We start from the raw sequence: 72,089 nt of genomic DNA on the forward strand, positions 1-72,089 counted from the left end.
CGAATGTCACTTTCCGTGACACATCACTGGCCAGCTGCAGGATAAGGTCAGCACTTCCTGGGAGCATCTCCATGGGGCTCAGACCGTCCTCCAAGAAAGGGACAAGTTACAAGCCTCCATTTGATTTTGTCCGGAGATTTTTTGTTTCCATAAGTGTCCTCCATTGTCCATTTGTTTTTTGATCGTAAATACATATTTGTCTTCTGAGAACTTATATTTTGTAATTGTTTTTTGATACTATGTTCAAAATGTTGGGGGTCTCAGTCATCTCGGGGGCCTGTTATCCAATAGAATCTCTTTTAGCTCTTTCTAAAATCTTGCATTGGGCAGCTTCCTTTGTCTCGGGTATTATCTGACTTTTCCTTCTCCCCCTGTTCCCTGTCTGTTCCTACCACAAAGCAAGCTAATTTAGCACTGTTCATTAGAAACTATTGTCCTGAATTACAAATTCTACCTTTCATCAAAGAGTGAGATGAGACGCATTTCAGTTCCACGAGTAACTTCCATAAGACCCTGTATTTACTGACAGTAGGAAGGAAAAACTGAGTGACACCAAGTGTAATTCAGAATTTACCCGTAATCAGTGAAATTGCTGTTTTAAGTGACTATTTATTTCACTTTCATAGCTGAAAGTGGAGGAGGGAGAGAAGCGTTTCTGTGCACCTGTAATCTCCCCAGTGAAGTCTTGGAGGTTGGGGTTCTGTGTCATAATCTCTGCATAAGCAGCAGCCACAAACTCCCTAACCTGGACAGGGGTGCCTGCATGCTGTGTCCCCCCCGCCCCCAGCTCTGACTTTTCCCCCTCAGCATGTGATCCATGACACTGGAGACCATGCATCCCTCGTCCTACTTCTGTTACCCTGAAATTATGGACACCACCAACTAAGATTTAAAGACAGAGAGGTGGCCAGACAGAATTCTTAATCCTGGCCTCTCTCACTCTTCTTTACCCTTAGCAGTTGGTGACTATTTCCCTCCCAATTTTAGGTGGTCCTAAAGCCATGTGGACATCCATTTTCTAAGATTTTTTTGTTTTGTCATTTTCTTTTTGAAAGAAGGGCTAGACTGGCACCTTAAAAACATTCTTAGAAGGAAAATCAGCAAAGTCACAAGCCACAGAGACAGGTTGGACCCCTTTAGGAAACGATCAGTTGTGGGGCCTCGCCCTGGGTCACACCTCTCCTCATGGAGAGAACTGTGTGTTTCTGGAGCCTGCCTTTGTCTGATGGTCTAAGTGCACTGTGTGTCTGGACTAATACTCGAAACTGACCTGTTTCACCCAGAAGACCAAAAATCACATTATAACAAAGATATTTGTTGTTTATTGCAACCCAATTCATAATTGCTAAGTCATGGAAAAAGCCCAAGTGCCCATCAATCCACGAATGGATTAATAAACTGTGGTATATGTACACCATGGAATATTATGCAGCCTTAAGGAAAGATGGAGACTTTACCTCTTTCATGTTTACATGGATGGAGCTGGAACATATTCTTCTTAGTAAAGTATCTCAAGAATGGAAGAAAAAGTATCTAATGTACTCAGCCCTACTATGAAACTAATTTATGGCTTTCATATGAAAGCTATAACCCATTTATAACCTAAGAATTTGGGGAAGAGGGAGAGGGAGGGGCATGGATAGGCAGAGGGAGGGTGATTGGTGGGATTACACCTACGGTGCATCTTATAAGGGTACATATGAAACTTAGTAAATGTAGAATATAAATGTCTTAACACACTATAACTAAGAAAACGCCAGGAAGGCTATGTTAACCAGTGTGATGAAAATATGTCAAATGATCTATAAAACCAGTGTATGGTGCCCATGATTGCATTAATGTACACAGCTATGATTTAATAATTTTTAAAAAGTGTAAAAAAAAAAAAACTGACCTGTTTCCCCCACACTAGCTAGTGGCCCATCTTATTAAGGAGACCCCTGTGGCTCTCATCAAACTGCTGTCACAACATGTCCCTGGGTACTGATATCACTGCTGGTAATATCTTGAATTGACAAGAATTCTAGCAGAAAGCACAGTCTTGTTACAGCTCTGGGAACTCATAGGAAGGCAGCCCAATGTTGCAGTGTCTCCACTGTGAAGTAGGCTGTCCAGGCCATTCCCCCCCACACACACACATCCCCACTGTCTTTCCCAGCTACATGCCGGGCTCTGAAAAATCCTGAGTTGACTTGAACTTAGCACAGTTTGTTTAACCACATAATTTTAAAGGACAGTGTTATTGATCAGATGCTCATGGAGTAAATTAATGGGATCACAATCACTTTGCACAAATTTCTGGCTAAAAACAAAGTCTCATGCAAACGTGAAGCAACTTAGCTCATGTACCACTCCAGGACTTCCTAGCTGTGTATACTTAAGTACATCATTGTACATATTGGTTCACCAGGTTTCCCATCTACAAGATGAGGATAATAGTAGGACTTTCCTCATAGATTTTTGTGTGAATTAATGAGCAGGAATTAAAAATGCTTTCAACAATTCTGACATATAGTAACCACTCAAGAAATACTAGTTGTTGTTACCACTGTCGTTTATCAGCTAAATCAAAGTACAAAATCTGCAGGTAACATGGAGTTACAAAGGGCCGACCAGGTCAGGTCTGCACCTCACTGGCCCTGGGCATACTTTGTATGATGGGCTTGCCCCAAACAACTCCTGAACCTGCTTCACCAGGGTACTCTGCACTGTCTCCCAATAACTCTAAATGTTCTTCTTAATGTCTTTTCTGAATCCTAACCAGAGTTCATACAAATAGAGACTAAGTGTATTCCAGAAGTCATCACCACGTTCCCCCATCGCTAACCTATTTGGTGTCATACTGAGCCAGTGGCACTTTTTACTGCTTTCATTTATAAAATTCCACAGGCTGAGAGATGGATATAAAAATAGGATTTAGGAAGAAAATAAAGGGAGGAAGAAGGGATGGACAGAGGGGAAGAAATGGGGGCTGTGCCCGAGATTTCCTGGCTGTCCTCGGGCACCCCCTCCTGCCATGCCTGCCCCCCCTCGTGCTACAGCTATAACTTTAAAGCACCAGGGCTTTTTCCCAACTGGAAGCTCTACGGTGGTCAAAACACAACCCATTCTTCTTTATTATTTTCCTCTTTTATGTTTATGATGTAAACAATTTTTCAAATATCATAATTTGAAATTACTCCATGAATGACAGATTGAGATCATTTTGAGCTAACCACATGGTTTCTGGTATACAAATTAACCTGGATGTTTGGCTGTGTGTACAAGTGCATTTAGACACGTCACTGTGGTGGCGCCCAGAGAACGACCCTCTCTGAAAGTCAGGCTCACGTAGGGTTCTGAAGCTCTGGTCTTAGCCGGAGATTGCAGGCTAAAGATGGGAGGAACCGTTTCCATTGATCTTTCTGTTCTACGACTCATAAAAGAAAGTGCTGGACTGTCCCATTATGTCCTTCCCCTCTCCCATCCCTTCTCCCCATCTGCCCCCAGCCTCTCCTGCATGGTCATTAGAAGGAAACAGGGACCACAGTCTACCTTCTAATTGGGTGTTTAACCGGACAGTGTTTGGAAGCAATTAACAGGGAAAAACATTTTTGTCCTGTTTCATCAATGGGTCTTCAGGAAAAATGCCTGCCCAAGGTGCCAATTCCGTGTGAGCCAGGACACTGTTGTCCTTTTAGTTTTTCCCACGTCACGATTTATTCATTGAATTCAGTGCTGCACCAATTATCTCTGTGTGTGGAAAATGAGCGCGGCCACTTCAGGCCTTTCCTTCATCTGGTGCTTGCTTTGGGCTTTTCTTCTGTGTCCGAGCAATGTGCAACGCGGAAGAAAGGGAAGGTTTTCAGAGCATGTGAAGTGGCTGGAGTGGCTTCTTGGTACCTGTGAAGAGTCCCCTTGAAGCAGCTTAGGGGACAATGGCAGATTGCGCCTGGCCAGGGTTTATTTTGTCCACATGGTCCATTTCACACGCACCCAGGCAACTGATGAATAGAGGATTAACGCAAGTTTTCACGTTATTGAAATGAGTAATTCAAAGCAAACAAATAGGGCTAACTAGTTAGAATATGAAATTAAAGATTCTCTAAGTCCCTTTGTTGCCCTGCAAGTTACATTGGCATTCCACTAACAAGTACGCAGATAGACACACAAACACCAGGTCACAGGACGCTGCCCCAGGTTCACTGCAGCTCCACTGGAAACCAAGCAAGCTCGTGCAGCACCTGGTCCACCCACGCTCACTGGGAAAGAGTTTGCATCTCCATTATCAGAGCTTCAGTTAAAGATGCAGCTAATCTGTGTGGAAACCATGAAGATGATAGTCTGCTTTTAGGTTATTCTGTCTTAACACCAAATTTAAGTTTTTAACTAGCACCATTATTATCAACTCTCCCATAGATACCATGTAGAACAAATTCAGACTGATGCTGAATCCATGTCTTAACTCCATGCCCTGTAGCTTCACTGGCCTCAAGAATTTCTTCATGACTAGTACAGATGAATCCACCCCACTGGGGTCACTGTGGCAATTAACAATGATGCACAAGACTATCACACACACGTACATGCACGCTCACACATGATCATACACGGTCACATGTGCACATGCACGATCACATATGCACACTCTCACAATGTGTGCCCACACATTCACATCTGCACATGCGTGATCACATATGCACATGCTCACAGATGTGCACACACGTTCATATGTGCACACACATGATCACATTTGCACACACTCACAAATGTGTGCCCACATGTTCACATGTGCACATGCATGCTCACGTGTGCACACACATGCTAATGCATGCTCACAGTTCACAGATGTGTGAATACCCATGCTAATGCATGCTTACATGCTCACAGACGTACACACATGTTCACATGTGCACACACATGATCACATATGCACACACAATGTGTGCCCACATGTTCGCATGTGCACATGCATGCTCACGTGTGCACACACATGCTAATGCATGCTCACAGTTCACAGATGTGTGAATACCCATGCTAATGCATGCTCACACGCTCGCAGACATACACACATGTTCACATGTGCACACACATGATCACATATGCACACACAATGTGTGCCCACATGTTTGCATGTGCACATGCATGCTAATGCATGCTCACAGGCTCACAGGCATGTGCACACACATGCACACACACAGGCTCCTACAGACTCCCTGAAGCCACTTTGGTAAAGGGTTGTCTTCAGTAATATTTGAAGCCAGGACGGAAGTAAACATGACAAGCACCTCACTTTTCAATAGTCTCAGCTTCTCACATTCATGACCGAAATAGCCTGTTTATTTCTAAGCAAGCTTCTCACGCATAACCCAAATGTGGCTCAGTCTCCTTCCCCAGCTCCACATTATCAAGCATGGCTCAACAAAAGAAAACAAATTCTGAAAAGGAAAATAGACAGGGGGGTTTAATATGATTCCATATAGTTTTAAAATGAAAATTTTTTTCAGATGCATACAATTTTACTTGTTATCTATTTATTCATTTAGGGGCACCTAGAAGATGTACTGCTATTGAGGATAGAAGGTGCATGGCTGTTGAGGATATGAAATATTAAAAAAATAATGTTCAGCTTTTACAGATTCATGACCCAAGGGGAGAGAACAAATTCAGAAGCACCGTCATGTAGTTCATCGCCAGTATCAAGCTACTGGGTTGACGTCTAGGGGGAAAGTAGGTCAAGTCGGCAGAAACCCGTGATTCTCATGGTGGGGAGGTGAAGACGAGTGTGCAGGAGCAGGATTTGGAGAGGGGCATGAGGATGGAAGGGGCCTTGGGGGCCATCAGCACCTCCTGGGGAGGGAACCTTTGCTGCCCACAGCTGTGGAGTGTCCCAGAGGCACAGCCATCAGGACGGCAGTCAGCTGCTCCAGGGAAACAGCTGCTTGGACCACAGAGTACGAGGACGGTGACATCATCCACAGTCACACGGATCTCAGCATGTGGCCCTGAGCTTGGGAGGATAACTTCAGTCTGAAAACGTGGACGCTGTTGATGGGACATGGACACTGGAATATCAGGATGGAGCCAGTGGAGGAGGCCAGAACTCCAGACACAGACCAAGAGGGAACCCTGCAAGAAGGTCCCTGATGGTGACTGAGAAGACCAGGGCAGGGGCTGTGGAGCTGCCCAGAGCTGTGCTCACTGTCAAGTCTCAGGGATGGAGCTGCGGGTCGCAGTCAGAGCAGGCAGGTTGCACTGTCCCGGGATGTGCATGGTAGGGGGGGTGCATGGTGTGGGGTGAGGGTGCACAGTGTGGGATAGGGATGCATGGTGTGGGGATGTGGCATGGAGGTGGGGGTGCATGGTGTGGGGGTAGGTGTGCACAGTGTGGGGATGGGGGTGCATGGGGGGTAGAGTGTGCATGGTGTGAGGAATGGGGTGCATGGTGTGGGGGTGAGGGTGGGGGTGCACGGTGTGGTCAGCAGTCCCTGTGTGCACAGTGGGGTCATCATGGCCTCCCCAGGGAGCAGCTGCTTTCCAGAAAGCCCCTGCAGCCCACCGCTCTGCCCCCAGCACTGCCAGCTCAGCCTTCTCCAGTGAAGTGTCTCCACAAATCCTGCACACTGGCAAGTCCCTGGAGGAAATGAGCCAAATGAATGGTCTTTAGTATAAAAAAAATTTCTCGGGCTTATGACACACACAGGACACTGTAGTTGTATTCACAGTAGAGGCAAGTTGGGGAGTTTAAAACCCAGGAGAATTTTAATTTGTCATTTCAGAGTACGAATTTGCTATCACCAGTGAAATCTTTTTATTACTCATTGTAGTAATTTTATCATTTTTAGATTTACATTTCAAATAGAAAAAGTAAAGAAACTTATAAGAAGCGCACACCAATGCTGGCCATCTTTGTGCGTCTTTGCAGCCGTATTCCCCTTCCTCCCCAAAGAAGGTGCTGTCCACACACTTGGCCTGTCTTGCCCACACTGGGGTGGACACACCACAAATCCAGCACTCACCCTGTGCAGCTTTACTCCTTGTGAACATTTTTGTGTGTCTATTCATGTTATAGAATATGGGTTTAAAGGGGTTTTTTTTTTTTTAAAGAGTTTTTACAGTTGATCAATCCTGGCGAGAGGTCTGTACAACACTGCAGTGCAGTCTCGACAGCACCCACATAGCCGGCCCTGCCGGCCTCCCTCACCTGACCTTGCATTTCTTTTTCTGATCCCTGCAGGTCTTTCCCTCCTCAAGCTGGCTGTGTATTGAAAGTCTGGGTTTGGGTTCACTTTTCTTTTCATAATCTAAGGAACCCAAAATTATGTCAACACCAGTTGTGTAGCCACCACCGAGAGAGGCTCAGAGTCTGATCTGTCCACTTTGGTTAGTTTCTCCCAAATTTCTGTCATGGGCATCATGGTGCTCCCAGGGTAAGGGATGCTGTGACAAAGTAGTGACTCCCGGGCTGAGCACAGACCGCTTTGTTCATGATGGAGTGTGAGCCCCAGACAGCAGGGAGAACAGAGTAGATTTACAGGATTTCATCTAAATCTCATCATGCTGTAAGTAAGTGATTTCAACAGAGAAAAATTGTTCTTAACATTTATTCATGTTCACAGATGTGACTGTAGTTCTGCCGTTGTAAAGAGCCTACAGTATTCTGTTATGTCCGAGTGTCTCAACATTTTTTATACTATAAACTCCTTCAGCATAAACTATGTTGATTGTAAAAAAAAAAAGAGTAAAAAAAGAATATACCTACTGTGCTTTGAACTTCTTTCAAAAATAATTTAATTAGTGATCTTTAAAATTTTTCCCAGCACACTTAAGAGCCTCTCATGGTGCTGTGGTTGAAAATCACAGCTTTATGTGAATAAGCCGTGATTGGTTTGTTTTGCCCCATTAAAGGACTCGTAGGTGGTTTTCCGTTCTTGCAGGCTGCAGTGACGCTGAGGCACGGCTCTGGCTCCTGAGCACCGGCGTTTCTCTGGGATGCCCACCTTTGCTTTTCCTAAGATGATTTTTCAGAAAAAATAATGACTGTGTATGTTGTAGGTAAAAGTACATTCTAATTCCAAATTCATAATAAGAAAAAGCAATTATCAACATTTTATATTTATCCAGCATTCTGTTTATTTGAAAATCAGGAAATCTACTTTTCTTCACTGTGACACGTCTGGTTTGACTGGTGGAGATTAATGTCTCCGACACGTTAACTGTTGCAGTCCTGAGAATAGCTCCTTTTTATGACAGAGAAGCTCTATAGTCAGATGGCTCCAGAGGAAGACAACACTTCACCTCCACAACCTGAAATGATGTAAAGACTGAAAATGAGCGCATGTGCTTGCCTGGCTTCAAAACCAGTGCCACTTGCAGTAAAAAGTCACTCCTAATCTAAGATATTCGATCCTCCAGATTAGGAAGCTTCACGTGCACGAGCATGAGCCTGGGAACACGAACCAGGAGCCCTGAGCTTGGCCCCGGGCTCAACCACCATCCGCTGGCAACTGTGGCGAGTGTGCACTCCGGCCCAGCCTCCCACGAGCAATGCCTCATCCACACCATGACAGACCACACTGGTCCACCCAGGTGGCACGTGCCTGACCCTGCATCCTCAGCAATCGCAGAATGACATGTGACAGGACCCTCTTGCCACACCAGGCCCACATGTGCTCAGCCGTCTCTTTCCTAGCCATCATTTCCCCACTGCCCAACACCCACAGTTCATCCACTTCATCAGCCCAGAAGCCATGTTATCCTGAATTTTGTATCATTTCACTCACATTTTTAAAAGTGTTACGACTCCTTTTGTCTAAGGCTTCTCTTACAATGTAGATTTATGAAAACTTTGTATGAATTGAAATCAGAATTCTTGGGGAATAAAGAATGGAACAGCCCTTTCAAAACTCCTCAGTGATGTCACTGGCTTTGCTTCCGCAGTACCCCTGGGTCTATGAAGACAGGTAAGCTGTGTACACGTTTCCCAAGAAGGATGAATTCACAAGGTGCCCCCAAAGCAACAAAAATCACAGAAAATACAAAAACTCTTCTGCGGCCTATTAAAAAAGACATATCTATTGAAGGGAGATAAAATGGGTAATTGTGTCTTTTAAAAGAAATTTATACGATAGGGTTTTTAAAATGTCTACACCACATTAAAGGGAAATTTAAAAAGTAGTATACATTATCACTATGCACTAGCTATCAGAAATTACCTTAAAATTGATTAAGGTATTATCTTAAGTACTGTTGACCTGTTTTTATTCAACCCTGTCACCCATACCTCTAGGATATACAGTTTGTAAGGAAACAGAATATCAATTTGGACACGAGGAGCTTTTTCTAGAGAAAAAGTAATGACCACACTCAATAACTTACCAGTCTACTACATCATAAGGGCCAAGGCTGCAGACATACAGCAGGGGAGATACACTATTCTACCTAACGTAGGGGAAACGGGGGGCTCTCAAGCCCCCAGCTTAGAGCCCCCTTGTGAATTAATTTCAAGTCCTACGTACACAATTGAGGGTGAAATCTTTATGATTTAACAGGTTCTAATGTTTAGGCCGACAAATCCAATTCAGTGCTTCCCCGTAAATTTGTCTTATGTCCCATTCCGTGTCAGGAGAAGGCTCTCTATTAGTGGCCAGGAGAGCCAGCGGCTCTTTTCTAAATTCACCAGTGACCATGGTTGTGGCTAATGTTGGGTGTCAACTTGAGTGGTGAAGGACACCTGGAAACCTGGTGGAGCTTTGCTCTAGGCGTGTCTGCGAGGGTGTTCCAGAGGCGATCAGATGTAGGCCCGTGTGGACCAAGAGACCAAGGCCTGCCCTTGGTGTGGGCAGGCACCACATGATCTGCTGGGGGCCGGGAGAACGTCCCTCTGTGGCTGGACCCAGGACATGCTCTTCTCCTTTCCTGGCTTCTGGGCCTATAGGCTCCAGGCCCTACACATATGGCCCCAGGCCCTCAAATCCTTGGCCTTGGACTGGGAGTTACTCTATCTTCTCTGGTCCCGTGGCCTTTGGACGTGGACTGAGCCATGCTGCTGGCCTGCCTGGTCCTCCTGGGTGCAGACAGACTCATGTGGGACTTTCCAGCCTCCTTAATCACACGAGCCAGTTCTCCTAATAAATCCCCTTTCCTGTATCTATCTACCTACCTACCTCTCTACCTACCTACTTACCATCTACCTATCTTTCTACCTACTTACCTTATTTATCTACCTATCTACCTACATATCTACCTACCTGCCTACCTACCTATCCACTTATCTATTTACCTATCTAGCTTTTTACCTACCTCCCTATCTAGCTACCTCCCTTCCCACCTACCTTCCTACCTACCTATCCACCTACCTATTTTACTGGTTCTCTCTCTCTGGAGAATGCTAACCAATACACCAACAGAGGATTTTAAGGCAAATAACTCACTGCACAAGTTACTGAAACAGGAATCGAGTTAGACGGTGGATTCCAAACTGAGCTGCGGAGAGTTCTAGGCTTGTTCCCTCATGCCAGGTGGGAAACAGGCAGAGATGGAGGGATCCAGGCAGAGCTGCTCTTGCAACAGCAGCACAGCAGCTCACCTTGGTGCTAATAGGAAGTAGTTTTCCTTACTGTGTGAGTTAAGAATCTCAGGTTTTGTTTGAACAGAAGTGAGAACTAAGAAGAGATGCTCAGGGACCTCGCCAGGAGGGAGCTAAGAGGCAGCGTGCTGAGCTAACTGGGCTACTGGGCTGAAAGAGGTGTGTCAGCTCTGAAAAATGGCCTCCTGCCTCAAGTTGACAGTGACAGTCAGGATGCCTCCCTGGCCAGGATTTTATCATAAATTTAAGGGGAAAATTAAAGACAGAGGGGTAGGGAGAGTTGAGGGGCAACAGCAGTGGGAAACCCCCAAGCAGAGAGAGCTGTCAGCATCAGAGCCACAGTGGGGAAACTGTCCAACATAAGTCACGGTCAACAGGGGACACAGCTCTTGGTCAACAGTGCTACCAAAGCATCTGGAAGCAGGCGAGAGACACTGAGCCTCTTGCCCTCTGACTTCCTGCCCAGGACTTCCATCAGCCAATCTAACCAGAACCCCCCAGCGGGCCAGGACAGAGAGGATGCTGGGCCCAGGGCTTCCATCAGCCAATCTAACCAGAACCCCCCAGCGGGCCAGGACAGAGAGGGTGCTGGAGGGAAGAGCAGACAGCTGGGTGGTCGGCTCGGCTAGAGCCTAACCCAGGGCACTACATTCAGGGAGTGTACAGATGGAGACAGACACCTGCTTCAGAAGGGAACAGCAAGACTTTTCTGATGTGGCTTTGGATAGCAGAAATTTTCTCTCCCAAAAATGTTGAATCAGAAACTTCTCTTCCTGTGTTTGGGGCAGGTTTAAATTTATACTGAGTGGAGTGGGTTTAGGGAACCCTAACCTGAGACATAAGAATGCTCTCAATTTGCCTTGACGCACTTACCTCAGGTATTCTCACCTCAGACAGGTACATTAAGAACTAGGATCCTATGTGTAAAATGTTCTGCCCCCGGGACATAGAGCAGAATAAATATTACTAGTGACTGGATCTTGTTGCTATCATGACAATTTAGTTTGTTTACCATCATTTAGACAGGCTCTCCTGTGCCAGGAACTGTCTGAGGTATTGGGTCATTTACTCTTTTTTTTTTTTTTTTTGGTTTTTGGCCAGGGCTAGGTTTGAACCCACCACCTCTGGCATATGGGACCGGCGCCCTACTCCTTGAGCCACAGGCGCGGCCTGGGTCATTTACTCTTTCATAACAACCCAACAGGGCAATTGTTATTATGCTATTTTACAAATGAAGGACTGGAGACACACGAAGATAAGCAATTTGCTCAAAGTCACATTTCTAGAGCATGGGAAGTGTTCCCAGTTTGTCCCTTCCCTGGAGGAGTCTGTGTAAGATCGACATTACTTCTTCCTCAAATGTTTGGTAGAATTTATCAGCATAACTAACTGTCCCCGAGTTTTCTCTCAGTAGATTTTTTTTCTTTAATTCAATTTCTTTAATACTTGTAGCACTATCCTTGTATTTATTTAGGGGTCAATTTTTGGTGAGTTTTTATTTTCTAAGAATTTGTTCATTTTTTCTACTTTTACAGATTTATTGATATAAAATAGTTCTTCAAAACACGTTTATTATTGCATTAATGTCTAAAAGATCTGGAGAGATGAAACCTTCATTTTAGATACTGGTTAATCAACCCCTTTCTCTTTCCTCTGGTTAACCTTGCCTACAGTTTATTCATTTTCTTGGTCTTTACAAAAATTCAACTTTTGCCTTTTTTGATCTTCTCTCGTGCACAATGTCAAGCTTATTATTTAACGTTTTTTTTTTTATCACTCTACTTTCCTTTAATTTGCTATAATCTTCTAATTACATAATACATATGGGTAACTTAAGACTTTTCTTTTAAGAAATGCACATAAGCCCATATATTTCCCTTCCTGCAAGGCTTTAGTTGACCCTGCACGTATCCATTTTTGTTATCCTACAGTTGAAAATATTTGTAATTTCTGTTATCACTTTTCCTTTGACTCAGATTTAGTTCATTTCTCAATTTTCATATGTATTTTTTACTTTGTTTTTTCGTTATCCTATTATTGGTTTTCAATTTAAGTAACTTACTGTCAAAGTATACACTCTGTATGATAAATGATTTTAATTCATTGAAATCTGTTGACATATGCTTGCTTTGTGGCATATAATGTTCAACTTCTATAAATGTTTTGTGTTTGTCTGAAAATAACGTGCACGCTACAGTTACCGGGTGCAGTGTCTAAAATACACCCAGTAAGATCCAGCGTGCAAAGTGCAGAAATGTTTTGATCCTTACAGCTGTCTTGGTCTGTTTGTGCTGCTGTGGCAAAATACTTGCTTGAGACTATACAATTTGTAAAGATGAGAAATTATTTCTCATAGTTCTAGACTAGAGTCTACAGTCAAGGATCAAGGTGCCCACAAGCTCCAAGGTCAAGTGGCAGCCACTCTCCGATTCCAAGATGGCGGCGGCTGCCGGGCCTAGGGGCGGGGAGAGCATTGCAGCCTCTCGTGGGGTGGGCGGGGCAAAAGCTGCACGGCCCTGCCACGCCCTTCATAAGGGGGTGGAGCCTCCTCAGTAGAACACGCCCCAGTACTGCTGTACTCGGGATTAAGTTTAATCATGAATTTCAGAAGGGACAGACTCAAACCATAACACTGATTTTACAACTTAAGTATTCTTATTAATCTAATAAACTGTCTTGTGAGACAATACAAAGATGGTTGTAAAGTTTCCATAATGGTCATGATTCTTTGCCCCAGGTATTCTCCATGTCAGTTTGGGCTTCTTATGATTTCTGGCTATGTTAGAAATCTCTTTTACCATGAAGCATTCCTGTTTATCCTAATAAAAAAAATAATCTCCATACAAAGACTCATAAATGAATGTCTATCAAAGCTGTATTAATAATAACCAAAAATAGAAAAAATCCACACGTGTATCAACAGCCCAAGAGATACACAAATTGTGGATACTATCCAATGGAATGAACGCCACTCGGCAACAAAAAACAAAAAACTGTATCTCTGATGCACAAAGCAGCACGAATAAAACTTATAGCAGCTATGCTGAGTGGAGAAAGCCAGGCTAAACACTGTTACTGTTATTGCTTATGGAAGTCAAGTCTCTATGTCTGCTGTCCTTAAGTACAAGTACAATCAAGGTATAAAAACTGCACATATTTAAACTGTGCAGTTTTGATAGGCTTGAATCGCGTAGTAGTCCATGAAAACTCACCATCATGAAGAAAGCAAAGATACCACACCCCTGAAGCTCCTGGTGACTCCACCCCAATCCTTCCCCCAGCAATCACTGCTCACTTTTCTGTCACCACTGTCTAGTTTGCATTTTCATAATTTACTTAAGTATAATAGGCACAGTGAGGTTTATGGGGCTTTATCCTCCTCTACTCAGCTTACTTATCTTGTGTGCCCACCATGTTGTTACATGGATTAATTGTTTGTTCCTTTATGTTGCTGTCTAGTATTCCATTGTGGATATACACAGGTTGTTTACACAGGTTGTTTACCCATTTATCTGTTGATTGAATTTGAGTTGTTTCCAGTTTTGGTATTTGCAAATAAAGCTGCTGTGGACATGTGTGCACAACACAGACATTGCTCTGGGTGAACACATGCATTCGTTGGTCTTGAGTAAAACTAGGAGTGGGATGGTTGGGTTATATAGAAGGCATATATTTCAAGTTTTTGGAAAACCAAGAAAATTAGACAACATATAGGAAACAACAGCTTTTATTGCTCTAGACACCAAGCAACAAAGAACAGTGATCCCTTTCAGCTGGGAAACAAGCCAGCCCCCTGAGAGTTCCCAGGCCCCTCTCAGAGATGCAGATCTGAAGACTCCAGAAGACCCCCTGAGCTGAGGAGACAGAGCTGAAATCGTGGAAGGTTGTTAGAGCTCATAGTTCAGAATTCCAAAGAGGAGATGGCTGCACGGAGGGAGGACTATGTGGTCTCAGGAGGCCCTAAAGCATTTATTTGGGTTTTGATCAACATGAACATATGTGAAACTACCACGGACTCACACAAAAATGACAGAAAATGACCGGAGGGGCACTGGTGTTCACACCAGGCTGGGACTAGCACCCGCCCTGCCCAGCCAGGTGGAAAGTTTGTGGCTCTTGGGTTAATGGGTAGGGCACTTAAGAAGAGCTCGCTTCAGCAAGGAGGGACAATGATCCCCAGACTAAGCCCTACTTTGGTCCCACCAAACAAATCTTAAAAGCAACATGCAAAGAATCAGAATGTCTCCAAGTAACTTGATTGTGTTCCAGAATAAAGTTTAAGAATGTATATAGAAATACATAGATATCTCCTACCAAATAAAGTGAAATCCACAATATTTGGCATCCAACGAAAAATTATCAAGCATACAAAGAAGCAAGAAAGCATAATATGTAAAGACAAAAATCGATAGGAATTGATCAATTGCTGACACCAATATTAAAATCAATACAAAGACAGTAGAACAGTTAACATAACTGCATTCCATATCCTTAAAAAGCAGAGACAGAAAAAATATAAAAGAGAGACCCAGATTAAATATATAGATTAAAAATATAACGTCTGACACAAAAAATATTCTAGAAGGGCTTAATGTCAAATTAGACATCACAGAAGAAAAGGTCAGGGAACTTGAAGACATATAGCAATAGGAACTATGAAAGATGAAATTAACGAGTTGTTGAAAAATTTGAACTGCTTCAAACACACGTGTACCCACACGCTGCCACCAAGGGGGAGAAAAGATGGAAGAGAAGATATATTTTAAAAAAACAGTGACTAAAACTTTCCAAATTTGATTAAAACTATAAACCTACATACAGATAAAACTACAAACCAACAATGTTTAGGGAAACCCAAGCACAAGAAGTATTGAGAAAATTGTACCGAGGCACGTCATTATCTAATTTCTCAAATTCAATTAGCAGTCATAAATTTTGCAAAAACAGATCCAAAATCTTAGCACAGAGATAAAACAGGTTATGTACCAAGGGAAAAATGCAGGAATGGCAGATTTCTCGCAGAAAACAATGCCATGGAGAAGACAGTAGAATGTCATCTTTAAAATACTAAATAAAAACTGCAGGCACTTAGAATTTTATATCTTGTGAAATCTGTTTCCTTTTGTCTTGGACAAATACTTAAAAATGAAATGGATGCATCATATAGTAGAGAAACGTTTAACTTTTTAAAAAAGCTATGAAACTATTTTCCATTGCACCATTTAATCTTCCAACTAGCAGTGTAAAGATGTTCCAATTCCTTCATACTCTCTCCAACACTTAGTACGGTACATGTTTTGAATTTTAGCCGGCCTGGCAAATATGGCATCAGATACAGTATCTCATTATGGTTTTAATTTGCATTTCCCTAATACTTAACACTGTTAAACATCTTTTTCTGTGCTTATTTTCCATCTGTATATATCATTTGGTGAAGTGTTCAAATCTTTTCTTATTTTTAATAGTATTGCTTATTTTCTTATTGAATTTAAGAATTCTTTATTTAGGACACAAATCTTTTATCAGATGTGCCTTACAAAAGATTTTCTCCCAGCCTATAGATTTTTTTTTTTCCATTTTCTTAACAGAAAGGAAAAAGTGTTCCTTTCTTTAAAAGGAAAAAGTGTTTCATTTTAAGAAAGCCCATTTCATCAATTTGTTCTTTTAGGGATCTTCCTTTTGGTACCAACCAAAGAAATCCTGCCTACCAGTGTCGCAACTGTTTTCTCTAATTATTTCCAAGAGTTTCACAATTTTTAGTTTTACATTGTCTATGACTTATCTTGAGTCAATTTTTGTATACAGTGTGAGGTACAGATTCAAATTATTTTCCTTTCATATCCATTTATGCAGCACCAAACACTGAAAGGATATTCCTTCTCTGATGCATTGCTTCTTGACATTTTTCAAAGATCAGTTTTCTCTGAATGTTTGGGTTTATGTTGGGATGCTCTGTTCTCAGAAACCAATCCATCCTTGGTACATACCATTAATTCAATGCCACACTGTTTTGATTACTGTAGTTTTACAATCATTCTTAAGATCAGATAGGGTTAGTCTTACAACTTTATTCCTTTTTATCAAAGTGTTGTGTTTTTGTGTAGAGAGGTTGTTTTGGTTGGGGTTATGTTTATTCTATGCCCTTGGCACTGCCATGTGAATTTTAAACATGATTTAAGAGTTTCTTTTTAAAAAATGCATGCTGAGATTTTGATTGAGTTTGCATTGAATTCTCAGGTAAAATTGGGGGAAAATGACATCTTAAAATTGTTGAGTCTTCTGACCTGTAGACAAATAACATCTCTCCACTTAGCCAAATCCTTGTTCCTCTATTTGTAACATGTCTCAGTCTGTCTTGTTGTTCCATCTTTTCGCTGCTCTTAAGATTTTCTCTTTATCAATGCTTTTGAACAATTTTAACATAATGTGCCTCCATGCAGTTTTTTAAAATGTTGCTTGTGCCAGGGTCCATGTAGCTTCATAGATCTGTGAATTCATAGTTTTCTACAAGTTTAGAAAAATTTGGCCATTATATCTTTGATTCTTGTTTGTTAGTTTGTTGCCCCTCCTTTAGCAATTTCAAATAGTCATATATTCAGCTGCTTGAACTTATCTTACAACTCTCTAATGCTCTTTTAATTTTCTAAAATTCTTGTGTTTCTCTGTTTTCTTTTGGATAGTTTCTACTGTTTTGCCTTCAAGTCCATTAATCTTTTATGATGTGCAATATGGTATTAATCCTTTCTAGTGTATTTTTCATCTTAGACATTGTAGTTTTCATCTCTAGAAATTCTATTTGGGTATTTTTGTATCTTTAATGTCTATACTTGGCACATGGAGTATAGTTATAATAACTGCTTTAATGTCCTTTTCCACTGTGTTAACATTGTGTTACATTCTGGATTAGATGTGGCTAATTGATTACTCTTATCATTACGCATCTAGTTCTCCTGCCTCTTTGCATATCTGATAATTTTGATTGAATGCCAAATATTGAATTTTACATTGTTGTGTGCTGAATATTTTTGTATGTATTTCTATAAATCTTGACTTATTAATAATTTGAAGCTTTTGGCATTTGCTTTATAATTTGTTAAGTGGTTTTGGAGTAGAGCTCAATGGTAGGTCACTATTCCCCTTTACTGAAGCAGATTTTCCTCAATACATTACCGATTTCTCATAAGTTATGAACACTTTTTCCTGTTTAGCTGGAAGGAACAAGTATTATTCTAGGACCTGTATGAGGACTGGGCAATGTCCTCACTAATCTTTTCATATGGTCCTATATTTGGGATCAGGCAGTTTCCTCTCATGCCTGTATTGATCTATATTCAATGCCTATGCTGATTAATATTCTGCAGAATATTCAAGGGGAACTCTCTATAGGTCTCTAGGGGTCTCTCTCTACAGTTCTCTATTCTCACTCTAAGAACTCCAGCCATCCCTCTCTCTCTGACTCTTAGTTCTTTCTCTTCAACTCAGGCAATGCTGTGTCTCAGTGCCCCTCTTGATGCCATGCCTGGAAAACTCTCTCTGGAGAGTGTGCCCTGCAGTCATAGGGTCCATCATCTGCTTCCATCTCGCAGCGATCACTCACTGTCCTTCACTCCCTGATGCCCAGTTTCTTAAATAACATCACTTTATGTATTCTGTCTCTCTCTTTTCTTTTCTTTCTTTTTGTTGTTTATTTCAGGAGGATAAATCTCATCCATGTAACATCATTCTGGCCATAGTATACGTCCACAAGACTTTAGTTCATTACTATTTGTTCATTTTTCACATTTCCCCTTTGCATCTCAGGATATGTTCCACCTCTCAAAGCATTTCCATTAATTTTACTTACCATTCTGTCTGTTCCATTTTTTGTTGGGTTTCCTCTGGCATAGATTGCTCTGATGCTTGTCCTTTCATGGTGCTTGCATTTCTCGTGTGTCTAGCAATTTTCTCTTTGGGCTCAATTTTATTTTCTGTAACTGTCACTTAATGTCTAACAGCAGGGAGAGTTGACCTTATACTGTGCTTCTCTGGCTGAGCAGACAGGACCATTTCAGGGAAGAGAAGCTCTCACTTTACAACCTGGTTTCTATCATTTCTCATTTCTCCCTAAGGAGTCTACTGAGGTCCCGCCAAGGCCCTTCTCTGCTGTTCTTCTCAGAAGCTGTCACATGTAACTCTCGCATTGGAGAAGGGAGTATGAGAGACAACATGGCCACTTCTGCTCCTGCCCTGGTGACAGGCTTTGCTGGCTGGCACTGCTGTTCTCCTGATAGGATAGCAGAGTAGGTAACGAAGAGGAGAGGGCACACCTGGAAAAATGGTGTAAGTCCATCTCCCTGTGGTCTTCCCTGACCCTCTCAGGCCCCATCCTTTCCCCTCTGGAGCCTCCTGCTGTTTCACCACTTGAGATAACGTTCACGGCAGTTGTCAAGTGTTCCTGAGATGCTTGTCACCTCCTATCCTCCATTGTGTCTGCAGGGCTGAGTTTGGGAGAAAGGCTGGCAGCCCCCTTTGTTCTTCATCTCATCCAAACCTTCTGCCTCTTTTGTAGATAACTTAATTATTTAATGATATGATTCTCTTGAATTGTAATTCTAAACTTTTATTCATGATCCTGACTCCAATTGGTAATCTTCAGGTAGAAAGTGTTCCAATTAGAAAAATCAAATTAATTCTTTTTTTAAATAAGGACCAAAAAGTACTTATTTTATACTCTTGGGAAGTAGAAATTAGGTAGAATTCTTAAAATGAAAGGGACAATTATATCTTCCTCATTTATTTCATCTTCTGTTCTCTGTTCCCTAAAGCCCCAGAAAATACTAAGGGAGGCAATTATTCCACATAACTCTACTCCCCACTGAAGTCCTACCATAAATCGAGCAGTTGGTATGGATCATGGATTAGAATATACAGTCCATAAAGTCCGGAAATTAGTAGAAGATTAGAGGCAATGTCTTTACTTTTATCTGTCTCGAAAGGGCAAAGGGAGTGCTGAGGATGCATCCCCCTTTCCACATTCTGTTCTTCTAGGGCCCCACTATACTTCTCATTCTAAAGACTTATCCATACCCAGTACTTATTATACTGTGATACTTTTTATAAAATCCTATGATTCTTTGAAAAATGAGCCACTAAGAATCTATGCAGAACCATCATTATTTCAGTCAAGGTGTACTATATCTGTACATACCTGAAAGGTCATTTGTTTCAATTTCACAAATATTGAAACCACTCGGTGAACAAGGCTGAAATTCTGGACTTCTTATTATCAGAGTAAGTAAATGATAAATATCCTTTAAAATATCTATTTTTAGAAATGACTCTGTCACCCTGGGTTGAATGCCATGACTTCAACAATCTCAAACTCCTAGGCTCAAGCCATCCTCTTGCCTCAGCCTCTTGAGTAGCTGGGATTCCAGGAGCCCACCATAATGCCTATTTTTAGCATAGATGAGATCTTGCTCTTACTCAGGCTGGTCTTGAATTCCTGAGCTCAAGCAATCTACCTGCCTCAGCCACCCAGAGTGCAGGATTACAACTATGAGCTGCCATGCCTGGCCTAAAAGGCTTGTAAGTAATGACTTGCTGTGATTTTTTTTTTTTTCTTGGCCATTTTCTCTGTCTCCTCATTTCTGCAGCCAGCTGACAGTTTCAGTTCCAGACAAAAATTTCAGAAAAATCACCATTTTGGTGAATGTTTTGTGAACTTATTTTAGGCTTAGCTCCCAACAATGCATTCCCATCTAAACATTTGATGATTTACCATGTGAAACTAAAACACTGTTCTATGTTTTAAAAACACTATAAATTCTGAATCATTCATTATTCCATTTGGAAAGAATCCTCTGAGCAATGATCTGAACAACATGGCAATGACAGCCTCCTATCCCAGATGACAGTAATCTTCAGGGACTCAGGAAGCTAGGCATTCACTGCTTTCATCCCCCCAAGGCTAAAAGGAGGCACAGGACAAAGAAAGTTCCCTTGCCATTATTAATATAAACAATAACAACAGAAATTTCCAATCACAATAATCCAAGATAACACAGAGATGAAAAAAGGAAAGTCACAACTGGTGGCTCTATTACAAAAATGGGGGGGAGGGTTAAGTGATTGTCGGACTTTGCTATTGTTTGCAGTAAATAAGCCATAGTACTGTCCTGTTTCAGGCTAAGCCAGTCTTGGAACAACCTCAGTGTTAACTTTAGAAGAAGCTAAGGGTGGATTTTTTAATGGTGAAGATGATAGTGGTTTCTATGAGATGAATTAAGAAATAAATATAGGATAAGACTCCTAAATATTAGTAAGAGAAAAGACATCTACATTCTTATAACTGTGATCCTCCCTCAAGAAAGTATATTTGAAAGCATTTTGATGGAAGTGCTAAGTGGAGGATAGCTATCAGTAAACTCCTGTTTTACAGGGTATCAGCCAAAGTTTTAGAAACTCCCAGGGTACCTAAGGTGAAAGGTGAAAACAGGAGGCGGGAAAAAGCCCCAGAGATCACATCTTGTACTTATCATGCTTTACGAAGTACTTTTGCAATCTGTGGCATTTGCTCCCTGAGAATGGTTCTGGAGAGAAGGCCAGTGTTTTCATTCTCTGTACAGCTGATGCCTCCAGAAGCTAAAAGAGTTGTGCATGTTCAGACGTTTAATCAGAGTAGACCCCAGTCTCAGACACAGAGCCTGAACTCCCTTTATGTCCACCTACTGTCTCTTCATGTTGCCAGCAGGGTTTTTGGTAACTCTTACCTCCTCGTCACCAAACTTCCAAACACAGTAGTCTAAAATTGATTTCTCTACTTCATCACCTTCCTCTGTTTCTTCAATCCATTTCTTGTTAGCCTCCTGACTTTGTTAAAATCAGGTTCCCCTGTCCCTCTTTTCTTCTCTATCCAGTGGAAATTCTCAGCATTTCTTTTACTTGGCCTCTTGGCAGTGTCATTTCCATCACAATAAAGAAAGTAAGTTCTCAAAGACACCCATGTCCTGCAATCTGTGAGTCCTGGATCCTGGAATCTGTGATAATGTAAGGTTACACAGCAAAAGGCAGTTAAGGTAGCAGATGGGCGGAATGTGTTAGTGAGGGAGATTATTCTGCATTGCCTGGATGGCCTCAATGCTACCCCAAAATCTGTATAAGTGGAAGAAGGAGAGAGACGAGAAGGGCCAGGCACCAAGGAATGTGGCAACTCAGGACCATGAATACTGAAGATATCAGACACCTCTTCAAACACACAAAAGCTGAAGAAATCATCACCAGAGGCTTACAGTACAATGGAAATGAGTGGAAGTTCTTTCCACAGATGGGAAAATGATACAAGAGAAAAACAGATCTACACAAAGGAATGTATGACACCAGAAATGGTCACCACATGAGTAAACATGAAAAGACTTTCTCACTATTTGAATCCCATTAGAAGTCAGTGTGCTATGGAGTGTGTAACATGTGTAGAAGGAAAACGAATGACAGAAGAATATGTATGGTCTAGAATGGAGAAATGAAAGAATATTCTTGAGAAGTTCTCACACTATATGCATTATGTGCTGCGTCACAATCTGGAAATTGACTGTGATGCATTCAAGACACATTCTGTAAACCCTAAAACAATCGTCAAAATAACACAACAAAGAGTAAAAGCTGAAAAGCCAACAAAGGAGGGAGATAAAATTAAATTATAAAATACAGGATGTCCCAAAGTTGCCCCTCAAATTGCCATACAAAGGGAAAATGGGAAATTGTAGCTAAATGTACCTTTATTTATAAAATATTCACTGCTAAATTTTACACAGAGGTAGCCAACACATAAAGAATATTTTATAAATATTTTATAAAATTAGGTAGTGAATATTTTGTAAAAAACAAAATAGCTACATTTAGCTACAATTTCCCATTTTCCCTATGTATGGCAACTTTAGGGGTGACTTTTGGGACACCCTGTATACTAAAGTAATCAAACTAAAGGAAGATAAAGAACAAATAAACAGAGTGAAGATGAGTTGATAACAAGATGGCAGGCTTAATTTCTATCGTAACACTAATTGTGTTAAATACAAAGAGCCTAGAAAGGAACAGAATAGAGATCCCAGAAATAAGGCCTCACACATGTGGTGGATTGATTTTTGACAAGGGTGCCAAGAAAATCCATTTAGGAAGGGGCAATCTTCAACAAATGGTACCAGGAAAACTGGGAATCCACAGGCATAAGAATGAAATAAACTCAAGATAGATCAAATACCTGGATGTAAGAGTTAAACCTATAAAATCCTTAGAATAAAAATAGGAGAAAATCTTCACGACATTGGATTTGATAATAATTACTTTAATATAACACCAGAAGCTCAGATGATAAAAGAAAAAATAATTTGGACTTTTATTAAAATTAAAAACTTTTATACATCAAAGGATAATCTACTGAGTGGGAGAAAATATTTTCTTTTTTAAATTAAATTGTAAATGCATAGATCATGTATACATTAACGCATGTATGGGTTACAATATAGTGATTTTATATAAAATTAAGAGTGTTTACAACACACTGGTTAATATAAACCTCATCTCCTTTACTTAATTATTATATTAAGACATTTATACTCTATACTTAATAAACCTGACAAATCCTATATCTGATAAGGGATTAACATCCAGAATACATGAAACAATCTTACAACTCAACAGCACCAAAGAACAACGAACTTTAAAAGTGGACACTGTGATAAAAATGTGTCAAACGGTTTATGAAGTGAGTGTATGATGCCCCATAATCATATCATTGTATACAGTTATGATTTAATAAAAAAATTAAAAAAAAAAAAGTGGACAAAGAACTTAAATAGATCTTTCTCTAAAGATGGTACACAAATGCCCAATAAGCACATGAAAAGATTCTCAGCATCACTAGTCATTAAGGAACTGCAAAACAAAACCACAGTGAGATTCATTTCACACTTGTTATGATGGCTGCTACAAAAACAAAAAGTGTTGGTAAAGTTATGAAGAAGTTGAAATCACTGGTGGGAATGTAAATGGTGCAGTCTTTGCAGAAAACAGTATGGCAATTCCTCAAAAAGTTAAACATAGCATCACTGTGTCATCTAGCTATTCCACCACAGAGCATATACCCAAAGGAATTAAAAGCAGGGACTCAAGCAGGTGTTTGCATACCAATGTTCATAGCAACATTGATCACAATAAACAAAAGTTGGAAACAACCCAAATGTCTATCAACAGACGAACAGATAAGCAAACTGTGGTGCATTCATTCAATGGATTATTCAGCCTAAAAAAGGAAAGATGTTTTGACAGGGGTTTGAGGACTTCATGTCAAGTGAAATAAGCCAGATGCAAAAGGACAAATATTATATTATTCCACCTATGTGATGTACCTTGAGTAGTCAAATTCATAGAAAATAGAAAGTAGAATAGTGTTTATCAGAGGGTGTGCATGGGGAGCTTTGGGAGGAAAATTTATTGTTTATTGGGTACAGAGTTTCTGTTTGAGATGACGAAAAAGTTCTGGAAACAAATAGTACATTGTTATGTATACTTAATGTCACTGAACTGCACACTTAAAATAGTAAAAATGATTCTCATGAATATTTTACCACAATAAAAACATATATGTGTTTGTGCATGCTCTAAACATTCCCAAGTAAAAGGCAGAGATGTCAGATGGTCCAAAAAATGAAAGACAAAAGATGTTATTTATAAAGAACCTACTTTTAAAAAATAAAGACACAAAAAGGGCAACAATAAAAGGATTGGAAAAGGAATACCATGCTAACATTAATCAAAATAAAGTGAAAGTGGATATATTCATATCACACGAAATAGACTTCAGAGCAAAGAATACTGTCGGGCCTATTGGTTTTCCCTTGCTGTATTAATGATATTGCTACAAACTTAGCATCACGCTTTCCTCATCTCAGTTTCTGACAGTCAGGGTCCAGCACGCCCTTGCTGGGTGGACTTCCCAGAGCAGTCTCTTGCCTTCTCACTGATGGAGAGTGAGGTCAAGAGAGACACCATCAAGAGGGGCACTTTTATCTTACATAACAAAATTATTTAATTATTTATACATAAGTCCGCACACCTTGTCACCTTTGCCACGTTCTTTTGGCTAGAAGCCAGTCCTGCCCATGGTCAAGGGGAGGGTCAAACAAAGGCCTGAGCTTCAGTAGGCAGGGGTCACAGAGACCCTCAAGGAAATGCCCACCATGAACATGGTTATCTCAAAATGACAAATGCAGAATTCATCAAGAGGACATAGCAATTGTATTTACTGACCTGTTAACAGAACCTCAAAATATGTAAAACAAAATATGATAGAACCACAAGGAAATACAGGAAAATCCACATTAGCAGATGGAAATTTCCATGGCTTTCTCTCAGCGATTCAGGCTATAAAAGATTTCAGCAACACCATCAATCAACATGACTTGATCGATCTGCACCAAACACTCCACTTCACAACAGCAAAGTACATTCTTTTCAAGAGTACTTGGGATGTTTATCAGACAGACCACACTATTGGACATAAAACTATAAGTAACTATAAAAATGTTCAATTCATATAAACTTTTTTTCAGATAACAAAAGTATCCAATGTACTCAGCCCTACTATGAAACTAATTTATGGCTTTCACATGAAAGCTATAACCCAGTTATAACCCAAGAATAGGGGGAAGGGGGAAACGGAGGGGAGGGGGGCGGAGGGAGGGTGACTGGTGGGATTACACCTGTGGTGCATCTTACAAGGGTATATGCGAAACTTAGTAAATGTAGAATGTAAATGTCTTAACACAATAACTAAGAAAATGCCAGGAAGGCTATGTTAACCAGTGTGATGAAAATGTGTCAAATGGTCTATAAAACCAGTGTATGGTGCCCCATGATCGCTTTGATGTACACAGCTAAGATTTAATAAAAAAAAAAAAAAGAAATTAATAACAAAAAGATATCTGGAAGACCCCCAAATATTAAACAATACATCCCTAAAAAAAAAAAAAAAGAAAAGAAAAAAGAAATCCTGGGCAGCGCCTGTGGCTCAAAGGAGTAGGGCGCCGGCCCCATGTGCAGGAGGTGGCGGGTTCAAACCCAGCCCCAGCCAAAAACGGAAAAAAAAAAAAAATCCTTATTCCCAGAAAAAAAATCAAAAGGGGAATTAAAGAAAACATTTTGAACCAAATGAAAATAAAGATTGGCACATTAAAAAATGTGTGGGATGCCAGTAAAGCAGTACTGGGAGGGAAATTTATCACACTAATTATCTACACTCCGAGGTAGGTAGGTCTCAAGTCAGTGATCTTCACTTCTGCTTAAGAAACTGAAAGAAAAGAGCAAATGGAAACTAAATTAACCAGAAAAGTAAATAAATAAATAAAAAATAGAAAATATAGAAATTATAGAAGAAATTGGTGAAATAAAAAACTAATTCCTTGAGGAAGTCAGTAAAATGAGTAAATCTGTTAAGAGATTCATTTTAAAAAGTTACTGATGGGAGAAAAGAAGCAAATCTCCAGTATCAGGAATGAGAGATGTGTTGTCACTGGGGACCCTACAGACATTGTAATAAGAGATTATCATAAATGACTTCATAACAATAGATTAGACAACTTAGATGAAACAGATAAACTTCTTAAAAGATAAATTTACTAAAGAGGAGAGACATAATTTGAATGTCCCAAAACCTAACAAAGAAATTTAATTTGTAGTTGAAAGCCTTTTTACAATGAAATCTCCAGGCCCAGAGGGCCCCTCCTGAGTTCCACAAACGCCTGAAGATAAACAGTAACAATTCTGTACAAACTCTTTTAGAAAAAAGGAAGGACATACTTGTTAACTGGTTCAATGCAGTCATCATTATTCCTACACAAAAATCAAAGGAATAACAACAAAAGAAAACTGTAGTCAATATCCCCCATGAACAAAGGTGCAAAAACTCTTAACAAAAGGTTAGCAGACTGAATCAAACAATATAAAAAGGACAAGTGTATCTTATCCCAGGAATTCAAAGTTGTTCCACCATTCAAACATCAGAGCACATAATTTACTTGTCAACAGACTAAATGCCAAACCAAATTATTATCTCACAGAATAAGTATTTGACAAAATTCAGTATCTACTCGTGATTAAAAAAAAATTCATAAAAGCAAAAAAAGAACCTCTTCAAGCTGATAAAGGATTTATGAAAGATATAAAATTAACCTCATACTTGATGGAAAAACCAAATTCTTTCCCCCTACATACAGAAACAAGGCAAGGATGTCTATTTTTACTCATCTATTCAACACTGTATTTGAGGTTATAGCCAGTGCAGTAAGCAAGAAAAAGATACAAAAAACATCCAGATGCCTTTATTATCAGATGACATGATCACCTCTATAGAAAATTGTATGGAAACCACAAAGACACTACTGGAAGTGTGTTTAGCAAGGCTGCAGAGTGTGAAATCAATATTGTTATGAGCTGCACCATGAACCCCTGAAATTCATATGTAGAAGTCCTAACCTCCAGTACCTCAGAATAGAACTGTATTTGAAAACAAGTACTTCGTAGAAGTATTTCAGTTAAAATGAGGTCTTCAGTGCGGGCCTTGATCCAGTTTGACTGGTGTCTTTCTGTGAGAATGAAAGGTAGGCCCAGACGCACACAGGCAGGGAGGAAAGGCCGGGTGAGACGGGGCAAGGAGGCAGCGTCTGTGAGCCACAGAGAGAGGACCAAGGGGAGGCCCAACCTGAGGACACCTCCATCTTGGAGTTCTCCAGAATTCTGAGGTGAAAAATAGAAATATCTTCGGTTTAAGCCACCCAGGCATTTTGTTATGAGAGCTCTAGTCAACAAATTGAAATACAAATAAAGCACTGTGTTCTCTATTCAAACAACAATCAGAATTTGAAGTTTACAGAAAAGCAAGACCATTTATAATAGATAAATATAAATTGAAATGCTTAGGAATAAATTCAACAAATGTGCAAAAATTGCATCTTAAGAACCACAAAACCTGCTGAGAAAAAAATGCTAAGAATTAAGTGAAGACCTACAACCTATTCATGGATTAGAAGACTTAAAATTGTTAAGAGATCAATTCTTCCCAAATTCATCTATAGATTCAATTCACTCCCAATCAAAATAATAGTAGACTTTTTTGGTAGAAATTAGAAAGCTGATTCTAAAATGCATATGGAATGCAAAGGATCTACAAACAGCTCTGAAAAATGACAAGGCTCTGTGAAAAGCACAATCCATAAAATCATACACTGGTAAATTTGACTTCATCAAAATTTAAAACTTCCATTCTTCAGAAGACAGGATAATGAAAATATAAGCTACAAACTTGAAAAAAAATTGAAAATAACATCTGATAAAGAAATGATATCCAGATTGCTCAAAATGCAATAACAAGAAAATAACACAATAAAAAATTGTAAAAACTATGTGTGAACATTTCACCAAAGATATTCAGATGACAAATAAGCCGATGTTATGGAATGATGCTCAATATCATGGTTCCTATGGAAATTCAAATTTAGACCATAATAAGATTAGACACCTCTAAGAATGGCTAAAATTAAATTAGAGACTGAAGCCCAGCCTTTGCTAGGTACCAGACCCAGCCTTACCATCCAGCTGCTCGCCCGCTGTGGCTTGTCACCCTCGGGGTCCCAGCCTTTGTGGGCTGGGGCCACCACCGTGGCAGGACAGGGAGGTGGGCTATGTCATCCTGCATGGGGAGCCAGACTCTGAGCAAAGATGATGTGAACTAAAAGATGCATTTCCAGATGATCAACAAACAGCAAGTATAGGATGTGACCATTGACGTCTCCCAGCCACACACTGTCACCTGGCTTCACCATCATCAGCCTCACATACTTTGCCTTCCCCGGAGATGACTCTTTTCCAGAAGACAACATCCGGAGAGGCATTCTCTCTGTTGTTTTCTTCTTTCTTATCATCAGTGTGTTAGCTTTCCTCCACAGTCCTGTCACTGGGCCTCATCCAGCCTGATGGTGAATGGTTTTGGACTTGGTGTGCTCTGCTTCCTGTTCCTGGTATCCTGCTCTTCCTGAACTCTGAGCAGGTGAAATCCCTAATGTGTTGGCTAGATCCAAATCTTCAATACACCACAAGGGAAACGGATATCATGGAGTATGCTGTGAACTGCTCTGTTATCACCTACGAAAGGATTATCAGTCACTTTGCTATATTTGCATTTGGACACTTCTGGGGCTGGGCCTTGAAACCTTTGTTAATCCTCAGTTATGGTTTCTATTGGACAATCGGCATTACCTGGGAGCTAACTGAGCTTTTGGTAAGGCATCTTCTGCCCAATTTTGCCAAGTGCTGGTGGGACCAAGTCATTCAGGACATCCTGTTGTGCAGCAGTGGTGGCATGGCTGTTTGCCATTTTGGAGATAAGGACTTACTGGGCAAGCTTCAAGGACATTCACATAACCACCAGGGAGATCAAGAGAGCCGTGCGGCAGTGTACTCCTGCTGGCTAGACCTATGTTCAATGGTTTGACCCCAAATCTTCTTTTCAGAGAGTGGCCGATACCTCTTCATGATCATCTAGCAGCTGACTGAGTTGAAATCCTTCTTGTTGAAGCATATCTTTGTGTTCCACGCCATCCATCCATTAAGTTGGTGTAGGATTCTCTTCATTGGTGTCATCACAGCTCCCACAGTGGGACAGCACTACACCTACCTCACCAAAACACGATGCAAACACGTGGGAACACAGTGCTGGCTGTTTGGGGTCATTGGTTTCCCGGAAGCTATTTTTTACATAAAATTTGGATAAGATCTTTTCTGTAAGACCCAAATACACTATGTTGTGCTTTGGCTTCTTAGCATGGTGTTCACCACCTTCTGTGTCTATATGGCATGGTTTGGTATGCAGAACACTATGGTCACCTAGAGAAGACCTATTCAGAGCCTGAAGATGGCTCCTACCGTCCAGATATCTCCTGGCACCCAGGAAAGGGACAAAGGTTCCTGAAGACAGCCCACCCAAGCATTTGTGCAACAATGAAAGGCATTATTCCAGAGGAAGGAATTGACATTCCAAGTCAAAAGTCACCAACAGGGCTGGAAATAAATGAAAGACTGTGGTTAATCAAAGATGTTCCAGAGAGTGCCTAAAACTGAGAGGGAAACAGAATTCATTTGCACCTCCCTGTTAGGAGGTCAAAATGTACACAGCAAAGAGGAAGAGGAGAGGGAACTTTTGGGGTCATTATTTGAGAGTGTAAGTCTTGTTTCCCACAGACCTGGCCACACAGGCAGCTCTCAGCCTGGGTCCTTTTGCCAATTTGGGGTCTCTTCTAACTTCAGCACTTGGCCTGCAGTCACAGTAGCAGTACAGCATATTGGAAAGAGAAGGGTAGCTATTCACTCACCGCTGCTGAGGATAGCTCTGTGCTTGTGCAAAGTAAACATCATGCAGACACACATTAACCAGATGGTTAGTGGACTGGTTACCAGGTCTTATTTTTACGAATCTGCCCTCCCATTTGATTGATCTGTTTGAATTCAGGCCACTTTTCTTTTATTTTGTTGTTGTGTTGTTACTTGTTTTTACATTAGGATGCTTAAAAGCCATCAGAAACCAGTGCTGAAATTGAAATTGGGGGAAAGGTCCCCTTCCTTCTGGAGAAAAAAGTGTGAAAAGAGCTCTTGTGATCCTATTTAGTAACCTCAGTCCCCTTTTGGAGAGCTTCACTACACAGCAGGTGCACACCAGCCTAACAAAAGGGAACTGAGAATTGACAAGCAAAACCTACTTTGAGGTGAGAAGTGGAAGACTTAGCCCCACAGCCTCTGGAGAACCCCATCCTACATACAGAATGTGGGAACACACCTAACAGTCAGGCTGGGAGCCTCAGCCTTCACTTGGGCCCCACAGTGTTATGAAAAGGCAAAGCTGAAGGGTTTCACACTATCAAGTGCATCTCCAGCTCCTTCCCAGCAGGTTATCTCCTAGCATCTCTCCTCCCCCAGAACCAGGGACCCCAGTCTGCACCGCCTGGTCACCTGTGCAATGGCATCAGGGCTCCTAGAAGTAGGCACATGCCCTCCCTGACCTTCTCCTGTCTAGGTGAGAGGCAGGAGGTGAGCATCTTCAGCCTGAAAGCTGCCCACCTGTCCTTTGTGCCTGAGCCAGGTGAAATGCCAACATCCCCAGCCCCAGCTCAGAGCAGCCCCAGTTCAGAGCAGGTTTGGGTGGAGGAGCACAGCCTGGTATAGGGTGGGCAGGTGGAGGGAGCACCAGGATGGGTGTGTACCAGAATACACAGGGTACTTAGCAAGCACTTAGTGCTCACCTGTGAGTAAGTGGACAGAAGGAGGGAGGGTAAATGGTGCTGTGAACCCAGGAATGCACCAGCAACCACATCTCATAGATCCACCCCACCTGCTAAGCCCTCCCCCATTCCCAGATGCCCCTGACTTGCCAGGGTGTCTCCAGCTTGTGGAAGCTGCCTCTAGTGGCCTCTGAGGCCCATTCCTGCTCAGGATGTGGCACTGTTGGGCCCTGTCCCCTCCCAGCCCATAGTTCCTGAGGGGCAGTGCTGTGCTGCTGGCCTCGTGAGCCCTACTCAGAGCCAGAGAGACCCACCTGGGGCCCACATCCCACAGCCTCCACAGTAACAGCACTCCTTCTATATCTGCTGATGCTCACGATGGCAGTAACAGAGGCAGGGAGCTAAGCCCTGCACAGGCAGGTCCCCTGCAGATGGTCCCCCACTTGCAATGGCTCTGATTATGATTTTTTGACTTTACGCGGGAGGGAAAGCATTCAACAAAAACCATACTTCAAATTTCAAATTCTGACCTTTCCCTGGGCTGGCAGTAAGTGGCATGATGCTGTCATACCACAGTCTCTGTGTGGACGTACTGCTCTACTGTGACCTGATTAAATGCCTGAGCGTGGGTAAGGCCAGCCAGGCCACCCTGTGGTGCTCTGAAGGGCAGGTGTATTGAATGCATCTTTAACTTACAGAAGTTTCAACTTTCGATGGATTTTTCAGGACATGACCCTGTTATAAGCGGAGGAGCATCTACAGAGGTAAATGGTGTGGAGAAAACAAGAGTATAAAGGGCGTGTGAGGTCATGGCCACGACAGCACAGTTCCCTGCTGGAATCAGGGTCAGTGCAAGAGAAAGGACAGTACAGGACCCCACAGGACGTCCTGCGGCAAAGCCCGGAGGCACTGGTGTGTCATGAGAGGACCGTAGGTGTGCCATAGAAGTTTTTAAAATTGTTAACTAAATTATTTTCAAAAGAAATTCAAAGTACAATAAATATGTTCTTTTTGTTACCTTTTTTTTTTTTTTTTGGATCAACATAATTTAAGTGAGCTGCAGAAGTTTAACTCTAGGTTCAAGTGTGCTGTGAGATTTAAAAAAAAAGGTTGAAAAACACTGCCTAAGACGTTAGAGAAGGAGGCTGGTAACAGAGGTGAAAAACTACATTCTGATCTTCTATTTTCCTCCAATTTATCAATAAAATCAGAAAAATATCGTCAAACCACATCTGGATCTATGTGAAATTGACAAATGCTTCTAACCAGCGAGACAGTAAATGCCGTGCGCCTGGCACGTGATGACGCCACGAGCTCGCTCTGCAGAGACCTGTGCCTGGCACGTGATGATGCCACAAGCTTGCTCCTTGCAGAGACGTGTGCTTGGCACATGATGACGCCACGAGCTGGCTCTGCAGAGACATGGCCTGGCACGTGATGACACCATGAGCTTGCTCTGCAGAGAAGTGAGCCTGGCACGTGATGACGGCTACGGGCTTTCTCTGCAGAGACCCACCATGTGCGTGTCCCACGGAATCCTGCACATAATGGTTGGCTAACCCCTCAGGGAAAGTCCCCTATATACACTCACTTAGAACTTTACATTGTTCAAAGTGCTTTCATTACTATTATTTTATCTCATCATTTTCCGTTAGAATAAACATTCAGCAACTTGAGACCTAAAAACCTACACTAATTCAGGGTCTCAGAAATGTAAAAAAAATGTATGTTGCCACCAGCCTCAAGATTCCAATCCATAGGAAATCGGGGATCACCCGAGAACTTCCATTTGTATTTCATATTCCAAACATCAGGCACAAGGGAAAAGCAAGCTGGCAGACAGGATAAGGAGAAGCTTAGAGTTCATTCTTCATCTCAAAACTCTCAGCCACTGAAAGTTTGGGAAACAACAGAAGGGCTAAAAGAAAATGAAAACCTGCCTCATTTCCCGGCCCCGTCCCGTGGGGCTGACGGTCCCTTCTCCAGCAGGCCAATTTCCACTGAACTCCGGGAAAGAGGCCGACCTCGAGGTAATCACTCGTGGAGGAGGAAAACACTCCAGGAGCTGAGAGCTGGGCCCTGGGAGTCTGGGGTCACCAGCACCCCCTGCCGAGGCCCAGCACGAGGCCCAGGGTCTCATTAACACACCGGAGGAAGAGGGCGGTTCCTTGGGAGACGGGCCCAGGGCAATTACAGGGTGGCCGAGATGAATTCAAAGGGGAATGATGATGGATTCCCCTCATATCAGGAGCAATCAGCATAATTTATTTCCAAATCAGCAGCCAGACGCAGAGGCGTGCATCCCTGACGCGGGGCAGGCAGCATGACAGAAATTGTTTTTTAAGCAGTTGCCCTCTGAAAATATTACCCTCTTCCCGTCACCGAGTATAATGAGACCTTGATTATCTGTCAGGCCTGTAAAATCAGGAGTGGTTATCAAGGGGACATGAGCCGTCTACCCCTTTCCAAAGCGTCCTCATTTTTCTCCCTGTGCAGAATCACTCTTTGTTCTCATCATGAGCTTTCTTTTCTCTGCTCTTTTGCAATTTTCTTGGTTTCCTGCCCTTTTGGGAAGCAGCATTTACCCTCTGCATCCCCTGTGCCAGGCTGGATTTAAAGTCACTGCACACACAGAGACAAATCCCCAGAAGGAACCCGGCCACGGGGAGGCCAGGTAGTCCACGGAAGCACTTCTGGAGGGCGGTCCTGGAGAGCCATTTCTCTCTGTGAACTGGAATACGGACTCCCAATTCCATCGCAGCTCTAGGGAGACAGACGGATGGAGCGGGCTGAGACTGATGGGAAACTGGCCTTCCCCTTCCCGATATATTTTATCCAGTTATGAAAAAATGATAAGCAGAAGAGTGCTGTCCTCCTCCGAGGGGAGAGCCTTTTGCAGTGAGACAGAAGGCTTGCTTGAGGCAGTACATCAAATATAAAGGAGGAGGTGGACAGATAGGATGTAAAGACCACCGAGGCTGAGTGTTCCCTGCTTGGAATTGGGCCTGGAGTCAGACACCTGTTAGTGTCATCATTACTGCTCCAACTCCAAAGTGACTTGTGGAAGGGCAGAGATCTGTGATCCTCACACAGCCACGTGGTCTAGGTTTGAAAGTGAATTTCCCTTTGCTTCAAATTGGGAATTCAATAAATATTCAGTGCTTACATTTTTCAGAGGGCTTTGAGAAATAAAAAGGTGAATCTAAAACAAATTCTGCCAGCAAGAAACCTAAGTAAGTAGTTGATGGAAAGATCAAATAGATAAAAGATGATGCTTTGCAATCCTCAGTGTTCAAGCCTAAGATGTTGTTACTGTAAGTCTCCAGTTCCCCAAATGGCAACTGTGAAGTTTTACCTGGAGCTTGTGCTGGGTGTTTGCTAATTGATTAAGCTGTACTGACTGTGGCAGGTAGACTTAAAATGTTTTTCTGGCAGCAAAGAGAAAAGTATATTTATCTACAAAGAAGAAATGTAAAGTTTCATTGTACCAAAACCAATGGCAATGCTTTAAGACTTGAATTCCCTCTCCCAGATAATGCCACGGTGTCAAAGGTGCCACCTTCCCTCTCAGGAGCAGAGCAGCAGGATGGGAGCACAGGGGAGCGGGAAGGGAGCTCCCCAGCAAGGTGACCAGGCAGCTAAAAAACTCGCCCCCTCCAAAATCCACCAACACATGACATTCCCCAGCTATTTGTTGTAATTGGCTGGGACAATTTGATAAATTCCTCATTACACCCCAAGAAACTATGAAATCTGTTCCACTTTCAGCCAAGAGAAATGACAAACTTAACAGCAGGACATCAGCCGCCCTGGCCCACTTGGCAGAGTCATAGGCAGACAGCCAATCTCTCATGTGACTCTGCGGGTGCAGGGCTCACATCCCATGTGGGACGGGAAACTGGCCTGGTGACCTCAGCCACTAGCGCTGCCAGGAAAACCAGAGTCTTTTCATTTGTCACTAGATTCTAGTCATTGTTTTGTTTTCTTTTTTAAGATTCTATTTTAAAATAGAACTGTTTGTCCCCAGCTTTATTAAGGCATGCTGGACAAATAAAAATTGTATATATGCAAGATGCACATTGTGATATTTTGAAACATATTGTGAAATGACTACTATGATCAATACCCACTGCCCCACGTAGTTACCTTGTTTTTGAGAACAACACACACCAACCTCCTGCCTTACCAGATCTCAAATACACCACGCCGCACTGTCACTGCTGTCCCCGAGCCACACAGCAGCCTCCAGATTTCTCGTCCTGTGCAACTGGACGTCATGCTCCTTGACAAGCATCTCCCCATCTTTCTCTCCTCAGCCCCAGAGAACCCCCTTCCACTCTCTGCTTGTGTGAGTCCAGCTCTTTTTGACTCCACGTGTAAGTATTCCACAGCAGTATTCCTCCTTTTGTGTCTGGGTCATTTCACTCAGCGCTGAGTCCTGCAGGCACATCGCCCTTGTAGTGTGGGGCAGCATTTCTCTCCCTTAAGGCTGAGTGGGATTCTCTTGTCTATACAGACCACATTTTCTTTATCTGCTCATTCACCCATGGATGCTTCAGCTGGTTCTGTATCTTGGCTACCATGACCAGCGCCATGATGAACTTGGGATTACAGACAGCTATTTGACACACTGATGTCACTTCCTTTGGATTTTTATCCAGAAGTGAGAATGCTAAATCACACAGCAGTTCCATTTCTGGGGGCTCTGAAGATCTTCCACGCTGTTTGCCATGAGGCTGTGCTAATTTACATCCCACAACAGTGTGCAGGAGCTGCCTCTTCTCACATCATCTTTCTGATAGCAGCCATTCTAACAGGTAGGAGGAGACAGCTCCCCATGGCTCTCATCTGTGCTTCTCTGATGATTAGCCGCATGGAGCATTTTTTACATATACCTATTGTCCATCTATCTGTATGTCTTCTTTTGAGAAATGTCTGTTCAGGTCCTTTGCTCATTTTCTAATCGAGTATTTCTGGATTTGTTCTGTTTTGTTTTTTGTTATTGATTTGAGTTCCTTACATATATTGCATATTAACCCCTTATTAGACTAATAGTTTGCATATGTTTTCTCCTGTTCTGTGGGTTGTCTCTTGACTCTGTCAATTGTTTCATTTGCTGCGCAGAAGCTCTTTAGTTTGAAACTAATGTACCACTTGTCCATTTTTGGTTTTGTCTGTGCTTTGGTGTCATATCAAAAGAATCATTGCCTAGACTATTCAAGGAGCATTTTCCCTGTGTTTTCTTCCAGTAGTTATAGTAGTTACAATTCCAGGTCCTATACCTAAGACTACTCCATTTTTAAGTTGCTTTTGTGTGTGTGTGTGTGTGACCTAACACTCTAATTTCATTCTTCTGCATATGGATATCCCGTTTTCCTGACACCTTTTACTGCACAGACTACCCTTTACAAAGATGTGTGGATTTTAAGATTCTTGATTTTGTTCCATTAGTCTATAATTCTGTTTTTGTGCTAGTAATATACTGTTTAAAAAATTATAGCTCTATAATATATTTTAAAATGAGGAAATGAAATGCCTCCAGTTTGGGATTTTGAGAGTGTTTTGGAGGCGTTTTTATTTTGTTTGACTTTGCTCAAGCTTTAGCTATCTGGAGTCTTTTTGTGGTTACATGTGAATTTTAGAATTGCTTTTGTAGGTCTATGAAAAACGCCGTTGGAATTTTGATGGGGATTACCTTAAATCCGTAGATTGCATTGTGGAAAATGAATATATTAGCAACATTCATTCAATTCAAGAACGCAGGATATATTTCCATATACAGTGGAACTTTGATAGCTTATCATCTCCCTATACTGACCGCCTCCTTAAGTTGACCTAATAGTCCCAGACTGGACATGTGCCCCATGTACAGTCCAGTACAGAAGGCCTCGTTCCTCATGTTGGCCACACCTGCATGTTGATCCGTGTGTTACAGTCCCTCGGGTGGTCAACTTACAGAGGTTCTACTGTATTTGTGTCTTTAAAAATATCTTTTATCAATATTTAATAATTTTCAGCATATAGATTTTTAACCTCCTTAAAATTATTTCTTATAAATTTATTTTTTGTGTTATTGTAAATGGATATTTACTTAATTTATTTTTCAGTTTGTTTTTAGTGTATAGAAATGTAATTGATATTTGTATGTTGGTTTGGTATCTTCAAGTTCATTAAATTCATTCATGTGTCTCCAGAGCTATGCGATGATCAATCACATCATCTGGAAATAGACAGTTTTACTTGCTCATTTCCAATGTGGATGCCTTTCATTTCTTTGTCTTGCCTACCTGGTCTGGCCGGGACTTCCTTTGTTGAGACAAACAGTGAGAGGGGCCTTCGTTGTCTTGTTCCTGATCTCAGAGGAAAAGCTCTCAGCTTCTCATTGTTGACGATGATGTGTAGGCTTGGCATATCTGGACTTGACATATTATGTTGAGATATAACCTTCTACACCTAATTTATTGAGTGTTTTTATAACAAAAAGATGTTAAACTCCGTCAAACATTTTTCCATCTATTGAGATAATCAAATGATTTTTATCTTTTATTCTATTAATGTGGTACATCATTTTTTATCAGTTTGCATGAGTTGAACCATGCTTGCATCCCAGGGATAAATTCCACCTGATCATAAGATGTAACCTTAGTGTCCTGTTGGAGCCAGTTTTCTGGTGTCTTCTTGGGGAGGAGGGTGCATCTACGTTCATGAGGGATATTGACCAGGAATTTTCTTTTCTTACAGTGTTCTTATCTGGCTTTGGTATCCAGGTAATGCTGGCTTTGCAAAAGAATTTAGAAGAATACCCTCTTTTTCAAATGTTTGGAAACATTTGAGAAAGGGTGAAATGAGTATTAGGCAATATTGCACATGAACCTTATGGCCACCCTATATTGTTATACCTTGTTTTTTAATTCATTTAGCTGCTCTATCCCTTTTGATTGGAGTAAGTAATCCCTTTAATTACTTTAAATACATTTAAAGTATTATTGATATGGAAGGACTTACTATTGCCATTTGTGAATTGTTTTCTAAATATTCCCTGTGGAATTGAGAAGTTTGCATGTTCTGTTGCCATTGGATTGGACATTCTGTGTGTGTCTACTTGGTTTATTTGATCTGTAGTGTTGCTCAAATATGTTGCTTCTTTAATGATTTTCTGTCTGCGTAATCAGGATAATCTATCTATTTCTGCAAATGAAATTAAAATCTCCCACTATTATTGCATTATTTCTTTCTTCACTTCCTGCTACCTTGTTTTGTAGTTTGTGATTTTTACAGTAATATGTTTTGATTCCTTTCTCTTTATCTTTTGCGAATCTGCTACAGATTGTTTTTAGTGGTCACTATAACTACAGTTATAAAAGTCTACTCTCTTATACATAATTGAGCCTTCTTAAAATAATTATTGAAAATTGAATTTTTGCCAGGCAACTTATAAATTTCCATTTCTTTGTGGTTGGTTACCAGAAAAACAGGCTCCTTTGATGATATCATAGTTCTTTGAATTTTGTGTTCCTTGAAGTGTTGTATTGCTATCTTTGCATTTGAAGAAGCAGTCACCTCCTCCAGTTTTTACTGACTGGCCTCAAACAATCAGCATAGCTAGGGATTCAGAGGACTCTCAGACCTTTCTATAGATCTGCCTGTTCTACTCTTCTTATGCCTTCTTGGGTAGGAGACAGACTTATAATCCTAAGTCTTTTCTCCAGCCCACAAAGTCAGGGCAGGTGCTGACAGGCTCCCATTTAAAATCTATTTCCTAGTATACTTTTCTGAAGTGTTCAAGGTTGTATGCCTTCTTGCAACCCAGTAGAGTTGGGCCAGCCTTCTGTGTATGTCTGTGCACAATCTACAGAGACTTCCATGTGCAGTCAGCAAGGACACATAAAGAGCACCAGCTGTGGTGGGTGGTGCACGGACTGATGGGAGTGTGCATGGGCTAGTTTGGGGGTAGGGACCTACACGTAATGCCCCCTACATGGTTTGTGGGAAAGCCTCTTGGCAAATTCTGTATGGTTGTTAGCACACAGTGTAGCCCTTTTTTGAATTCCACACCCCAATTGCTGTGAGCCCCTGCCCCTCTTGCTTGAAAATAGCCACCTCCAAAGTATTCAGTCATGCCAGTTCCCTCAGTGCTCCAGGTGTGATGAGAAAGACGTGAGCCTACTGGGTAGCTGAAGAAGCCAGGCACTCACTGCACTCTTATTTTCCCCCATGGAAGAACTCATGGGCCAAGGGGGTCTCTTCTGGAAGTAGGTTGTGCCACTTTGGAGGAGAAGTAACATGGGTAAAGTGAAACTGCTCTTCTCATCCCCTTAGTGTGTCTGTTCTCTGATTTTTTTGCTCTAACAGAGTGATGGGACCTCTGCACTGAACCCCTGGGCTCCCACATGGTCACTCTCATTGTGGATATTTCCAGGATGATGGGAACCTCCTGTTACACCACCTTGCTGGAATTACTCTCTCTAATTCTGAAACAGAACTGAACTCTTGAGCCAAAATATTTCATTTAATTTCTCCATTTGGCAGGTAAACATATCCTTCTACTATTACCTTTACTATAATAGTATAATTGAAAATAATGTCTTTATAAGAACTTAGACAAAAAAATAAAACTTACGTAAAATAACTTTGCAAAATTAAAAATACATGTGCACCATGATGTAGCTATGTTTGACGATCATGGAGTACATTACATTACCTGGGTTCTGACAGGTATAAAAAATTTTTTCACTTTTTTATTGTTTAACAGTCTAGTTTCCAGAATGAGGGGTGTCAAAAATCCTTTGGAATAAAAGATAATATCCTCACAGGCAGAGTAATCTTGTGGGAAGGGCTTCAGGTGAAGTACCAGGGCCCAGGCTCTACCTGCACTGATCTTGGTTGAGCTGTCTGCCCTGAACAGCACCTCAACCCTCTATACTAGTGCTTTTTAACCTTTTTAAATCTCACTGCACACTTAAATCTATAGTTAAACTTCTGTGGCACACTTAAATTATGTTGATTAAAAAAAGTAAAAATAAGAATATACTTAACTGTGCTTCAAATTTCTTTCAAAAATAATTTAATTGATGGTCTTTGAAAATTTTCATGGCACGCCAGCATGCCATGGTACTCCGGTTGAAAAAATCACTGCTCTACACCAGTGTCAATAAAACAAGCCAAAGAATCTGGTAATGGTGGAAACTATACTGTCACTGCCACCAAGATCTGATTATTAAATAAGATTTGCAAATAAACTTTGAAAGAATAAAGTTCCATTGCAATACTAGAGGTTCTTACTGTGATCACATGAGCCTGAATATTCAACCTGTGGAGAAATTCAATCTGTAGAATCAGATCTCCACTGAGCCCCAACTCTGACCGGAGTTTGGGCCTCAGGGATGCTGCCGTCCTGACTCCTCAGAGCTCTGCAACTGTAAGGTGAGGCTGAGGGCTTGTGCCTGCTGTAGCCACTCACTGATGAACAGTACCAGAAAAACCAAGCTTTCGGGAGGTGTCTTGTAAGAGTAAAAATGATTGTTTCTGTATTTCGTGTTCTCTGTTCTCTGTTACCAGAGGGCATCACGGGGTTTTGTGACATCCCATCCTGCTTTCCCAGGTCCTCATGTGAATTTGTGGATGGTGGTGGAGCTCCAGGCATGGAGTGTCCGAGTGCAGAATATGGTCACCAGACCTCAAGGGACACATAAAAGGAAGTGGGAAATAAATACTCAGAAGAAAAACAGCATTATCAAGAGGTGGCCAGGGATTAGAAAGGAGGGGTGATGGAGGGGGCACTCTCTTCAACCAAGAAGTGCCAAACCTCAGGTGGGAGAGAAAATTTAAAAATCTGGGTTTCTAAAACCCTACATGCTAAAACAATGTGTGTTCTCATGAAGCTTAAGAAAGGTGAAGGTGACTTAAAACTACATTTCTCTAATTTCTTCAAGCATCCTAGAATGTGAAGAGCTCCAAGTCACAAGTCGCCTGGCTCTGGCTCGTATCAGTGAGTGCAAGCAGGTGATTTGATGCTTTGTGTGTGAGCATGCCGGGGTGTGACGCAGAGATGGGTCCCTCCCCTGCCCTACTCACACAATCGAGGGGGAAAGTGCAGAGCCACGTGATCTGGGATTGACTGGAAGGAGTTTGACTTCAGTGGGAGCAGGCTGGACACGTGTGTGAAGACAACTTTCTGTGACTGGTGCTGGACCCTGCAGTCCATGGAGCACAGAGCAGATGAATGAAGGTGAAAATGAAGCAGGTGGAGACAGGAACATCCAGAACGCCGAGGCTGAGGTGGAACCCGCAAAGGACAGCCTGGAACTGCGTCCTCCCTTCTGCACGGTAGACAAAGGAGCCTGTCGGATGGGAGCTGATGCTGCTGTGGGCCCGGTGGCTGCCCCACACCCAGCCAGGCAGCAGCAGCAGCAGCAGCAGCACCATTCACAGCAGCCACAGCAGAGCATCTGTTCTGCTCCAATCTGCAAAGTCTAAAACCAAGAGAAGCCACGAGACACCGCCATCTTCTAAAGTTACACAAAACGTCTGGGGGCCTCGCAACCCTACTACAGCTCCAGTTCATGCACATGACACAATTCGCATCTTTCAGACAATACTGAGATCAAGAAGGCACTGGAGATGCTATTTCCGGCCTCTGAGAATATAGAGTTTACTGAGAAGATGACTTAGAAGTGGCTTTTCAGAGTGTGCTGAGTGCCAAAGCTAATCATAAAAGCACATGCCCTGTGTATGGAAGGAAACTCAGAAGTTTTGACTCTATGAAAATGTCACAAAGGACAATGACAAGAGTTACAGCTGGAGGGACTGCAGAATCCTCTACCAGTTCCGTAAACTCTTCATGAATATCACTGATATTTTCCAATTAACTTGGAGGACAGCCCTGTGTCCCCTCAACGCTCCACAGACACCGTGAGCCCCCAGCGATGGTACAGTTGTGCACCTGGCCCAGGTCCCCTGGGCCTGCAGTTGGAGCATGGTGACAGCTATGGGGCGGGTTCAGAAGAGGCCAAGTTACCTCCAAAACCAGCTTCTGAACACCCTTTTAACTAAAGAGAATGGATCATAAATATGAAAAACTCACACAGAGGGCCAGTTTAGACATGAACACGCACACAAATGTAGCTCTTTTCCTCTGGAGAAAACCCTGTGAATTTATTTCCTGTTACAATTTATTCATTTGATTTTGATGTTTATACCATATATTAGTCAACTAACATGTTGGCTTTGTTCTGGGATTTCACAACAGCTAACCTATTTGACTTTTCTTTAGTCAAAGACCCTTAGAGGGCAGGAAGATTCTAGAAGTCGGCTCTTTTTCTTTGACTCTGAGTGAAGGGAACTCAGATGGAAGCCGTGACCAGTGCCCAAAGGTGTTTCCAAGTGAAGTGCGCTCTTCTTAATATATTTGTTTCCTTTTTTGCATTAATCCCTCAGAGTTATTCAGTTTACTGTTAATAAAAGATTATCAAAAGAGCATTTGTAACTCAGCATGGTGGCAGCCAGGGATTTAGCACAGAGATTTCTGGAAGCGTGCTACAGAAAGCTGTGTGCTGTGTGCGTGTACATGTAGGTCCACGTGAACACACACCCTTTAGTTTTTGTTCAGTTTAATGCTATAATCTTGCTGGAGGAAAAAAAAAAAGGCACCTGCATAAAATAAAAATCTCAAAGAATGGGTCAATAGCCATTGAAAATAATGTTGAAGCAGGTGTCGTATAAAAATCTTTGATCTTAAAAACCTTTTAAGAGCGTCAGCAACAAAGTACATGTTCTAGTCAAAGAGAAAACCCTGAAAGCATTGTTTTCTAAAGTAAGGGAAGTTTTTTATTTAATAGAAACTTTGCTCAGTCACCTGATGCTTCATGGAATACAGTTGAAAGGACAAAATCCAAGGGAATTAGACCCACAGTGCACAGGGATGCTATTCTTTCCTGGAGCCACAAATGCTGCCAGAAAGAGGACTGGCTGACAAGTAGCAGGGCTGTGGGCAGGTTCTAAATCCTGAGCTGAAGTTGGGACAAGTGTCTCCTGTGCTGCCACTGCACCTGCTCACACTTCTTCCATAAGCCTCAAAGCAGAGGGTTAGCCAAGTGAGGAGAGGGGTTGAGAAAAAGGAATCAGAGAGAGGTGCTACCTTCAGCTTCCCTGACTGCAGTGCCTTTAATATCATCCCACTAAAAGTGAAAGGGCCAGAGAACATGTGAACAGGACATGGAATCAGGGCTAGGCACATTCAGGCCGGGGTGCCATGGTGGCGAGGGCCCCATACAAGCCAGTGACCCACAGGCAGCACCCTCCAGCCAGTCGGTCACAGGACCCCTTCATGATCTTAAAAGGTATGAAGGACTCTAAGAGCCCATGTTCATGTGGGTCATACAGATCACTGTATATGGTCTTTAAAATCAAAACAGAATTTAAAATATTTGTATATTTATAAATTTATTTTAAAACACATAAATATTTTATTTATATGTACTTTAAAATAACATACTCTTTTGGAAAAATAGTTACATTTCCAAAAACGAAACAGAAATCCAGGAGAATGGCCCTGCTTCATATTTTCACAAATCTCTGTAGTGTCTGGCTTAGTAGAAGACAGCTGGGTGTTCAAACACACAGGTGAATCTCGGAGACAGTGTGGATGTGGTTCTAGATCCACCGTACAAAAGTAATGTCACAAAAAGCAAGTCACATGAACTTCCTTGCTTCTCGGAGCATATAAAAATCATGTCTGCACCACACTGTAGCCTATGGAGTCTGCAGTAGGGTTACGTCTAAAAAAGGTGCAGACCTTAATTTAAAAATCCTTCATTGCTAAAAATTGGTTACAACCATTACAGCCTTCAGCCAGTCATAAACTTTCTGCTGGGGAACGGTGCAGCCTCAATGCTGATAGCTGCTGCCTGACCAGGGCGGTGGGTGCTAAAGGTTAGGGTGGAAGTTTCCTAAAATAAAACAACAGTGAAGTCTGCCTCATGGACTGGCTCGTCCTTTCATGGAGGCTTTCTCCATAGTGAGTGATGCTGTTTGAGAGCATTTTACCCACACAGAACTTCTTTCAAAATTGGAGTCAGCCCTCTCCAGCCCCACTGCTGCTTTATCAACTAAGGTTATGGAACATTCTGAATCCTTCATTGTCATTTCCAACATTCACAGCACCTCCCCAGGAGTAGTTCCCATCTCAAGAAACCACTTTCTTTGCTCATCTGTAACAAGCAAGTCCTCATCCTTTCAAGTTTGATGACGAGACGGCAGCAGTTCTGCCCATCTTCAGACCCCACTTCTGTTCCTGGTTCTCCTGCAGTTTCCACCACATCTGCAGTTCCTCCGTCCACTGAGGCCTGGAGCTCCTCACAGTCAGCCATGAGGGTTGGAATCCACTTCTTCCAAACCCGTTAACACTGAGATTTGGACCTCCTCTCATGAATTGTAAATGTTCCTAATAAATGGCATCTAGAATGGGATTCCTTTCCAGAAGGCTTTTAATTTATGTTGCCCAAACCTGTAGAAGACTGAAACTGGACCCACACCTTTCACCATTAACTCAGATAGACTCTCATTGGATCAAAGATTTAAACTTAAGACATGAAACTATAAAAATACTAGAGGAGAGTGCAGGGAAAACCCTTGAAGAAATCTGGGCGAGTATTTTATGAGGAGGACCCCTCGGGCAATTGAAGCAGCTTCAAAAATACACTACTGGGACCTGATCAAACTAAAAAGCTTCTGCACAGCCAAAAACACAGTAAGTAAAGCAAGCAGACAGCCCTCAGAATGGGAGAACATATTTGCAGCTTATGTCTCTGACAAAGGTTTAATAACCAGAATCCACAGAGAACTCAAACGCATTAGCAAGAATAGAACAAGTGATCCCATCGCAGGCTGGGCAAGGGATTTGAAGAGAAACTTCTCTGAAGAAGACAGGCACACGCCCTTCAGACATATGAAAAAATGCTCATCATCTTTAATCATCAGAGAAATGCAAATCAAAACTACTTCGAGATACCATCTAACTCCAGTGAGACTAGCCTATATCACAAAATCCCAAGACCAGAGATGTTGGCGTGGATGTGGAGAAAAGGGAACACTTTTGCACTGCTGGTGGGAATGCAAATTAATACATTCCTTTTGGAAAGAGATATGGAGAACACTTAGAGAACTAAAAATAGATCTGCCATTCAATCCTGTAATCCCTCTACTGGGCATATATCCAGAAGACCAAAAATCACATCATAACAAAGATATTTGTACCAGAATGTTTATTACAGCCCAATTTATAATTGCTAAGTCATGGAAGAAGCCCAAGTGCCCATCGATCCACAAATGGATTAATAAATTGTGGTATATGTACACCATGGAATATTATGCAGCCTTAAAGAAAGATGGAGACTTTACCTCTTTCATGTTTACATGGATGGAGCTGGAACATATTCTTCTTAGTAAAGTATCTTAGTAAAATATCTCAAGAATGGTAAAGTATCTCAAGAATGGAAGAAAAAGTACCCAATGTACTCAGCCCTACTATGAAACTAATTTAGGGTTTTCACATGAAAGCTATAACCCAGTTACAACCTAAGAATAGGGGGAAGGGGGAAAGGGAGGAGATGTAGGGGGAAAGAGGGTAGAGGGAAGGGGATTGGTGGGATTACACCAATGGTGCATCTTACAAGGGTATATGTGAAACTTGGTAAATGGTCTGTAAAGCTACTGAATGATGCCCCATGATTATATCAATGTACACAGCTATGATTTAATAATAAAAAAAAATTATGTTGCCCAGATCCATCAGAGGAATCACTATCTATGGTAGCTACAGCCCTACAAAATGTGTTTCTTAAATAAACAGAGTTGGCAGTTTAAATTATTCCTTGATCCACAGGCTCAGGGAATAGGGCAGACTAAGGAGAGGGAGAGAGGTGGGGGGAGTAGCAGGTGGAGGAGTCAGAACACACACGGGTCTATTGATTAGCTTGCCATCTCACATGGGTACAGTTTGAGCCAAAATAATTACAGAGTAACATCAAAGATTACTGATCACAGACCACTATAACAAATATAATGAAAAAAGTTGAAATATTGTGAGGATCACGAAAATGTGACACAAGGACTCTTACGTGAGCACCTGCTGTTGGAAAGATGGTACCAACAGACTTGCCAACTGAGGAGTGGCCACAGCCTTTAATATGTAAAAACTATAATACACCCAGAACATGACAAAGTAAAATGCAATAAAAGGAGATATGCCTGTGATGATCAGTAAGGTGCAATACGGTTCTGTCTTGCTAAGCCCTTGAACTTACATATTTGTGAACTTCTTTGAACTTGATCACAATTTTCAGAGCCTTGGGTGATAAAAGCTCTGAAATAATCCATGTATATTAAAAAGAAAGTTCTCCAGCATGAAACCAAAAATTTCAAATTCCTATGCTGATAATCATTAGGCATAATTTGAGAGACAGGGACGGGGCCTCGCCTCAGATCATCAGATTCAGAGGCTACCGTGTGGATATATGAAATATGCTGAGAACCCAGGGAAGGGTCTTTCTTCGTCTATAGATCTGTATAATTATTTAGTTATCTCTCAAAAATAGCCTATATTTTTAAGTTAAATTTAAAAAATACATAGGTGTGTGTTATTTTTATTTTTTAAAATTATTCAAGGGATGGAGCCATTATCTGAAATATATGTCATCTTCCAAAGGTCTCATGGAAACTTTGATCTTGGGGGGCTAGACCAAGGCATCCTGCTTCATCCTCAGAATGAAAGTCTTGCCAGTTTTAGGTTTTCTAACAGAAAGTCGTACTAGATTCCACACCAAAGCTTTCCCAAAGTCCTGTCATGAGCAGAATGCCACCAGATACATCAGGAACACTGTCAGCCCCTCTCCATGAGGGGACGTGAGCTGAAACCAGGCTGGGAGCTTTGAGACCCATGCCTCCCCTCAGGAGAGCTGGGGAGGCAGCATGCTTTTCCTCTGCCTCCACATGCCAGCAATAGAACTATTTTGAAATAGCATTTTAAGGCCTAATTCAAATGGATTCTCCCTGTGAAGCCCTCCACAAACCTTTCTCAGAGCTAATCAGTCCCACGTGCTTTGTAGCCTTGGCCATTTGGGCCTGCTCCTCCCCAAGACTGGGTCCCTGCAGTCACACAGCCACTGCTCTCCCACCCATGATCCAAGTAGCTGCTTCCCGCATGCATCTCCTATTAGATTATGCATCTCCATGGGAAGATGCTGTCTTCTCAATTTTTGTTTCTCTCACCAAATAACAAAATAGCTTACATGAAGTGGGCATCCCAAAGGCATTTATTCAACCACATTGTGGTTTTGTTTCGTGTTCAAGTTTCCACAATATAAATATAGTTGAGCTGGTGTTTGAACCCAGACCTGCTGGCTCACCCATGTTTACTACAAAAGATGCTCCGCCCTCCACAAAATGAGCTCTACATCCAGCAGCCATAAACCCTCCAATCTGCAACTTTCAAACAGAGCTGACACTTCGGGTTAGTTCACATGAAATATGAAGCACTGCACATCAAGAGAAGGGAAACTACAGAACCTCACAGACACACAGCCCCCACCCTGCACACAGCCCCCACCCGTACCACAGCCCCCACCCTGCACACAGCCAGACATCACTTTCCCAGGCAGCACCTTGCCACCTTACCTAGAGATATGAGCACATACTAGCCAGCACCCTTGGACGCCCACAGACACCAATGGACACTAAGCAGATACTAGCAGAATCCATTAGAGACCAGCACATACCAACAGCTATCATCGGATACCAACATGGACCATGAGATGATAACATGGGCCATCAGATACCAACATGCAACACCAGATACCAACACAGACCATCAGATACCAACACAGACCATCAGATACCAACATGGGCCATCAGATACCAACACAGACCATCTGATACCAACATGGGCCATCAGATACCAACATGCTCCATCAGATACCAACATGGGCCATCAGATATCAACATGCGCCATCAGATACCAACATGGGCCATCTGATACCAACATAGGCCATCAGATACCAACATGGGCCATCAGATACCAACATGCACCATCAGATACCATTGTATACTGACAAGACACCAAAAGACGCCAAAAGGTGCCATCAAATACAGATACCAACGAATGCCATCACCTTACTTGTTCCCAAGGTCATACTTTTGTCCTAATCATAAAACCTACTTGAAAAACTTGCATCACAAATGCCTTCTTTTTGGAAGATGGATCCCTGGCTTTCCTCCCAGAATTGGTGGAGGACAGGCCACCATTTATACTGCCCACATACGGCACTGGCCTGCTTTGTAGTGCTGGCCAACGAGGCTGCTGCCCAGTGGAGCAAGCAAGTCTAGACCTAGACTCTGTGTTCCCTGGAATGTTCCTGCTAGAGCAAAGTGCCCTCCCTTTCCTGCTGGTCGTGGTTTGCAGCAAGGATGCTGCTCTTGGGACTCCCCCATATTGACTGCATTCTATTGTGAGCTAATCCCCAACTTGTGAGCTCCCCCGGCCAGACAGCGGCCTTTACAAAGCCAAATTTTGACACAACTCAGAGTGGCTAAAGCTGCTGTAGCTCCACATTCCCCAAGGTGTCTTATGAAAACACTCAGAAGCTTAGCAGGGCACTTAGTTTGAAAAAGGTTCATCTCCCAAGCCTATGTCTGCAATAAGAAAAGCATTTAACATCTCAGGATTACAAGAGCAACAATTAAAGCAAAGCCTAAAAGCTGACCCTGCTCTCTTCAGAGGCCTGCGCCCTTGCAGGCTGGAGAAACTATTTTAGACTTAGGTGCCAATTTTTACATAAGCCCTGAACCTCCCTTTAGCAAACAAAAGCTAAAGAAAAATTCAGCCTCCCCCGCCCCCCAGGCTGGAAGAGAACATAAACAGCGGAGGTGGGGGAAGGGGCCGCAGTCGCTCTGCACAAAGTCCCCCTGCTCCTTTCACACTGAAAAGGAAAACGCGAAGCTTTTCCACACAATCCCTTTGGTCAACTTAGCACGATGGCACTCCAGCGACTCCTCCTCACATACTGCTGCTGTAAGTTTGACTTGAAAGTGTTCTTTAATGTCTTGAAAGCAAAAAGCAAATTGAAGGAACAGTTGAAGACCCTTTGATGGGCGTGGGAGCTGCTTAGACCCTTTAAGGGTCCAGTCCAGCCATGGGAAGAAAGACCTTTTGTAGTTGGGGGGTCCCTCTCAATTGAACGCCTGCCTGCAGCTCACCACACAATTCCAGGGAATATTGAAACCCTATGGGAGAACTCGCTGGCCTCCTGAGTCAGCCCATTATTAACTGTCTACAATAATTAGCAAGAAGATGAACAGCTCTCTGTGTCCTCTTGACCAGAGAAGATGAGAACAAATAATTCTAGTCTTGGTAAAATTGGAATTTTGGTATGATTTCCCCTCCCATAACTTACCTATTATATTTTTATGCTCTTAAATTAAGGAGAATTACTAGAATAACAAATACAAGGTGAACATGATGTGGCAAAAATAAGTGTGTTTCTTCTACGTATCTGTGCCAGCCACAGAGGCCATTCCCAGGGAGGGAAGTCGGTGTGAGCTTGCCCATGTCTCTGGCTCCAAAACGCCTATGAGACACAGTGCAGAGTGCATCTCCCAGCCTGGGGGGAGGCACAGCTGAGGCACGGTGGTGACACTTCTGTAGCAGCACAGTGAACTTCTGCCCTGCACCCAGAAAACCTTCAGCCCAGGTGTCTTTCTTCCCTGAGCCCAGGAGACCTTCTTCTTTCCTGTGCCCAGGTGTCCTCTGCCCTGCGCCCAGGCGTTCTTCTTTCCTGTACCCAGGGGACCTTCTTCCCTGGGTCATCTCAGAAGCGAAGCTGTTGGAGTGCTAAGTCCCAACTCATCTCTTCCAGTGTGAGGGTGTTTCTGAGCAGCCACGACAGCTCCCCACATCCCTGCAGCCCTGCACCCCAAGCCTCCCTCCCTGTCTGTGGTGATGGCTGTGCTGGCCTATAGCAGGGGGAGCAAATGCCACACTAAGCCAGACCACCGAGTGGCCTCGGGCTGTTTCCACAGCATCTCTACCACCACAGTGGCTGGACTTGGCTCATTCTTTATCACAGTTCCCCCAACCATGGTGTCTGGCAGAGACCCTAGGGAAGGATGAGCCACAATTTGAACACTGAACCCCACCAGTCCCCGGAGGTCCCTGTGCTTGCTCATCCTTCCTCTGCTCAAGGAAATTCCTCTCCCACACAGGCCACTGCTGTCAAAGCCACAGGGCTCCCACAGCCTCTGATGCCTCCCGAGAAACTGACATCCTTTCCACTTAGCTCATCCTAAAAACCCCTGCCACGTCTCAGTCTGCAAGGCCGCGTAGCTGTGCTAGTAGTGTTTTACAAAACCATTCAACCTTTCTGTCAGCTCAGTCCATGCTGTGCTCAGAAAAAATGAAAGGGAAACATTTCCAAAACCCCAAGAATGAATACCCTGTCCAATGGGAAGAGCAACAGGGTGAGTACTGCCACTGACAGGTGAGCAGACCCCAGGAGGCTCAGGGCCAGTCCCTGCAGGGAGACGACACACGCAGGGACCTACCGGGCAAGGAGTGACGTGGATTTCTTTTCTACAAGCTGAAATAAGGAATAAGGCTGAAGGGACAGAGTTCAAAGGGTAGGGAACATTTGAGATGCAGCTGAGGACGTAACAGTGGACACAGGCCCGGCTGAGCTGTGGGAAGATGTTTGGACTGACACTGATGTTTGGACTGACACGTGGGTCAGCAGAAAGCCAATGGTATGTTTTATTTATTTATTTATTTACCTTACTATTATTATTTTTTAGAGACAGAGTCTTACTTTGTTACCCTCGGTAGAGGGTCATGGCATCACAGCTCACAGCAACCTCCAGCTCTTGGGCTTAGGAGATTCTCCTGCCTCAGCCTCCCGAGTAGCTAGGACCACAGGTGCCCATCACAATACCCACAGGCACCTACCACAACACCCGGCTATTATTTTTTTGTTGCAGTTTGGCCAGGGCCAGGTTGGAACCTGCCACTCTTGGTATATTGGGCTGGCGACCTACCCACTGAGCCACTGGCAGGTGCTGTCCCAATGATGTGTTTTAAAATTATCCTTTTGGACCTAAAGTAGAGGAGTGACTGGGAGGGGGAAAGACCCCCAGAGAAGGCCTGATAGGAGGTGTTGTGGACCAGAAGGTCAGAGGCAAGAGGAAGCCTCAGTCGAGGGCAGATAGCGAGGCCCAGACTAATTATTTTCAGGAATTGGAGAAAAGCAGGTGCCACATGTCAGGTCCCCTGAGCTCTAATCTCATTGCAAAGTGACAGTTTTTTAACATCTTTAGTAAGCAAGGAAAGAAATGAATGAATTTACAAACAGTTTTATAAGAAATTCTTGGCAAAAATTTCATGTTGCTTTATCCAGAGACCCCCACCCCCGCAGGTGCAAGCACTGCTTCTCTGTCGTCCTGGAGGTGGCACCACTCCCCAGCACCAGAGTTAGGGGGACCTGCCAGATCAGCTCGGGCCAGCCCCAGCACAGGGGACCTGACCTTGCTGGGCTTGGCACAGGCCCAGGAGCTCGACAGAGCCCAGAAAGGTGGGACAAGGGAAGCAACCATGGAGGGAGGCAGTCCCGTGGGTAAGCATGAATGAGTCGGGAAGTCCAGGCTACAGCGGAGAAGACATCAGGTTCAGGATTTGCCTTGGTGATCAGCAAGTAGGCAGCAAAAGTTGAGCTGGGGAAGAAGCTGAGGTTAGGGGCCCTCAGGGTAGGGGGCTTCCGGGGGCCCTAGCCTCGCCCTAGCTGCTTCAGGGCAAGGTCCCTAATTGCTCTTTCCTGGCTCACCAGTGCCTGCCATAGTGGCTCACCGGCATCACACCCAAAATACACACAGCTGATTCTCACCCCTCACCAGTTACGTTCTGGAATGTTTCTGTGGCCACTGAGTTAGCACACACGGAACCCTGGGTCCGAGGGAAAGCACCAGGCTGGGTCCCTCCAATCAATCACCTGGCCACATCTCCATCAGTTGATCAGTATGTGACCTTATTTGATGTGTGATCCTGCTCGAAGCCACTTCACGGAATATACACGGTGGACGTAAAGATCATGTGCAATTTGCTATTTTAAATTGCACACAGACTTTACTTCCACCCCGAATACTGTTGATTCGTTAACACTGAACTCTCAGCCAGCAGCACTCCGACTCGCGCCCTGATGAAGCGTCTCTGATGCATGTGCTTTCCCCAGAAGGCGCATCATGGCCCGCCGGAGCTTGGGAACACTGGACAGCACTGCACTTGGCGGGCAACAGGGAGGTCACCCACACAAAGCACAAAAATGCAAAGAATGAGGCCCTAAGTAGATCGTTTAAAGCACAGTTTATGACACCAGCTGGGATAACAGGGCAGAGGGCTCCACGCCCACGTCAACGTCACCCCGCCCCACATCCCACGTCACCCCGCCTCACATCCCACATTGAAGGTTTGACGTCCCACGTCTCACGTCACCCCGCACCACGGCAGAGCATTCCACGCCCACATCTGCGTCTCCCCGTTCCACGTCCCACGTCACCCTGTCCCACGTCTCACGTCAGCTGGGCGATGCACCTGAGTAGCTTAAATTTCCCGCCACTCTGTCTGTGGGTGAGTGACCACTGCAGCACCACGACACGGATTCGGGGCTGCAGAAAGTGCTGGTGAGTAGACCACACACGTGGAAACCACAAACAAGGAAGGCGGGCTGTATTTACGATGAACTGATTTGCCTTCATGTTCCTTTCTTATTACAAAAAGTACTACATTGAGAAAATTTTATAGATAACTAAAAAGTATGAAAAAGAAACTTAAATTGTATTCTCACCACCCAAAGACGAGCACACTCCAGTTCTGACCTTTCTCCGATCTACACTTCTATATAAAAATTGAATGAAGGGTTTGCAGGGTGCACACAGCTTTGCTCCCCGAGCGTGGTGTCAGCCAGGGACCTGCACAGATGCCCTCTGCCAGAATGAGATAGAGCTTTATACTCAGGCTTGGCTTTGCTGAGAAATTGTTTTAATCATGAACAGGTGTTGAGTTTTCTTACAACTTTTCTCTGTATCTATTGAGATGATCGTACGGTTTTTCCTTGTTAGTGATATGTGATGCACATCAATATATAGAAATCCTTAATTTTTATCTAGTCAAATATATATTTTATGAGAACATAAAACGTATCTCTAATGATGATCAGATTGCATTTATCCTAGAAATAGAATGTCTTAACATTAGGAAATACGAGAACAACGGAGAGAAAAACGGGAATTACTGATATGAACACACAGCCAATGGGAATGTTTAATAAGCATTACAAGTTGAGTATCCTGTATCTAAAATACTTGGAACCAGAAGTGTCTTAGATTTCACACTTTTTACAGATTTTGGAATGTTTGCATTATACTTACTGGTTGAACATCTCTAATCCAAATGCAAAAAGAAAATGCAAAAAGAAAAAATGAAAAATGCAAAAAGAAAAGGGATGAGAGCAAAGGTACGCTTTCCATCCAGTGCTGGACCTGAGATTGTGATCAGTAGGGCAGAGAAATAAAAATTCACACATGCTGGATGAAAGTAATAGAAGTATTTATCACTTACAATATGTCCATCTATATAGAAAAACCAAAAGAATCTATAAAAACTGTACTAGAACAAGTATGCTGGGCAAACACAAACACAAAGTCTGTATTTCTGTGTGCTGAAATTAACAATAATATAGTTGGCAATAGCATTAAGATAGGGTTACATCTTATAAAATATATAAAAGTGTTATATACTGAAATCTACAAAACATAAAATAAATTATAATGCAAAATAATAACGTAATAGCACTCTGCCCATTAAACTATGGAAACTAAAAGAATGAACATTTCCTCGGAACATTAAATCAGAGCTCAAAAAGTTTTAGATTTTGGAGCATTTTGAATTTGGGATTTTTGAATTAGAGATGCTCAACCTGCACTAATTTTATTTTTTAAAAAGGACTTTTTTTCAATATTTAGTCTTGGAAACTTTAGTATTAGCTACTTAACAAGAAAATAACAAAGGTGCTCTTGCTAAAATTAGGGACCAAATTAGTTCCTTACAATCACTAATATTTACCACTTTGGGGAAAGTTTTATTCAAATCAACATGAGAAAACACTGGAGACCTCTACAGAAAAATCGGTGAAGGGAGGGGAATAAGAAATTCACAAGAGGAAGACAGCTAGCCAAAAACACAAAACCTGGTCAATCATGCTAATTATAAAATAAATTTAATGTAAGATAATAAATATGATGGTATTCTCTGCTTATTAATCAGTCAAAATTAAAAAATATAACATCCAGTGATAGCAGTGAAGGGAAGAAACTAGCACTCTTAACGGTACAAAGTTTTTGGAAAGAGATTTTGCTGAGAGAAATTAAAGAAATGCTAAATCAATAGATGGAGATACACTGGACTTCATCAAAGGTGACTTCTGCTCTTTGAATGATGCTATGAAAAAGATAAAAAGGCAAGTTACCAACGGGAGAAAAATCTTTGCAAAACACATATTTGATGAAGGCTTATCCCAGAATCTATAAGGAACTCTTACAAACCAATAATGAGATAAATAGTCTGATTTTCAAAGGGGAGGGGCAAAAGATTTGAACAGATTCTTCACCAAGAGAAGGTACAGAGAGCAAACTAACCCAGGAGAGCACACACCACTTGTCATTAAGAAAATGACAATTTTAACAATAAAAGATTTAAGGGGGGGAAGACTTGAAGATATTGGCCTGGGAAAAAACTTTATGAGGAAGACCTCCCCCGCCGCCACCCCTCCACCCCCACCCCCGGCAATTGCAGCAACTCCAAAAATAAATTACTGGGATTTGATCAAGCTAAAAAGCTTCTGCACAGCTTTGATCAAGCTAAAAAGCTTCTGCACACTATAACCAAAGCAAACAAACAGCCCTCAGAATGGGAGAAGATTTTTGCATGTTATCAATCTGATAAAGGCCTGATAACTAGAATCTATAAAGAACTGAAACAATAAGAAAAGAGCAAACAACTGCATTTAAAAATGGGCAAGAGACTTGAACAGAAACTTCTCCAAAAATGACAGATGAATGGCCAATAAGTACATAAAAAAAAAAACTCATCATCTTTAAACATTAGAGAAATGCAAATCAAAACCACTCTGTGATATTACCTAACTCCAGTAAAAATAGCCCACATCACAAAGCCCCAAAACTGCAGATACTGGAGTGGATGTGAAGAGAAGGAACACTTCTACACTGCTGGTGGGATTGCAAACTAATACAGTCTTTATGGAAAGAAGTATCAAAGAACTAAAAGTTGACCTTCCATTTGATCCCATAATTCCATTGCTAGATATCTACCCAGAAGAACAAAAATCATTTTACCACAAAGACATTTGCACCAGAATCTTCACTGTGGCTCAGTTCATAATTGCCAAGTTGTGGAAGTAACCCAAATGCCCATCAACCCATGAATGGATCAACAAACTGTGGCATATGTACACCGGGGAGTACTAAGCCACAAGAAAAGATGGAGACTTTACATCTTTTATGTTTACCTGGATGGAGTTGAAACACATTCTTCTTAGTATTGCAAAAATGGAAAAGCAATTATCCGATGAACTCAATACTAATGTGAAACCAATACATAAACAATTATATGTTCATATGAACAACAAAACACAAATGTAGTCTAGTACAGGGGGAGCGGAGGGAGGGAGGGCATGTGCTGGGACATCACCTAATTTGCACATAGTGAGGGTGGATACCACACCCCTTGGGTGAAGGGCTCTTTTACAACTGGAACTTTGCCTTGGAAGTGATAACAATGTAATCTAAAAATTTGTACCCTCTTATTAATTTGAAATAAAAAATAAATAAAAAAGAAAATCAAATGGCAGACACAGTGAGACATCACTACATACCTACCAGAATGACTGACGTTCTAGCAGATGACAGCATTGGAACCCTCATTTCTGGGCTCCAAATGATACAGCGACATTTGAATACAAAATGATACAGCTACTTTGGAAAACAGTTTGACATTTTCTTATATTGAGGCAAACACTTAACATAGTTGAGTCTCACTGTAGGCATTTTACACAGAGAAATAAAATCACACCTTCACACAAAGACCCACAAGTGAATGTCTGCAATAATCTTATCCACAACAGCCCACACTGAAAAACAGCCCACATGTCCATCAACCAGTGAACAGAGAAATCGCCCAGTAGGGGCCAGTGGCACAGCACCCGGCAATTGGGAGAAGTGGCCCACTACTGTACATGTGATGACATGGAGGACCGTGGGGTCACGGTGAGCTTATCACCCTCAAATACAGTAAATTTCTACTAAAATTCTAAGTTAGTTTTAGACCCTAAATTAAAGTATGGCAAGCATGTACCAAGACTCACATAAAAATATATGTGATACAGCACATCAGCGGTTTCCAGGGTCTTGCATAGGAAGAGGAAATTTATTGCAAACGGCAAGAGGAAATTTGGGAGATGATGGGAGTATTTTCTATATTAGTTGTGGTTATCGTGGTTACATGACTACATCCACTTGTCAGAACTGACTGGCTGTGCACTTCAAGGGGTGCATTTTACTCTGTGTAAATTATACCTCAATAAAAACATCTAAGCAAAAAGAAGAGACCAAAATTCCCAATATAACCCAACAAACAGACAAGCAGAAAACACTTCCACATGCTCTTAAAACTATCCCATCAGACATCTAGGACTTTGGCCCACGGCTTTAGGTTTCCTGGGTCCTTATAAAAATGAAAACAGCCTTACAGTGTGGGACACATCAAAATCTCTCCATCATTAATGCCATCCGTCCCTGCAACTCTCTGCAAAGCTCAGGCCATGCGGAACAAGAACACAGAAGGTGAAAAGCATGGTGGGGGGTGGGATGTTAAGCTCATCTGGGGAGGGGCCCTGACCACGCTGGCAAGTGGAATCGGAGGGCCTGACAGCCCAGGGGCCTCTCCCTCCCATGATCCCACTCTGCCAACCTTCCCTCTGCTCACCAAGGTGTCTCATGACCTCTGCCAGTGCCCCTCTCACCATCGCAATACTGATGACAGTGCAAAAGTGTCATCTTGGTGTTACTGTCAGTGTGTGACTAACCAAGGCAGAGATTCCCACATCTACACCAGAGTCCTGCTATTCAGAGAGCAAAGCCAGCCTCATCCCCAGGACTCCCCAGCATCCCCCGACAGTGAGGGTAGAGACCGTCTGGAGGTTTCTGTGCTTGGGAGGCCATCCTGCTCTCCCAGCAGAAGCACGGTTAGAGAGGACATGGAGGCATCTACACGTTTGGGAGACCGGCTGTCCCTGGCAACCCCAATACCCTGGGCTGGGAACATCCTGCTCTCAGCCTAGGATTGCAATGGGGGGCCCTTCAGCACTCGGGCAGAGAGAAGCCAAAAGATTCGATTGCTAAAATGTAGTGAGGGAACTTACAACAGAAGTTATAGTTTCAGACTGCAGGAAGGATGGTGACAGAGCCTGCCTAGGACACGGGAGAGATTGGACCCCACATGCCCCCCTACCAGGGTTAGGCTCACTCATCCAGGGTGGCCCAGGTCAGCCCATCATCTCTGGACAGCTGAAACTGTCCTGAGATGAAGGAAGAGACACCCATTGCACCCCTACACACATGAATTGTTCTTTCACTGCAAACAGTGTTCATGGGAGCATTTTAAAAACTTATTTTAAAAGAGTTCCAAATGCCCTCTTCTCATGGTAAGGAAACAGGCCCTTTTAGAAAACAAATTCTGCATTTAACTTAGCACAGATATGGAGCTGGGGAGCCCGTTGTTGGGCAGGGCACTGGTCACATGTGGACAGCCTTTTGTCCATAAAGGGAGTGACACCCACCAGGCAACGGGGTCGAGTCTCGGTACCCAGGGGACAGCTCCAGAATGCCCATGACTGACTCTAGGCAGGTGGCAACTCCACCCTACATAGAAGAGGACCTCAGAGGACCAAGGGCAGGTCCACGACCATTTTCTATAAATGATCCCTGGTCTGAGCCCAAGGAATGACCCAACCTCTAAACAACCCTTGTGACAGCCTGATGACTCTTTGTGGAGAGAGGAAAGGAGGGTTTGGGTGTGTTGTGCTCAAATACGATAAATATCTACTAAACTTTTAAGTTAGTTTTAGACCCTGAATTAAAGTATGGCAAGCATGTACCAAGACTCACATAAAAATCTATATAAAAATCAATAAAAATCTCAATAATGAATCCCAAACTTTCCCTTGCTATTACTCAAATTCCAACTTATTGTTGTAAAAGCACCTAATGGCTATTTTTACCCAGCCATGCACCGGTCTATGTCACTAATGTGTCAAATATATGAGAATGACATGTTTTGAAAGGTAATATATATTTAAAATATATATATATTTATATATTCTTCAAAACTCTATAACATCCATTATTTTATTTAAATATTAACAGAAGCCTATGGGAAATTCTTAGTTGTCTCTTCACACATGAGGAAATGGACCCCTAGGAAGAAGAAACGAGAGGTTTGCTTAACATAACTAAGTCCTGGGCAGAGTCAGCACTGACTTCAGTCCCAGGATGTCCTGCAGTCTTCCTTACACAGTCTTCCTTACCTGACAGGGACACCCGTGAACGCAAACTCCGAGTCTGGGAACTGCAGGGAGGTCGCAGACACACCTGCTCCTCAGGCACCTGCCATCACCCATACCCCTGTCTTCACCCATCATCATATGAGATTGTCCCAATCTGGAGACCACTAGGGGGACTTGGACCCATACTGATGAGCCTCCTAATTCCCCTGTGTCCACCCAGGGAGACGCCAGAGGCCAGCATCTCTGAGGATGAGGTAGATGTGGAGAGCTCCACATTCTCACTCACCCCAACTCCTGGCTGGTCTCTCAGGATGCCCAGGGAGACCCTGAAGTGTCAGATAAGTATCTAGATTCTGGGGGCTTGTGTAAACCTGAGAAAACTTGGGGCATGCCCCCCTATCCTGTCTCCCCCGCTGTAGTCAGATTAGCTAAGTGTCCATCCCTTTACTTCCCAGTGCAGAAGGTACAGAGACCTCCCAGGCATTGTTTGGGGGTGGGGATTTTGCAGTTTGCTTCACTCTACAGAGCTGCAGAAGCTGCACCACCAGCGAGGCCAGCTGGCTGGACGCTGCAGAGGGCAAGGGAGGTCTGCACTGCTCACCACCACCTCTCGGGGAGGACGCTCTCTTCCTGGTGTTTGAGCACATCAGTAAGCCTGGCATGGGTGCTGGACAGTGTCTGCCCGAGGGCGATTGGCCTGGTATGAGGTGAAATGACCTGCAAGGATCCCCTCCATGAAGTGCGCTCCCATCCTGGGGACACGCCTCCTAATCCAGGAGGCTCGTCAGCAGGTGGACTTTGCATTGGATGAAGAGCACAAAAGCATCCCTCCTTTTTCTCTCCCGCGGTGAGGTTAGGAAAGATGATCCTGCAAACTGAGGTCTGGGAAGGTGGTGCCATTTTGAGATAGACAGAGCCAACATATCCCTGGACCTCAAATAAACTGTGCAAAGGAAGAGTTGGCTGCAGGGAATGCTAAAGAAAAACACCTGGAAGGGAAAGGAAGATGTGCCACTGTGCCTGCTCTCCAAGGGTGAAGGTCCCTGGAGTGAGAAGGGTCACAAGAGGTCACCCGTGCCTCACTGCTGTTGCCACCCCAGCCCGGTAAGTCTGGGCAATTCGATACGCGGAGGAAAGAAATACAGCCGCAGCTGGAGGAACGCTGTCTTCATAATTCCTGTTCCAAGGTACTGCTTCACTCACTCGGCTGCACTTGGAATCCCCTAAGGACATTTCTAAAATGCTAACACCAGGGTCCCTCTCCAAGAGGCTGGTTTCACTGTCATGGGGTGAGGGGTGTCTGGGCCTCTGAAAGCGCTCAAGGCACTTACAGATCAAGAACATAAACCAGAAGTAACACAAAGTCCAAGGGAAGAGCCGCCCCAGCCTGGAGGGTTCTCCAGGAGGGTGATGTCAGTGCAAAGCCCAGGGCACAGATGACCAGGTGGATGGAACCCCCAAGGGACCAGGACTGGGCTTTAGGGAGAGGGGCAGGGAGCTCTAGGGCTGGACCTGTCCTGCCAGAGAACCCAACAGAGCTACACACACACACGCTCACACTGACACACTCACACATAGTCACGCACACCCCTGCACACACACATTAGCCACTTAGGTGATGACAGTTTTCCTCTTGTGACTGTGGCTGTCACCCCCAGGTCTAACTGGAGCTTTGGTCAGAGCAATGCATCTAGGACAGAGTGGGGAGCAGCCTGCCCGCCCATCAGCAGGCCGAGAGCAGCAGGACTTTCTCTCTTTTAATAATTAGCAAGTTTTACCCAATAGGCCACTCACTGTCTGCTCCTAAACTCAAACCAATCAACGCTGATGAGCCATGAGAAGGAGCAGAGTGCCCTATTCTATCTCTGTATAGATGTTTTAAGTGGATTGGAAGGAAAAAAAATCATTAGAACCAAATGGTAATAATGAGGTTGCTGCAACCAGCAGATCATCTCAACAGCTTGCCTTCAGGAGCTCCCTGAAGAGGCCCCCAGGTCCACCAGAGTTTCAGGGCAGCCTGGTCTGCTCAGGGCACCCCACAAACCAGCCCCTCTCCCTTTGTTTTGCCGGAAGCAGTCTTCCCCCACCTTGGCCTTGTCATCCCCCACACGAGCGCTGGCCAGAGTGGAGCTGAGCACCTTGTCCACCTGCTGCCCGCCCGTGGCTAGCACCCGGGGGTTATTCAGTGCGCACTCATCAGATGCAATATGCACAGCCTTGAAGGCACTCTATAGTGTTCTGATACCTCAGTGGCAAAGCTTGGTGAGGCCACAGGCCTCTGGAAACGTAATAGTCTATCTCTGTTCTGACCTCGGCAATAGCAAGAATTGTAAACAAGCCTTATATTTTTTACTTTTCCGCATGGATGGGGGCTCTAAAATCAGTGCTGTCTCTTCTCCTGTGAGACAAGTGACATGTGAGGAGAACCAGGGAGGGAGCAGGAAGGAGGGTCCAGCCAGGACCCCAGAGCTCCTGAGTTCTCAGCTGGGAAGCTTGCCTTTCATCCAGGACTCGGGGTGCCCTGCAGCAGGGCAGCCTGTGCTGGGGTTTTGCTTTCACTCAAGAGAGAGTGGGCGAGCCCGAGAGGGAGCCACTTGAACCATGCCAGGGCGTACCTACCTCAAAGGGAGTCAAACAGAGCTTAATTAATTAACGTTTGCAAAGTGCTCTGGGCTTCTCGGATGAAAGGGAGCTCCAAAGTGCAACGTATTATTATTATTAAAATGATATTTAGTATTGGCAGCCAGGCCAGATGTTGAATACAGATAGGCCTCGATAAAAGATGGACCACAAAAGAAGAAAAAGTTAATAAGGATGTTTCGGGCGTGCTGCTAATGGCCTCACTAAAATTACTTCTCTCTCCTGTAATGATGATTTTGGGCAGAGATAGGATCTTAACTGCTTGCAGAACCAAAGGGTATTTCCATGGCGGGTGTTTTGAGGACCAGAGATTGATACAAAACAACAAATTCCCAGCCTTGCCCTGCCTTGCCTCTAAAAATGTGCAGCTGCCCATCTGTGAGCAGAAGCCAGCCCACTGCAGGCCCAGGACCCAGCCTCTGCAGAGCTGGGTGTTACGGATGGCTGGGAAACACTCACGTGCTCTTGGGGCTGCCACAGTAAGCTGCCTGCTAATGTCTCACGTGACTTGAGGAAGTAAGGAAATGAGCTAAGAGTTAAGCTGTGCACAGCGAGTTCAGTAGCGAAGATTCCCAACCACTCAGGTGGGAGTCCAGCCTCTGCTGCCAGCTGCAGACAGAGAGCAGGCGCAGCAAGTCTGAACATGCATGTCTTTATTAAATCTTTTCCTAAAACAGAAGTTAACTGTCTCCTGAAATATTTGGGGTGTTTAAATGTGCCACAGCTGACAAAAAGTAATGTTTTTAAGTCCTGGCACATGATTACACTCGGTAACGTGTGTCTGTTTCTGCTCTACAAAGAAGGAAAAACAAGGCAGTGATTTGAACACCTTCTCTGCACACAGCAAAATTGTTTCAGCCTACAAGGTTGAGGGATAATTCCTGCTATTTCTACTCCATAAATTCATCATGGCATTTTAGAAATCATCCAGGTGAACTTTCAAGTGAAGAAATAGGCCCAGAGAGAGAAAATGTCTTAATTGAGGCTGTACATTCAGTCAGTGGTAGAACCAGAACCCCCAGGCGGCTGTTGAAAGGCCCCCGGATGCAAACCTGGCGAAAGCCTCATTTGTACTTTTTACTGACGAGTCAAGGGCTCTCCCATGGGACGGAATCTGCAGTCCACACGTCTGAGTGTTCATGGTGGTGATTGCCTCTACACCTGTGTCACCACAGAGCTCAGAGTGTGCCGTGCGTACGTCCCTGAGGTCCTGTCACCCTGAGGAGAAGGTGCAGTTCCACCGAGTTCACCCAGGAGAACACCGGGTCTCAAAGCCTCTAGGTGACGCGGAGGAGGGAGACACCACTGGACAGTGCAGCATCTAGGGCTGTCATGGCTGGGTTTTGTCTTTGCTGCTGACCTCCCCTCACCATCCTCATGCTGGGCTCAGTATCCCCTGGCTGTCTGATAGAGGTGATGGGTTTTTCCCTCCTAAGTGACAAGCTACTTAGTAGCAAGTGTGGGATTTGTGTTCCCTGGTGTTCTCTGTAGTGATTAGTACAATCCACACGCAGGTATTCATAGCTTTTATATCCGACTCTGCAAGGATTTTCCTATTTGGTTGTATGTACACAAAGGCTGTCTGGAAAGTGTCCAGCCACGTGATAAGAAAAATAGTATTATGATGGCTGGCTACTTTCTGGACAGCCCACATAGACATGCAACCTCTTGCTCCGTGTCTCCGGGAAGAGGCCTGTTACAGCTGTGACCTCACTGCCCACCTGCTGGCCCTGCAGCAGCTCCCTGCACCTTCCTTCAGCCAAGCAGCTATTTTAACACTTTGGGGAATCACTGGCTTTTCCACATGGACAGGTAGAAATGGCTGGCACGGGAAGGAACACCGACTCCTTGGAAGTGAAAACATAACAAGCTTCGTGAATGAGCCACCATTGGGCCAGCCCAGGCCAGCAGGGCTGCTCGTCCAGTCATGAGGGGGCCGCAGAGTGTGCTGGGCAAAGTCCAGGTTTTCTACTTTTTCATATAAAAAGGACGATTTTAATTTAAACAAATCTGAAACATGCTTTCAGCAATGAAAGAAGCCACACAAATCAGATGAGAAGAAAAAATCCAAAATTTTGGCTAAAAACAAAGGAAATATGGCCACAAATAAACATTTTAACTAAAAAACCTACTCTACCTAACGTGAGACCCTATGACCGATTTCTGGAATATAAGCATTTCTCTCCATCCTCAGCAACCGCTGGCGTGTTCACCGTTTTGCATGTTTCATGTTCTTTAAGTCCTAACTGATCTGTTAACAATATAGAAACAGCTATTGGTTATGTATTGATTAATCCACAGTACAGGATGCTCTGATCCCCAGGGAACGTCCTTCCGGCTACTTGTGGATGCTCTTTGCTGCCCATATGACATAAGTGTTGATTCGGCCCCATCAGAGGGCAAGAGGCAGGTGGACCTCATTGTGGTCTGATCAAAGCTTTCATGGGAGTGAAATTTCTTATCAGAATAAAGAGTAGTTACTTATCTTTGGAAATTAAATCAGCATTATCTTGCTGCAGGCAGTGTTGGAGAGTGAAGAACCCCAGGACACAAATGCAGCCTCAGTTCACACAGCTGAGCAAGCCAGTTGCAGCGTCTGAGAGGGGCTTCGGAGATGTGAATGCTGATTAGTTAACAGGAGGAAATGGGGAGTTATTACCTGTGTTAGGTATTTGCACTATGTGAAGAAAACTTCATACATTTTAGAGATGGGGTATTAAAGTAATGAGAGATAAATTATTATGTCTGAATTTACTCTAAAATGCTTCAGCAGAAACACAGCTGAAGAGTATACGGGAACATTTTAATAAATGCAGCTCATAAGTATTTTGATATTTAATATCCTATTCTCTCAACTTTTCCAGAAATCTTGCAATTTTTCTTAAAGATATTAACATCCACTTTTAAAAAGTCTACCTACTCACCCTTGGTGTTATGTGAGTCACAACACTGAAAACCACTGAAGAAACAGGGTCTGCACCTATGTTTTTAGATGAGATTTCCAGGCCTTTAAGTACTTTGCAGTCAAATATCATTTATTAAAGTTACACTCAGAGGGTAGGTTCGAAACACACATCGCTGGCCCGGGCAGCACTTCTGCAGCCCTGCCACCCCCATCATCACCCGCTAATACCAAATCAATGCCCCGGCCTTTGACGGTGATGATCCCATCTCCCTCCCACAGGCGGTCACCTGGCTCTGCTCGTGTGACCTTCTAGTATGTTATGCAAACCAGACCCCTCCTTGTCCCAGTCACTGCTAACCACTGCACCCTCCTGCTTCCAGCCCACTTCTGGGGGGTGTGACCCACCTCCCTACCCCACTCTAGGCCTGTCCCCCTAAGTGAGCACCCGTCAGAATGAACTATCCAAAACGTACCTTGTCCCTGTCAGTCCTCTGTGTAAAGACCAGCTTTCAGGACCTCTCCCTCCCCCAAAGGCCAAACTCAGCCCTCCTGCCCTGTCCTGCCTGCCTCTCACTACTGTCCTTGCCACGGACACACGTGCCACTCCCAGGTCTGAGTCTTACTCTGTCCCCAACTATTATCCACGTACCTCCCAACTGAGGCACACAGGCTCACACACACACCGGCACACACCTCCTCACCCTTAGAAATTTCATTTCCATCTTTCCTGGGATCCTCCCCTACACCCCTGTAAGAGCGGAATGCCCCCTTTTGTGTTCTCATGAACTGCGTTTGCACCTCTGTCCAAACCCACGCCCTGCCCTGAAATAACACGTTCCCGTGTGCCTGTGCCTCCTCGCCACATCTCTCCTGTCAGGTCACAGCGCTGGCACAGAGCAAATGTCTCCCTAAACCAGCGGATCTCAACCTGTGGGTCACGACCCCTTTGTAGCAATGAAAATACATCGCAGCATTAGGAAGGTTGAGAACCACTGCCCTAAACCGAAGCAAGGTAAAAAACATCTCATGAATTATCTTTCTAAAAGCCATCTCAAAGTACCCAGGACATAGACGTTTTTACAGAAGAACCACGGACACGGGTAGAAATGCTTTCCATAGCACTCGACCTCCACCCGGAAGGCCTTGAGTGTTTGAAGGTCAAATGTTTCTACCTCTAATTTTGGTTGGTTTCTTCATGACCTCCCAGATGACACAAAAATTAGGCAGGATCTGAGATTTAAGCCCGCACTAAACAGTTCTGTGTAGAAACATGACTAAATTTTATTTAATTTTTTTCATTGTATATAAATATCAATTTTATTTCACTCTGCTACAAATTTAGACACCAGTACAAAGCAATTTATAATTTTTAGAAGACCAACATTTCTTGTATTCTATTTCATTTTGTCATTTCACAAAGTCAGGTTTTAGTTTCCACTGAAAATCCCTAACTGTGATACAGGATATGCCAAAGAAAATCAAATTTAAAGGCAGAGGGAGAAAAATAGTTCAAACAAGAACAACTCAATGAAAATTGTCTCTGGGAATCATGGTCAAATAAAAACAAAAAATTTAGGAGTCATCACTGGAAAGATCTATAGATTCTAGTGTTATTCTTTGAGAAGGACAATCTTTTTTTCCCTTTTTCTAATCGTGATAATGAATTCCTCCTACTCTTAAAACTGAAATTCATCAGTTAAAGTGAAAATTTAGATCTTCCAGCCCAGTCTTTGGGTTTAGCTGAGCTCTGGAATCTTCACTCCCTTTTGAAAAAAGAGATGTCATGACAAGTGTCTAGAGGCACCAACTTCTGCACTGTCACCAAAAGGATCAGTGTCCAGGCCACGGATTATCCCAGTGCACGTTTCACCATCCTAGCTGCTGGGACCCGTATGGGGATGGCCTCGGTTTTCAAGTTTGCTTTGCCTCAGCATAATGTCATCTGGGGACATGCCTGGAATTTGGGCACCTCCCAAATGGAAGTTTCATTGTCCTTGTCATCCAGTGGGTGGGCACTGGAAATACCAGTCACAGTGCTTTTGATTATTCTGGAAATCTGGTAGGTTTTTGTTTTCACCTGGCTGGTTTTTTATTTATTTTCTCTTTTTCTTTTTCTTTTATTTTCTTTTGTTTTGAGACAGAGTCTCATTCAGTCACCCTCAGGAAAGTGCTGTGGCATCATAGCTCACAGCAACTTCAAACTGTTGGGCTCAAGTGATCCTCTTGCCTCAGACTCCTAAGTAGCTGGGACTATCTGCACTTGTCACAACACCTGGCTATTTTTAGAGACAGGCTCTCCCACTTGCTTAGGCTGGTCTCAAACTCCTGAGCTCAGGCAATCCACCTGCCTCGGCCTCCCAGAGTGCTGGGATTATAGGCATGAGCCACTGTGCCTGGCCACCTGGCTCGTTTTAAAATATCATTACTATTTATTGTATATGTACTGACATTTGTCTGTATGTGCCAGAGGTGTCAAAGACATTTCAACTTTTGTAAAGAGCTTTAACTTCACACATGCTGACTTATAAGTGTTTGGTTTCTGAGCTGTTGACCAACTGTCCGGAGTTTCCTCCTTTGTTGTTCAAAGGAGCTGGGCCAGCGCTGGCCAATCCATGCTTCTGCTTGTGCCCAGGCCACTAGCCCTGCTGAACATCGGGTGCCAAGCGTGTGGGCTGTAAACGCTCTCCACAATGCCTGGCACCTTCAGATGCTTAGTGAGACTTTACTTTTGAATGAATTTAGATCGATCACTTTATTTTGCCTCTTGCAAGTCAATATTATTGATAATATATTCATGTGATATACTGAGAAACCAGTGATGATACATGGTTCTCACATGTATGTTCCATAGTGTGGCTTTGCGAGGCAGTGGCTCTGGCAGGCATGAAACACTCGGTATTGGGGCTCTGTGAGGTGACGGCATTGGTGTGAACCCCTCAGCATCGTGCAGCTTCCACACTCACTCCCGGAATCCAGGTCCCTCACCTCTCCATCTCTGACTCCTCCGTCAGGTGCGCTCTCTGTGGGCTGTCCTGTTTAAACCCTAACGCTCTGCACCCTCCTGCCATATGGTGGTCATAGAGTCTGTCACCTCTAAGGATTGTCCCTTCACTGATTCTAATTGCCAGCTCCATTATTCAGTGATAAATCCATGCATTTTCTTCCATAGCTTTTGTAGGAACTTCTTTTTTTATTGTTTCAGGTTAATTTGAGGGTACAAAGAATTAGGTTACAACATTCGCATTTGTTAGAGTCTCTCTTATAACTGTGCCCCACACCCCAACAGGTGTGCCACACACCCTAACATTGTGCCCATTAAGCGGGAACCCCCCCACTCCCTCCCTTCTGCCCCTCCCCACGCCCTCATTGCCCGCCCCCCACCTTGAATTGATTCCAGTTTTCTCTCATGTGGGTGTGCATTAGATCATCTACTGCCTTCATATCCTTGTAGCAACTTTGAACTGGGTAACTCCAAAATCGTACCTCCATGTCTACAGGCACGTTTCTTCCCACTACATTAGCGTGTTTTCTGAAGAACTCTGCGCTGGTGACAGGCTGCCTCACGCCAGCACCCCTGGAGACGCCCTTTGTCTGTCTTGCCAGTCTCCCTGTGATCTTCGTCAGGAAAAGCCTATCTTTATGGGTATGTGGGGCTGGACATGAAGATAAGACTATTATAGTTTTGCCAGATCCCATGCTCTTCCTGGGTGCAGATTCATGATGTGTGCCTTCAGTGAGAGAACCTTTTCCTTAAACTGCTACATTCTAAAGGGGCAGGAGAAATTTCAGTTTTCTAAAGCTGTGTTTCAGACAAAGCATGTTTGCTTTGATAAGCTCAAGGACAAGGTCAAGTATTTTGAGATCTCTAAAGGAAAATAAATACTCTCTGATTGTCGTTTCCGCTGCCTGCAGCTGACATGGGAGAACCCTCCCCTGAGCCGCTCTTCGCAGGGCACCTTCCCTGAAGGGCACAGGTGGCTCAGAGCGGGGCTGGCAATGTGGCTACCTCCCAGCCACGGCCTGCTCACGGGGACAGCACGGAACACTCTGAGGACACGCTAAATGGACGTCTTGGCCCAGGAAACAACACTGTCAGCAGCGGTGTCTCTGACATTGAAAGACAATGATAAAAACAGGATGGTGGTGGGAAGCAAGCTGCCCTGTGAGCTCCCGGCATGCTCTCGGCGCCCTTGGTCACTGTGGCGTACTGTCTGTTTCTTCACCCCATGCTTTACCTCCCCGTCTTTGTCCCTGCTACCTGGAGACCATGTGTTAGCTGTCTCCCTGTGTCTTGGGTGTTTGTAACTATTTGAGGAATTTTAAGGAAATGCCAGCTCTTTCCTGACTGAGAGTACTCAACATTCTCTCTGATAAAGACCAGTTTGTTAAGGGCTTAAAATTCATGCAACATGTAACACAAAACAGAATCTAAGTTGAAGAAATAAAAATATGGGCAATCTAAATCTGAATGATGGAGACATAACCACAGAAAATGACATTTTCTATTGAATTAGATTTTCAAACAATGTGGTCCTATTCTTACGTATTTTGAAGACTCTCAAGTGATAACTGGATTCAAAGACTCAGGGAGTGGGAGAGTAACAACTTTGTTGAATGGGTATACTGGGAAGAAACACTCCTGCAAAATATGATCTTTACTCAAGAATTAAAAAGCCCTTTTATTCCTTTCCTTATGACTGCTCAGCAAACTGTCTGGCAAATGAATTTCCAATGACTTTTCTTGCTAAGGAGGTTACTGTCTCAAAGCTTGGCGATCAGCTCCCTGTGTCCTGGATCTCAGGATCTGTGCATCCTGCCTTGGGGGCTATTATGAAATACAGGAATGAGGCTAAGTTATGATGACTTGGGGAAAAGCAGTTAATAATACCATTTTGTAAAACTCATTTGATTTTTAATTTTAGAGGAGAATGTGTCATGTACAAATGATGTTGTACATGAAGATATGTACTGCAGGTGGGTGGGGACCGAAAGGAAGACTAGACTGCGATGAAAAAAGTAACACACAGACAGTAGAAGCTCTGTGAGCTGACCATCCACGGGGCTGTAACAACCTGGCCAGCATGTGGAGCTGGCCTGCTGAACTGGCACACACATGTGGCACGTGTCCAGTCTGTGAAAATCGGGTCAACTTAAGCAGGTGGCCAGTGTAGGCAGGTAGTCAGCTATTGAGGTTTCACCGGAGCTACCTCTGTCCTCAGCAAGAATAATCTCAAACCATCCCCCAAAGACATTATCTATACCTTACTTAAATTCTCCAGAAAAAAATGTGACCAATACCCATGATAAGACCAATAATCATGTAAAAATGTTTACACAACTGCTGATCTGTGACACCGATCCAGGAATAAGCAGTGGTCGAGAGGGAGCACTCAGGTCAAGTCCAGCTCCTCTGCTTTTCAGTCTGAGATTCTTGAAGTCCCAGTGTCCCCATCTGCAGAATAGGGATAGTAACTACGTTCCATACATAGGTCCCTTGTGGTGACCTGGTGGTGCCTCGTGGCAGAGAGCTCTGGTGAATGTTGGCTACCCCGGCAGCAGTTAGCACCCTGCTCCTCAGTGGCTCCTGCTGTGACAACTTGCACAATGGCAGTTTGGGACATGTGCTCAAGGGCATCCCTGTTGGATTCCCAGACAGCTGAACAATAACTAAAAAATGCTAGGATTCCAGCCGTTGTGGAAGAGGAGGCACACAGAAGGATGTTGCATTAACTCTTCTCCCATGTTACTATTCCCATGAGCTGACGTGTCTTTGACCGAAGCCAACTCCTCTGAGCTGGAAGGTCACATTCAGAGGTGTGAGGGGCTTGCTCCGCAGTCCTTAAATGCTGATCCAACTCTGAAAATCAATGCAGAGAAAATATTGCAGGCGGACAAGCTTCAAATTTTAAAATAAAACATGCTTGAGCAAACTGGAGATGACACATAAGTTCGGAGAGGCAGAGCTGAAATCAATGCTGGATCCAGATTCAGTTCAACCCCAGAGAGCTGAGACGGTGCCCAGAGGCTGCTTGCATGTGGGTGGGCAGAACACGGAACCCGCCCGGAGCTTCACGTCACCCAGCCACCAGCGACTGGCCACTAAGTCTATTTACCTCAGTTCCTCAAACAAACAAAAATCTGGGGTTTGCACTTCTTTTCCTCTTGTTGTTGTTGTTGTTTTTTAAGGCAAGCATAGAACAAAGTTTATTGAGGAAGAGGAGAAAGGTAGGTTTACAGAGTAAGAGTGAGATACAGGTTTACAGAGCAAGATACGTTCACCAGAGACGGCAAGCGGCCTCCACTGCCAGGGCATCAGGCAGAGCGGCAAAGGGCCTGGGGTCTGTGGTTGGGTGACAAACTCAAACAGCGCACACTGCCGGGCACGCAGCTCAATGGGAGGTGCATAAAATATGCACGACCAGGCACTGTGAGTAAAAGTTCAGACAGAAGAATGAAACAAAACCACCACTCCTGTGTTCAACTGGCCGACAGCACTGTGCCCTTCAGTCCTAAAGGCCACGAGCCACAGGGCTGAGGCCACGGGTGAGGAACACGGAGAAGAACATGACGGCCACTCACGTGTCTGCTCGTTCCACACCAGACGTTGACTGAGCCCGACAGGTGCTGAGGGTGTGTAGCACATCATATGGATTTAGTTTTGTAATTTATTTCCAAAACAATTCTTAGGACATGGGGTTTTTCCCCCTGTTATACAAGTGAGAAAATAGAGGCTCATAATCAAACTCAGGAATGCTGATGAATCCTCCCAGTCTCCCACCAAGGCTGCCTTCAAACCCACGGCATTTCCACTCTGTGAAATACTCACAGACAGCGAGAATGGCTGGAGGAAACTGGGAAGGGCCACTGGGCAGACTGGAGCGTTTCTTTGATTGTCCCTAAATTTCTAAGGTACTTTCTATGCTTCTCCAAAAGAAGGAACTAGAAAAACTATTAAGTAGAAATTAAAGAAAACCAATCTGGGCACAATATACAGAAGTACAGTGTAACCACCCTGGTCAAAGGCTCAGCAACTATGCTACCAAGTGGCCAAAGCCCAGGTCATAGGAAGCGTGAGTCAGAAATGGCCTCTTGCCAAAGTTGTCATGTGACAATACGCTACAGGACTTCTGAGATCCCTCCCAGCACTCGGGTTCACCCCAAGTTTCACAGGCGCTAAGGGGCGGTGACACCTCCCGCCTTCATGCCACATGTAGGCAGCACGCGGCCTGGCACCTGATGGGTGTGCCGCAGCGTCTTTTTGAGGTTAACTATCGATGTAAAGAGTCCTAAGGTCCCAAACAGAGGTTTTTGTACCCTAAGTGGCTGCTCGCCACCCATGTCTGTTGGCAATGACAGACATGTCTATTAATTGAAACGAGCGGAGGCGACACTGGCAATTGTCACACCTGCTTTGTGCTGGAGGTGGCCCAGCACAGAAAGGTTACCAGAAAGTGTCCTGCAGCTGGGATTCAGGCCAAGTGACCAAGCACTCTCTGAAAACAAAGGGCAGCTGTTGCACATGTGGGTGGAGTGTCCAGAGGAAGCAAACCCCACCCAATTTTATGAACCTTTATTGAAAAGCAGAGGCTTCCCTGGCTCCTGTGTTCTCATGGGCAGGTGAGGGAGGCCCCCGGAGGGAGGTCACAAGAGTTCCCTGCAGTGTGGCAGGGTTGAGTAAACAGCCCCGAGAGCCACAGCGCAGATGACACGGAGGCTCCTCAGGGCCGGCGCTCTGAGCGCCTCCACTTCCAGGTGCAGAACGTAAAGCTTCACACGGTCCTTTGACATTGCCAGAGCGACACAATCAGAAGGGGGAGCAGAGGCTTTGAGTCCAGGCAGCTGGACACCAGAGGCCAGCGCTCTGAGCTCCTACCTTATAGAATCTCCAACATGGGCTCATTCTGCCAGGCTGACAGGCACGATCATTCCCAGGGAAACAGAAGGGGCCCAGGAACAGATGTGAGACAGGCCACGTGAGGCTGGAAGGCGTCCACAGTCACCCT

The 72,089-nt window shown here is 43.5% G+C and overlaps 1 pseudogene; it reads left to right on the plus strand.

Moving 5' to 3' along the window:
• Positions 1–28,281: 28,281 nt before the first annotated feature.
• On the plus strand, positions 28,282–29,670 carry LOC128560298 (phosphatidylserine synthase 1-like; annotated as a pseudogene).
• The last annotated feature ends 42,419 nt before the right edge of the window (positions 29,671–72,089 follow it).

The sequence above is a fragment of the Nycticebus coucang genome, chromosome 11 (genome assembly GCF_027406575.1).
Source record: "Nycticebus coucang isolate mNycCou1 chromosome 11, mNycCou1.pri, whole genome shotgun sequence".
Taxonomy (NCBI): Eukaryota; Metazoa; Chordata; class Mammalia; order Primates; family Lorisidae; genus Nycticebus; species Nycticebus coucang.